Source organism: Lissotriton helveticus, chromosome 6 (genome assembly GCF_964261635.1).
Source record: "Lissotriton helveticus chromosome 6, aLisHel1.1, whole genome shotgun sequence".
In the NCBI taxonomy this organism is placed as follows: domain Eukaryota; kingdom Metazoa; phylum Chordata; class Amphibia; order Caudata; family Salamandridae; genus Lissotriton; species Lissotriton helveticus.
The window spans coordinates 814,216,547-814,288,635 of NC_136067.1; positions in this window are offsets into that span (position 1 = coordinate 814,216,547).

Sequence of the window (72,089 nt, forward strand, 5' to 3'; positions counted from 1 at the left end):
TTGCTCTCCAGAAGGATCATTAATCACCAGCGTTATCTGGGCATTTTGTATTGTCTTATTACTATCCTGCATCGGCCATGATAAAGATAAAAACTGTTTAAATAAAGCTCACACGAAGTATGTGTCCTGCTGGGCCTGTGCAGATTTTAAAAAGAAAAAAATGTAGTAACACATTCTCTTACCTGCTCCATTAGTCAAACTTTGTGTCACAGCCTGATGTGATAAGCCACTGTAGGGGTTAGGAAAGGTGACTAAGAATAAACAAACTTATTTTCGCCTGAGCTGCATAGAAAAAGAAATATCAACGCAGCAGGACAATAGGCAAAGGTTACCAAAGGTTACCAGTGTCAAAGAAAGGATTTGTCACCTTTTGCTGTGCCGAGATGAAGGGGTGAAAAAAGTAAACAAAGCCTTGTTAACATGTTAATGGTCTTTAAAGACCTGTGAAGTACTCAGCTGCCGGGCTGCGATAATCTCTAAATCTGTCTGTGTGTGCGCGCCCGGGAAAGCTGCCTCGGCCGGGCTGACACACACGACCTGCGCGCTGCGCGCCTGCCTTCAAGCCCTCACTGCGAGGGCCAAGGATCCTGTTTGGGTGGGCCAGGCTCATGTTTGGGTGGGCCTGGCCCACCCGGCCCACCCGCTAGAACCGGGCCTGCCTGCAAATGTAAAGAAAGAAAACAATACACAATAATGTACATGGTGAAAGTTTTATTTAAAATGCAACAAGAAAAAACTTTATTTAATGATAATTGCAGAACTTGAGAAATTAGAATACGCAGCAGAAAGGATGCATACGAAGGACAGAAGCCAAGGTTGCAAGAACTTGATAAGGCATCAAGAATAATGTGAAGGAACATTAAAGAAACTGATGTGCTGGAAGGTAATTACCTTTGTTAAGGATTCAAACAAATGCACTGCACTGTATTGCCTGCATGCTATATTTGATACCAAGTGAAGTAACAGTGTCCTGATTTTTTAAAGTTCTGGGTGCAAGACTTTGTTTTTTGTTTACGTAGATCCTTGTGTCGTCCACTCATCTACCAGCTGAACCTTTACTGTTATACGCATGTAGGCTATTGCAACATCCCTTCCTGGTGCACAATCCTCAAGTTGACTCGCAGGTATTCAGGGAATTTTGGGTATTGGTTTGAATCATGGTAGGGGACAGGAAACATTTTCATCTCTTTTATGTCATTTTAGGTCGACAACTTGGCTATGGACGAATGCACCGACCCTCAAAGCAGACGCAGCCCATGTAGGTAAGAGCTGTGGGGTGGGGTGGTGTGGTGTAGGGGCGTCACCAGTCGACGATGAACACTTAAATAAAAAAACTAAAAAAAACTTACCTTGTGCTCGCCGCATCGCCGAGTCGTTGACTGGCAACTCCACCCCACCCCGCCCCAGCTGCGGCCGGTAGAAGGTGTAACTGCAGGGCGGTGATGTGGGGAGGGGGAGGGGCAGGGTGGGGGGTAGTAATGTATGGATTACAGACTTAAAAAGGTAAGTAAACATATAAATAAATAAAACTAATTTCATTGTGCGCACTGCGTCGCATTTGGTGATGCAGTGCACACAACGAAATTCGTTTTTTATTTATTTATATGTTCACTTACCTGTTAAAGTCCGTAATCCATACATTACTACCCTCCACCCTGCCCCTCCCCATCCACACGTCACCGCCCTGCAGTTACACCTACTACCGGCCGTGGGTGCCCCGCCCCACAGCTCTTACCTGCACGGGCCATGTCTGCCTCAAGGGTCCATTTCCCCTCTTTTGATCAGGCCTCTTGTTGTGCCTTCCCAACAAGCTGGTAGGTAATGGCAGGAGGAAGGATTGGTTTCCATATCATCTCTGCAAGGCTTTTGAACCTCTTAAGGGTAAGGGACTGCGGCAAATACAGTTGTCACACACACACTGGGTTGGACAGTATGTTATCAAACAATCTGCAATGCCTTGAGATCTTCCACAATGATCTGGAAATAAACATCCACACCTTATAAATGCCCTTTATACACAGAAACTATAGCACTGTATTGCAAATAATATTGATGTCCACACAGTAACTCTATGCTGTATATGAGTATTGGCATTTTACTTACAACTATCTTTTTTAAAATGATGCGAGGGTTTATGAAGATGAATAGCAGTGTCATGAATGATGTCATTTGAGCTATCATCAGTAATGCCATCAATGATGTAATTTAACATGTCATTAGTGATGTAAAATGTGAGGTCATAACCTGTGGTAGGTGGAGGGGTACAAGTTCTAGATAGTTCACTAAACTATAACTGGTGGCTTACAATGTTTTTTTCCAGTTTTTCAACATTAGTTCTTGTCACATTTCACATACTACATACTATATCATTCTTTTAACCCTTGTTTTTTTCAATGACTTTCAGTGTTTATTCTTAACATAAACTAAGATCTTATTATTATAGATTACTGTAAGAATACTTTATGCCCAATGCTGGTTGACCACATATTCTGGTCTGTTTTATTGTGCTGCTGTACTGGTGGTAATGTTTATATTTTTCACGTTTTAGGTAATTGGATCAAAGATAGAATCTCTCTGCATGTATCTGCGCATTCCGAGCTACATTATTCTTTTCTTTAAATATGGCTTGTATTAATTTGTTTCTAATATATTTTTTGCAACAATAATCTATTTACAGAGCTACACAGTTCTATCCATATGCCTTATCCAATATACTCAGAGTGTCACACATCTGATCTAGAGAGCTTTCTAATTCGGAAATAGTGATTTTATTGTTTAGCAATACGCTTTTGTTCTTCGCTTTTACGAACCTTTTCCTTACCACATAGGATAGGTCAGTATCTAACCTCACAGATGTTTTTGCTGTAAGTCGAAGAGTCGAATGTGCGGTGCTACCTCTTAATAGTTCTTTTTAAAGTAATTTATTTTGGAATCACACTGCAGAGTCGGATGTCATGTCGTCTCATTGTTGTCCCACGATCACAAGAGAACAGCTTACTATGTATAACAGCTGGAAACTCTGTGAATCTTAAAATGTGCTAAGAAAGACCATTATTTGAAAGAATCGCCTTAGGTGTGGAAGTCTGTTTTAATATTCATGTCATGTTCTAACATGTATTTCTTTTACAAATGTGTCACAGAATCTCTGGAAATGTGTGCTCTCTTAAATTCATTCTGTCATCCAAATTTACACTTCTATCAAGGCAGTGAATGTTTAGGATTTACACATTTCTTAATAATCCGTAATTTGTGATCTAAATGCTTTAAGCTCGTTGCACACCTTTTATCATGTAAACTCCTCTGGGTCTTCAGGCGTGTCATTTATTCATGATGATTGGATAGCAATTCAACTAGCACATGGTTATCTGATTTTCCATTTTCATTTTTTTTGTTGGAGCTTTCCCGTCAGGGTGAGGATAAGTAAGAAAATAGCACATCTGGCCTCAAGTCGTTAACATGTGTTGAACAAAATATCTGAAGACAGAAATATCGAAAATAAACATCATGACACATAAACGTGACAAAAAAATATTGTTGACAAGAATATGATTTTGTGAGGTAAATCTTAACTAATACTGATGTTTTCAATATAATTCTCACTAGTATAGTGGGTAAAATATTGCTTTTTAAATATTTTAATAGTTTTTAGTTGATGTATTAATTTTATGTGTTACTATTGGTTATATAAATGTTAATTGTTTTTAAAATATATCTTTTATAATGAATTGTGTATTCATTTTAATAGTAATTCATAGTGTCGTAACAGGTTGTTTATTTTATTTAATCACACGATTGATATTTATTATGCATTAATGATGTATTTATTTATTTATTCTTCCGCTAAAAACGTAGGCTGAAGTTTACAGAGTACCGCCCAGCCCTTCATTTTTTATAGATGTTACCTCACCTTTTAACATGCTATTCCTTAGCTTCATTTTTATGGTGTGCTATAAATAGGAGGAGGCGGCATCCTTAGCATGGATTGCAGGAAAGTTTAAGAGCCAGGGGCAAAAACCTATACATCTAAATTGGAACATATTCAGATAATAATCTGTTACTATAGCCATATTTTAACATTTTTTTAATGAATTCTAAATACTCATGGAATTTATTAGTAAGGAATTGTATCCTTTTATACTGGTTATCTGGCTGTATGTTATTCTTTTTATGCTACTTATGCAATAGCAAAATAGAGATTATATTGATTGATTGATGAGTATTTCTGTTATATGTTATTTGTGGGCAGTTTGGGTGTTAGAAGTGTAGGGTGGCAATTAAATAAAATAATAATTTACAATTATTTATTGATTGTTATTCAGTTATTTATTGATTTTTTTTATGTACTTTGAGAAATATTTATTTGACATATATTTTAGTTGCAGGCTGGTAGGTTTGTAGGCTGTAATGTTTTTTTTTTTTTTTTTTTTTTTAAAACCTTTATTGTGACATAAGGCAAATACAATTGCAGGCCAGCAAGAGCACAGTCGGCCATTATCACAGAGACGGTCAATGCAAATCAATAAGTCAAAACACATACATCCCGCCTCCTCAATTCCACATCAACACCCAGGATACTGTCGCACCATAATGGTACCAGGATAAGAGAGGTTTTTTTTTTTGTTCAGAGATAGAACAGGATCCGATGTCATATAATCTAGTAACACCAGAGGTAGGGGACATCACAAATCAGGATATGCACATTCGGGACCACTGCAGGCGGGGCGCAGGCACTAACGCGCACTAAACAGGATAGACAACAAATAATACATTACGCCCCCCAATGCAGCACACGCCCGCCGTCTCTAAAAAGGAACTATTATAACATCCCCCATACTGGTTTGAGACATAAGAACATCCGGCAAGCCACCTACTACTCGGAATCCCAAAGATAAGAAAAAGAAAGAAAGGAAAGAAAAAGCCAAGCAGAGCAAGAGAGAAAAAGAGGCCCTAGAAACTGAAAAAGGGAGAGAAAAACAGAGAATACCCCCCACCCTGCACCCCTGCCTCCGGCTACGGCCTCCCCCTCAGCAGAGTGCCTGTCGCCCATTGTATGAAACCCGAGATTTAGAAGAGAGAGAAAAGAAACTACCACCCACCTAGACTAAAAGAGGAACCCAAGCGAGGGAAGGAAAAGAAAGAAATGAAAAAAACGGAGGGGAGCCCTCCAGCAGTCCCCCGGCCTCTCCCTCTGCAAATAACGTATGTGGACAGGACGTAAAACACCTCCGCTAAAAGCAGTACAATAGAACAGTGCACTAGGCACAGGATCAGCCCAGCATGGTAACAAATAAGACAATATGCCACACATCCCCCATAAACCCGCAAGCAGGAAATATCGAGACGGAGGAAACATCATTTATCCTTGTCCTGTCCTGCGCATACCACGATGGCCCACCAAATTGTCGCACTCCAAATCCGCAATCGTAAGGAATAGGAATATCAGAGCAAACCCAGACAGCAGCAATTCTGTAGTGCTGCGATGCGATCGGACCTCATCCGAGCCCGTTCCTGCCAGCGTGATGGACCCAACCTGACGCAATAACATGACTGCCACATCGCAATCGGCAAAGCAGAGCAGGGAAAGATCGTCACATTGTCAAAACGTGGTTGGAGCAGAACCAGAGATACCAACAGCATGGCGTAGAAAGAAAGTCCATCGCTCGGTTCCAAGCAGGAGCCCACGGATAGTTCTAGATCATGAATGTCACCAACTGGAGATGGCTCGAGAGCCCGTGTCCCGGATTCTGGGATATCAGTAGCCGGCGCCATATTGTCGCGTCTGGGTAAGAAGTGAAGCATCCCACTGTGCGCCCACGAACCACCCGGGCTCATTAGTTCCGCCACAAAGACAACCTCATCCAGCTTATTACCCAGTGAACGGGCATCCTGCTCCAAGGTATCGCGAAGGTCAGCTAGGGCAGCAAGGAGATCGCCAAGATGTAGTTCTGCTCCGTGCCCCCTTTTGTCAAGCTCCCTTCCTCCATATGATGCAAATCAGGTCGGGACTCGGTTTCACGGATGCAGCACTCTGCTCCCCTCGCTACGTTCCGAGGAAGCACAATCATAGATCGGGGCCGGGGCACACGCAGCAGGGCATCAGGCGTCATGGTATCACCAGCAGGGCACCCAAGCAGCGGAGATGTAGCCAAAACACAGCCGCCGAGGGAATCCGCGATATTAAACGCGGCCGGGCTCAAATTCGGGATTCTCCCGCAATTAGCGGGACGGGTCTCGCCGCGGTCCCCGGCGGCAAGCGAGCAAAGTTCCCAAAAAAGCACAAACGACTCAGGGGAACCATGAAGGGTCGATCTAACTCATGCCCCCAATCAGCTGAGCGAGCGATCCGAAAATCGGCCGGTCCGATTCGATCCGGAGCCGACCGGCCCCTCACTGCAGCTGGTGGCCGTTGTTGTTCAATTGATGGCCGGTCCTGCAGTCCAGACGAGTCCCCGGTCTTCAAGCTGCCTCGGGCCGCAAACGCCGCTGTCCGTTTCTCCCCGTGTGGAGGTGGTACAAACCTCGGGGACGCGCCATCGAGTACCGGAGCTGCTCCTGCGCCCGTGTGTGCCCTTTCCGAATCAGGATATCAGGCAGAAGGCGCCCTCGGGAGGAGATGGTACACGGAGCCGGGGGACTGGGCGGCCATCTTCGACGCCGGCTTGGCTCCTCCTCTGTAGGCTGTAATGTTAATTAATTGCTAATTCATTAATAATGTATTATTAATTGTTCATTAATCAATTAATTGATTTTTTTCAATTGATAGAAAATATGGAATACTGATTTTACTAGTTTTGTAGGGGTATAGGGAGGGAAGTTAATTAAATAATGAATTAAGTATTATTTATTAAATTATTATTAGATTGATTATTTAATTGCATTTTAAATATGTAAGTTGTGAAATACTTTTTTAATTTCATTTTATATTAGTTGCTGAATACTAAGCTTTTAGGGGTTTAGGGTAGGAAGTTAATTTAGTAATACATATTTAGCAATTAATTATTAATTGTAAATTAATTATTTAATTTATTTTAAATAGTTACGTTATGGAATAGCTATTTTCCAAGTTATATTTTATATGTGGTGTGTAGAAGTATAGGCTGGGAAGTTAATTAACTAATGCTTGAATAACAAATAGGACATAGTAGATTTTTCCCCACTAAAATCCAATGCTTTCCCTACCTTTGTCCTGTTTGGTATGAGAATATTACATTTCACTCCTCCGTAATCCGATGCTTTCCCTACCGTTCGACAGAATGGAGTGGGTATAGTAACTATACCCCTCCAAAGTCCTACACTTTCCCTACTGTTACATTGACTGGAGTGGGAGCATCACATTGTAACCCTCCGAAATCCAATGCTTTCCCAACTGTTGCATTATTTGGAGTGGGAAAAGTAAATGTAACCCCTGCCAAGTCCTTCACTTCCCCTGCTGCTGTTGTGTAGACTGGAGTGTAAATTGTAAATGTCACCCCTACAAAGTCCAATGCTTTCCCTACTGTTGCTTAAACTGGAGTGGGAATAGCAAATCTCATTCCTCCATAATCAAATGCTCTCCCTACTTTTGCACTGACTGGAGTAGGAATGGTAGATCTAAATCCTCCAACGTCAAATACTTTCAATGCCTTTGCATAAACTAGATTGTGAATAGTATATTTAGTATTCTTAGACTCCAATATATTTCCTAACCTTGGTTAAAAAGATTTTACAGCATTATCTTTTTTAATAATATTTATTATTTGTAAATTTATTTTTACCCCTTGCATGCGTTGTACGGCCCGAGGCCGTCCGATGCCGCAGTGGGCGTGGGCATCCGACGGCCGGGAGCCGTCCGATCTGCACATGCGTGGAATTTTGCTGCATCGCGGCGAAATTCCGGCCGCGCCCAAGGTGTTAATGTTTCTATTATTTTGTAAATATGTTTTGGGGACTTTTCAATTTGTAATATTTTATTTATTGCCCATTTTAATAGATATATTTTTTCTTATTCTATTGCTTATGTTGATAATGGTTTCATTTTGTATGTATGATATACATATGTAGGTTATCTCTCGCTCTCTCTGCAAACAAGTCTTCAAATCCACAAATGTATTGTAATGCAGCAACCATCAACATGTTTCAACTCCTGTGAGTCTTGCTCACCATCAGTCAATCATCTGGTCAACCATCTGGCTGTGATATATCGATGATCTTTTTCTAATGTGGATTGGTACATGCCAAGAATTTGAGTAGCAATTCAAGGCCATCAACCACAATGATAACATTCTGAGCTGCACACAAAATGTAGATGAGACACAGATTGATGTTCTAGACATCCAAATTGATGACAATAATCAGAAACTAAAAACAACCATGTATAGAAAACCTTCTCCTACAAACAGTGTTCTGTATGGAACCAGTTTCCACCCCAATACCTTACTATGTACCATCCCCTAAGGGGATTTCATACATACCAGAAGGGATTGCTCTAAAGAAGAGGACACTACAGTTCAATTTAAGGAAGTGAAGCAAAGATTCTTCCAGAGGAGATACCCAGGACCATACATTGAGCAGGGGGAAAAAGAGCAAACAATAAAACACAAGCACAGATATTAGTAGAGAAACCCACCCAAGCGAACGATAAAAATGACAACCTCAGAATGATCATTGCGTACAGCAAAGAACATTTTGAGATTAAAAATATATTACAGAAACATTGGTAAATTTTATTGAGTGACAAGGACATTGCCAGAACAGTGGGACAAAAACCTCAATTCACATACAGGAAGGTACGTTCCCTCAAGGATCGACTGATGAGAAGCCTCTTCATCAATCAGCAACCAGAAAATTGGCTGGAGAAAAAGAGCAAGATTTGTTTTCATTCAATAACTGCAAAGCATGTAGAATAGGGAAAATGGTGAAAACCATCAATGATCCTAAAGGTAAAGAAATCTCGATTAAACATAAAACCACATGCAGTACTCAATACTTGGTGTAAATTATTGAATGTATGTGCAGATTAAAATACATAGATATCACAGTTTGACCACTCAAGGCAAGAATATGAGAACAGATTAAAGCAGTTCAACATCGAGATATAAGCTTTGCGGTAGCAAACAGAATGCTATGTCGCTTGACAGCAACTGGCGAACTGTGAGGTACCACAAAGTGGCACACATCCTCAAATATGAGAGAGGTAGGGATAGAACACTTCAACTTTGTAGGTTGGAAAGCAGGTCCATGATAAGGCTTTGAACAAAGACACCTCTGGGTCTCAATGCAGACAAGGACATGTATTTACATCTGTGAGTGAAACAACATCAGAATGAAGAACAGCATTGCATTCTTCTATTTGAAATCTGTTACATATTAACAATATGTCAGTGACCACTTCAAAGTTCCAACCCTATGATAGGCAAGTCCAACACTGACAGCCCTTTGAACACAATATTATGTATGACGTTGTGTCCTCACAATCAGCTGTGTTATAACATCGTAGACATATAGAATATGTGGAGGAGAATGGTGGATGTGTGGTTCTAGTAAGAAACATACAACATCATTAATGTGAACTTCCTTTGAAATGCTGTTATTATACAACATGCATATTAAAAAGTTGTTACCAATTTTTTTTAAAAACAGGCACTCAGCCAGTAGTACGAGTGCTTTCTACAGAGCTCATGAATTTTTAACATACAAATCAACAATTCACAAACAGGAAGCCATTCAGCCTACTCAAGGGTAGTACGGTTGCACACACTCATGGAGCCTCATTACAATGCCGGTCTGAAAGGCTCTGAACGGCACTTGGATTTTCCTAACCCAAGTTGAAACCCATGTTTCCGACCGACACGGAAACATTTCCGACAGATTATGATGTCAGGTAACTGTTCGGCCTGTCGAACTCGGTTCCAACCGGCATTCAGAGATTCCCAGTTGGTTGGAGCTGACTCGTACAGCTATATGGACCGGGTTTCCGACTGAGCGATTACGATGACGGATTTAGACAACCTTTCCGAATCAGTTTGTCCGACATGGAACGGCTGTCAGAAACTGACTTTGCAGGTCCTCCTTCACCCAGAGGCTTGTGGTTGGGGCCCGTGGGGGTACTCATAGGACCCCTCTTTCAAACCATGCACAGTGTGGCAGGCACCATGGGGAGCCCGCTACAGGGTGCAAGGTTTTCCGCAACCACCCCTTTCTTTAATGGGAGCCCGTGTTGTCGGTCAGGACACAAGCCCCCATTAAAGTCAAGGGGAGGCTGACTGAACGGTGTTTGTAACCATCGTAATCGGTCAGTCGGACTCCACGAATCCGAGTCAGTCGGAAATTATTCTGACAATGAGTCGGTCGGAATGCTGTCCGACCGATATCGTAATGAGGCTCATATTTGTAAAATAGCATGAGAAACTAGGCACTGAGTAACATTCATAACCTCAGAGGTCAATAAAAGTAGGTATTAATGACAATATAGAACACACTATGTAACAACTCATCTCCTATTTAGCTTTTTATGAACTAACAAACTAACATGAAGAAATTGGGCACTTAGCCATTAGGAGCAATGTGTTTAGCACAAATGTAAGCCCACAAGCAAACAGCACACCAAGTAGGATATAAGTTACAAATATCAAGGCACTCAGACTGCAGAGTGTAAATATGGCAGCACCCATGCATACTAGTGGAACAGCATAAGAAGGAAGTTCAAATATACAATAATAGCTAAATTCCCTGAGGTGCATACATGAGAGGTATACACTTTGACAGCGCAGACAGATTATATATGTTGGCAAACAACCACCAGTTAGATAAACAATATCCTAAATGAAAATTAAAATGATTGCAAGTGTTTATTGAAAGCATTAATTATTTTTATGTATCATAATTTAGGTTTGTGAACGCAATTCAAGTCCAGGGATGCCTTCTAATGGGCAGGACAGGTGTTTGGTATATAAATGTGAAACTGGCGAAAGACTTACCCTGAGCAAGACTCGCAGGAGTTGCAACACTGTGATTTCTACGTTACAGTAACTTTGTGGATTCTAATGGGAAAAAAAGTATTGACCGTGAGCACGACTTGCAGGAGCTGAAACGCGTGGATGTTTTCTACATTACAATACATTTGTGGATTCTAATGGAGACTTGTGTGCAGTGAATTCTTTGGAACTTGCTAAAACAATTGACAGGGGAATTGGTATATCCCCACCGCTAGCACCGATACTAAGAGTGCGTCACCAAATAAATTGGCTGTTTGGATGTCTGTGAGCTCCATCTCTGACGAAGGCCAAAGTTTGGCCAAAATCCATTAGAATTATGGGAGCGGAAATAAATTTGTTGAAATCACCACGATGTGTGCGGCTCATGCTCTTCTGCAAGGAGAGGTTGTGTCATATAAGGCGGCATGGTTCAAACCGCGGAGCGACGCACCACTTGAAAAAGCGCGCCATCACTGCCCGAAAAAGAACCATGGAGGGATTCGGCGAAGGCAACAGTGCAGCGGCTGCCACCAGGAACTGAATCCCGATAAAGTTCCCAGCACACTTCAAAATTGTGTGCAAGGGGATCGTGGTAACTTGCACTGACTGTAACTACGGACTTCACCCACTGAGGGGTAATAATTGAAAAGCTGACTACATGGACCACAATGCTCTAAAACCGCAGTCCATCGCAGCACCCACTAGAGGGTTAAATCACTGAGATATAAAAAAAGCAGCATTTACCTGGTCTCTGCATGTTCGGCTGTTTGGATGTCTGCGAGCTCCATCTCTGACGAAGGCCAAAGTTTGGCCGAAATGCATTAGAATTATGGGAGCGGAAATACATTTGTTGAAATCACCACGATGTGTGCGGCTCATGCTCTTCTGCAAGGAGAGGTTGTGTAATATATATATATATATATATATATATATATACATCTGTTTCCCACTGTTCGCTGACACCACCACTCACTTTCAGACGGGTGTTGCTACCTGGCGGAGGCAAGTCCTTGTTAACATGAAATACGAGTCGTTCTATATCAAAGGAAGTAGCACACTCAGGAGTCCATCAGAATGTGTTTATTGTATCACCATTGCTGACAAACGCATTTCGGCCATGAAGACATTTGTCAATGTCAGCAGTCATTACAAATAATGTGTCTTTTATTGAAAACCACCCTCATCGTCACTGTAGTAGAAAATGGACTGATGCTGTGAAATGTACATTTGGAATGGTATTATATTCAAAGATCTCTGTAATAATTATCACCTTCCAAGTTACATAAATCAGATCCAACTCAATCCCAATAGCATTGATTTTCAAAATACCAGGTACATCAATGTCACTGAGCATATTGCATTATTGATGGGGAGTTCTGCCTAATTACGCCCTGTATGAGCAGTGCTGGTCAGGATTTTAGATAAATAAATTCATTAAAATACATACATAGATTATATACAGTTTCGCTGACTTCTGGCATCTACCTCACAAAAGATGCACATGTGCTTCTTCTTATGCTTTCTCAGTATTTTGAATTTGGATAAATCATATCAACCAAATCTCTAAACTCAATATGTTTTCGATTGAATATATGGGATAGTTATTCCCTGCATGGGCAGTGCTAGGTTACACCAACTTCATTAGTTTAATTCTGACATACAGATCTGGCAAAGGAATTGACATCATTAATATTCAAAGTATCAAAAATATAGAAAATTCTATCTGATTAAGCCCTGTATGGGCCGTGCTTAAAAACTCTTGCGCGAAGGTATTTATGATGATACTTACAAAAATTGTAAAAATCACATAGACTAGATCTATGTAATTGTGCTGTACAAATCCAGTGTATACATCATATAAAGGTTAAAGGGACAATATAGTTAGGAAATGGAATACAAAAATCTTAGCAATTCACTGACAAAACCAAACGTTACAGAGACGTTATAGTTAGGCTCAGGTTTCACTCGTACAAAATCAGAGAAATCCAGCAGTTATATTTAGCTAAGCTAACTATAACTATCGCCCCGGCAATGCACTGCTTACAACCTCACATATTACATCACTTGTGACATAGACATATAAGTGACTGTATGTGTGAGAGTGATTGTGAGAGTTGCTGTATGGGTGAATGTGTGCTTCTGTCAGTGACTGTATAGTTGAATGAGTATGTGTTAATATCTGTAGGAATATGTGAGTGGGTGTTTGTATAACTGTATAAGTGAGTAAGTGGTTGTGTGTTGATTTTCTCTATGGGTGAATGAGTAGGTATGCGAGTAGCTCTATGGGTGACTGATGGTGTGTGAGTGGCTGTATGGGGGTTTGAGTTCCTATGTCAGTGGCTGTATTAGTGAGTGAGTTGGTGTATGAGTGGCTGTACGGGTGACTGAGTGGATGTTTTTGTCGACCTATGAATCAGTGAGTGGGTGTGTAAGTACTGGCATGGGTGTGTAAATGGTTTTGAGAATGGTAGTGTGGAAGATTGAGTGGGGGTGTGAAAGGTTATATTGGGTTGTGAGTGGGTACATCAGAGATTCTGTAGATGATGTCATTAGTGATGTCATTTGAGATGCCATCAGTGATGTCACTGACCATGCATTGAGTGATGTAATATGTGAGGTCATAAGCAGTGCATTGCGGGGCCTCAAGCTATAGTTAACTCAGCTAACTATAATGGCTGAATTTCACTGGTTTTGTACGAGTGAAATGTCAGCCTAATTATAATGTCTCTGTAACCTTTGAGTTTTTTTGTGCATATATATATATATATATATACACATATAAATATATATATATCAACAGCACGGCTCCGGACTCAGTCGAGCCCAAGCAAATGTTCACTCACAGTGTTAGGTGAATAAAGGGGTTTATTGCTCCCAAATTAGATCCGTCTCAGCTATGGATAAGAGCACCCTACATGTTTCAGCGTTACAAATGCCTTGCTCACAGGTGATGGGCCAGCTTACTTTGCATGCTAATTAACAAAATACAATGAAAAGTAAAGAAGGACACATAGATCCTAAATATTCAGGCATACAATGGCGGCCATCTAAAACACTTTCCATATACTAGATTGAGAGTGTTGAAATTAGGTACAGTAAAATATATAATAATGTCAGAGGTTCAACAAATAAAGTACATATTTAAATACATATGGCTGACAGAATGGAGTGGGTAGGAAGTATGAGAGGAGACCAGCAAAACTCCAAGTGATGTGTGCACAAACGTCAGTTCTAATTAGAATCCACTAAATGAAAAACAGTGATGTTGGTTCAAAATAAAAACCAGAATTTTACGGTGAAACAGTATAACGTCATAGCTAGGTTCCAACAATCCCCTAAGTCTATGCCGATATTCACAAATAACTTCAAATTGTGTGCTAACATTCAGAAATCTATATTAATATTATTTAGGTCAGAAAGGAGTGTGTACATACCTCGACTGTCTAAACAGTGGCATGTAGTCTCTAATAGCCATAAATTCTGGAGAAGAGAGCTCAAGTCACCAAGGGTTGAGAATAATGCCTCAAGCTCAACATATACATATATATATATATATATATATATATATATATATATATATATATATATATATATATATATATATATATATCCAGCTCCTCCAAACGCCATAGTCGGGGCACTTCGTGGTCGGGTGCAAAAAACGCGGTGGCGTCCCGCGATATAAATCCAAGCTTCAACAATTTCCTTTTTCTCCTTCAGGAAATAAATAGCACTCACGAGTATTCTGTAGCTCAGCAGCAGTTTATTCAGGACAAACGCGTTTCGGATTTACATCCTTCGTCAGTGTCTTAATCTCTAAACAACATACTGGCGGCCATATTTTATTAAAACATTGCATGTCACGTGTCACAAGTGGGAATAAAGGACGGACTTGGCGACCCAGTGATGCACATGAGCGCCATCTTCACACAGTATATACTGTCCGACTTTACTAAGTTTCACAACTGCACCCGGATTTAAAATACCATTTTGGTGCCAAGTTTGCGTCATATTTACACATCATCAAAAGAAAAACATCAATTTTAATGCAGTTCAATGGATCATAATTTAGCCGTGGATCGGCAGGGCAGCCTTCTTACAAAAAAGGCTGCTGGTCCTATTTACCCACTAAAAATTATGCCGTGTATCGGCTTTGATAGTGACATGTTAAAAGAAGGGCGAAAAAGTTGCAGGTAAAGCTTCACAAATCACATTCATATATCACAGTACTTCACTTATTCAAATGAACAGCCAACTCTTCCCCACCGTTCAACCCTTTAGGTATCTTGGTTCCCAAATCGATAATATAGCGAGACTCCAACCTCCTTAGTCTGAGCAAACGATCCCCACCTCTAATATCCGGTGGTAAGTAGTCCAAACAATAATACTGCAACAGGTCCCTATTGCTGTTATGTTGAACTGAAAAGTGCCGTGCTACTGGGTAGCTGAAGTCTTTATTTTTAATGGCACGCATATGCTCGAGTACCCTCAGTTTTACCATATTATTCGTGCTCCCTACGTATCTCAGTCCGCAGGGACACACCAGGCAATACACCGCAAAGCTCGTTTGACAGGTCATGAATTTATTGATCTGTTTATTTTGTTTCATGCCCTCTATCTTATAGGATCTCACTCTTTTGCTTGCCACGCACGCCTTGCATTTCCCGCAGGGGAAAAAAATCTTCATTTCTTTAAGGGTATTTTGGGTTTTAGGTATGGATTTCTCTAAATGACTGGAAACCAAATTATCTTTGAGGGAACGGGCTTTCCTAAAAGTCACTAGGGGATGAATGGGAATATCTGTGGCTATCACGGCATCTGTTTTTAGTATGTGCCAGTTTCTTCTCAGTATATTCCTAATGGTGTTGGACTCATTAGAAAAGGTAGTGATCATTCTAAACTTTCCTGTGTCTTTAGAGGTCTTCTCTTTTTTCTTTAACAGATCTTCTCTATTCAGACTTAGAACCTTTCTCCGGGTACTCTCTAATAGCGTAGTCTGATAACCTCTAGCTTGGAAACGTTTTATACTGCCATCCAAAGCTTCATTGAGATCTTCCTCATTTGAGCAGTTTCTTTTTAGCCTCAAAAACTCCCCATAAGGGATGCTATTTTTGAGTTTTTGAGGGTGTCCACTATTCGCGTGCAGAATACTATTCCCAGCTGTGGGCTTTCTGTACAAAGAGGTATTAATTTTTCCATCCTTAACAGTTAGTTTCAAATCTAAGTAGTTTACTGTAGTTGTGCTAATTTCACCAGAAAATTGGAGATTAACCTCGTTATCATTCAATAATCCTATGTACTTCTCTGCCTCGGCCTCAGTCCCATCCCAGATTAAAAACAGATCATCAATGTATCTGTACCAAGCCACTGTCTTGTTGGTCCAATTCTGGTTCACCCTTGTCCAGGCCACCTGCTCCTCCCACCAGCCCACGAACAAGTTCGCGTAGCTGGGGGCGAAGCAGGTGCCCATCGCGGTCCCCGATGTTTGTCTAAACAATTCCCCATTAAAGGTAAATATATTATTGTGCAGACAAAATCCTATAAATTCCAACAACATAGAATTGTGAGTGGCAAATCTCAAAGATTTCTTATCCAGGAAGTATTTTATGGCTTTCAGGCCCATAGTATGATTAATGCAGGTATACAGACTTGTTATATCGAGTACCACCATACAATAAGTTGGTTGCCAAGTGATTTGTTCAATATGACAAATAAAGTCGGTGGTATCTCGTATATACGATTTTAGTTTTACTACAGCATCAAACAGAAAGTAGTCAAGGAATTTGGACAGATTTGCAGTAAGACTGCCCAATGAGGACACTATCGGTCTGCCCGGTGGTTCCCTCTCATTTTTGTGAATCTTGGGTAGGTGGTAGAAGGTAGGAAGGGTAGGTTCAGGGGTGTTTAAAAATAGATACTCATCACCATCCAACATCTGTTTGTCGTGCCAAAATTTAATCAAAACATGAAACTTTCGAATACTTTCTTTGTAAGTCAGTTGTGTACAGATCTCATAACAATTTGAGTTTTTCAATTGTCTGTAAGCTTCTTCTTCATAATATTTTTGTGTCAAAAGAACTATATTTCCTCCCTTGTCTGAGGGTTTAAATATAGTGTCCTTGTCTTCTTTCAAAGTCTTTAATGCTTTCTTTTGATCTACATTGAGATTTTCATTTTTATAATTTTTAGTCGACTTGGATGTCATCTTTAATTTCAGTAGATCCTTTGTAACTGCTTCTGTGAAAGTATCGATGGCATCATGTGGCATTAAAGGAAAAAATTGAGAAGGTGATTTCAGTCCACTCGTGGGTGCATCTTGATCTATTACCACAGTTCTTATCCTCTGACTCAAAGTTTCCTCAATGTCTGATAGTGTTGGATCCTCATCTTTACATAAGTTTTCCAGGATTTCCAAAGTCATTAAGTCATTTATTTGCAACAGATCCATGTCTTGTTTCTGTGAATTTAAACGTTTTGCTTCCTTTGTAGTGGGTCGCAGTTTGAAAAATTTATGAAGTTTTAGTCCACGAGTAAATTTAAATAGATCTATTTTGGTCTGTGTGAACTCGAAACTTGTTTGAGGGCAGAAAGTTAACCCTAGCTTCAGAACTGATTCTTCTGTTTGTGTCAGCACTTTATCAGTTAGGTTAACGATGGTTAAGTTATCATCAGTTACTACCATCGATTGCCTCTCCGGCTTCTTGTCACTCTGGTCGTGGGTTGGGGGGTTTTTCCTCGACCCCTTCCTCTTCCTGCCCCCTCGCCTTGTTCTTCTTGTTTTTCTGGGGGTCTGGTTTTTCCCCCTCGCAGCCATGTCTGTTGCATTAATTGAAATTCCTGCTGAAAAGGAGTTTCCTCAACGTTTGATGAGGTCCCTGGTATCTCATCTCCTGACTGGTCTGCATCAGTCAACTCCGATTCGGAGGTTTCCACTCGTGTTGTTCCTCTGGTCGGGGCATTTTTGTTCTTTGCCATTTCTTTACGGGGTTGGTCATATTTTTTAGAGAATGTGAGAATACGACCCAGAGCGTAATCCCTCTCATCGCGGTCGAATTTTTCCTCTTTGCGTTGGCGAATTTTCATTTCATATTTCGCTAGTCTGTTTTTCATCCCATCTCTTAGTTTTTCCATCGTTGTTACATCGGTATTTTTCTTCAGTTGCTACTCAAGAAGTTCAATCTCTTTTAGAGCTGCCTCCCGATCACTCCAGGCAAACTCGACCAAAATTTGTAACATTCCTTTACAGGACGCTGCCGTGTGGTTTGCCCATGCTTCTAGGAGTTTTGGGTCTGGGTTCTGGTACGCCGGGACCGTGTAAATTCTCAACCCCCTAGGAACTCTAGATGCCTCTATGTAGTTTTGTAAGGAGGTGGCCTCCCACCACTTACGCACCTCACGTTCACATAGTCTCTCCAGTTTATTGAATTGTGTCGCTAAATCCTTAGAAACATTATCTGCAACATTCGCCTTCACATTCGTGCGGTCTGTTGCACCTTTTTTCTTTTTGAACATATTGGCAGCCGCCTCATTTCTTTCATTTTCACTGTACATCATTAATGCGTTTTTTGCTTATTCGGCACGTTCTCTCCGAGCCCGGAGGACGTGACCGGTTTCCAAACAACTGCTGCGAGGCTAGAAACTCTCGACACACCCTATTACTGGATTCGTTCAGGGATTAAAACACACCATACGGCTTACCGTACTTTTTTGCGGCTCGCCTTGGTCGTCTCTGTGTTCGTTTCCACCGAACAGATTCAGTCCTTCCCTGGATCCAGATTAGGGCGGTGCCTCCGCTGTTAACATCCAGCTCCTCCAAACGCCATAGTCGGGGCACTTCGTGGTCGGGTGCAAAAAACGCGGTGGCGTCCCGCGATATAAATCCAAGCTTCAACCATTTCCTTTTTCTCCTTCAGGAAATAAATAGCACTCACGAGTATTCTGTAGCTCAGCAGCAGTTTATTCAGGACAAACGCGTTTCGGATTTACATCCTTCGTCAGTGTCTTAATCTCTAAACAACATACTGGCGGCCATATTTTATTAAAACATTGCATGTCACGTGTCACAAGTGGGAATAAAGGACGGACTTGGCGACCCAGTGATGCACATGAGCGCCATCTTCACACAGTATATACTGTCCGACTTTACTAAGTTTCACAACTGCACCCGGATTTAAAATACCATTTTGGTGCCAAGTTTGCGTCATATTTACACATCATCAAAAGAAAAACATCAATTTTAATGCAGTTCAATGGATCATAATTTAGCCGTGGATCGGCAGGGCAGCCTTCTTACAAAAAAGGCTGCTGGTCCTCTTTACCCACTAAAAATTATGCCGTCATCCCCTAGTGACTTTTAGGAAAGCCCGTTCCCTCAAAGATAATTTGGTTTCCAGTCATTTAGAGAAATCCATACCTAAAACCCAAAATACCCTTAAAGAAATGAAGGTTTTTTTCCCCTGCGGGAAATGCAAGGCGTGCGTGGCAAGCAAAAGAGTGAGATCCTATAAGATAGAGGGCATGAAACAAAATAAACAGATCAATAAATTCATGACCTGTCAAACGAGCTTTACGGTGTATTGCCTGGTGTGTCCCTGCGGACTGAGATACGTAGGGAGCACGATTAATATGGTAAAACTGAGGGTACTCGAGCATATGCGTGCCATTAAAAATAAAGACTTCAGCTACCCAGTAGCACGGCACTTTTCAGTTCAACATAACAGCAATAGGGACCTGTTGCAGTATTATTGTTTGGACTACTTACCACCGGATATTAGAGGTGGGGATCGTTTGCTCAGACTAAGGAGGTTGGAGTCTCGCTATATTATCGATTTGGGAACCAAGATACCTAAAGGGTTGAACGGTGGGGAAGAGTTGGCTGTTCATTTGAATAAGTGAAGTACTGTGATATATGAATGTGATTTGTGAAGCTTTACCTGCAACTTTTTCGCCCTTCTTTTAACATGTCACTATCAAAGCCGATACACGGCATAATTTTTAGTGGGTAAATAGGACCAGCAGCCTTTTTTGTAAGAAGGCTGCCCTGCCGATCCACGGCTAAATTATGATCCATTGAACTGCATTAAAATTTATGTTTTTCTTTTGATGATGTGTAAATATGACGCAAACTTGGCACCAAAATGGTATTTTAAATCCGGGTGCAGTTGTGAAACTTAGTAAAGTCGGACAGTATATACTGTGTGAAGATGGCGCTCATGTGCATCACTGGGTCGCCAAGTCCGTCCTTTATTCCCACTTGTGACACGTGACATGCAATGTTTTAATAAAATATGGCCGCCAGTATGTTGTTTAGAGATTAAGACACTGACGAAGGATGTAAATCCGAAACGCATTTGTCCTGAATAAACTGCTGCTGAGCTACAGAATACTCGTGAGTGCTATTTATTTCCTGAAGGAGAAAAAGGAAATGGTTGAAGCTTGGATTTATATCGCAGGACGCCACCGCATTTTTTGCACCCGACCACGAAGTGCCCCGACTATGGCGTTTGGAGGAGCTGGATGTTAACAGCGGAGGCACCGCCCTAATCTGGATCCAGGGAAGGACTGAATCTGTTCGGTGGAAACGAACACAGAGACGACCAAGGCGAGCCGCAAAAAAGTACGGTAAGCCATATGGTGTGTTTTAATCCCTGAACGAATCCAGTAATAGGGTGTGTCAAGAGTTTCTAGCCTCGCAGCAGTTGTTTGGAAACCGGTCACGTCCTCCGGGCTCGGAGAGAACGTGCCGAATAAGCAAAAAACGCATTAATGATGTACAGTGAAAATGAAAGAAATGAGGCGGCTGCCAATATGTTCAAAAAGAAAAAAGGTGCAACAGACCGCACGAATGTGAAGGCGAATGTTGCAGATAATGTTTCTAAGGATTTAGCGACACAATTCAATAAACTGGAGAGACTATGTGAACGTGAGGTGCGTAAGTGGTGGGAGGCCACCTCCTTACAAAACTACATAGAGGCATCTAGAGTTCCTAGGGGGTTGAGAATTTACACGGTCCCGGCGTACCAGAACCCAGACCCAAAACTCCTAGAAGCATGGGCAAACCACACGGCAGCGTCCTGTAAAGGAATGTTACAAATTTTGGTCGAGTTTGCCTGGAGTGATCGGGAGGCAGCTCTAAAAGAGATTGAACTTCTTGAGGAGCAACTGAAGAAAAATACCGATGTAACAACGATGGAAAAACTAAGAGATGGGATGAAAAACAGACTAGCGAAATATGAAATGAAAATTCGCCAACGCAAAGAGGAAAAATTTGACCGCGATGAGAGGGATTACGCTCTGGGTCGTATTCTCACATTCTCTAAAAAATATGACCAACCCCGTAAAGAAATGGCAAAGAACAAAAATGCCCCGACCAGAGGAACAACACGAGTGGAAACCTCCGAATCGGAGTTGACTGATGCAGACCAGTCAGGAGATGAGATACCAGGGACCTCATCAAACGTTGAGGAAACTCCTTTTCAGCAGGAATTTCAATTAATGCAACAGACATGGCTGCGAGGGGGAAAAACCAGACCCCCAGAAAAACAGGAAGAACAAGGCGAGGGGGCAGGAAGAGGAAGGGGTCGAGGAAAAGCCCCCCAACCCACGACCAGAGTGACAAGAAGCCGGAGAGGCAATCGATGGTAGTAACTGATGATAACTTAACCATCGTTAACCTAACTGATAAAGTGCTGACACAAACAGAAGAATCAGTTCTGAAGCTAGGGTTAACTTTCTGCCCTCAAACAAGTTTCGAGTACACACAGACCAAAATAGATCTATTTAAATTTACTCGTGGACTAAAACTTCATAAATTTTTCAAACTGCGACCCACTACAAAGGAAGCAAAACGTTTAAAATCACAGAAACAAGACATGGATCTGTTGCAAATAAATGACTTAATGACTTTGGAAATCCTGGAAAACTTACGTAAAGATGAGGATCCAACACTATCAGACATTGAGGAAACTTTGAGTCAGAGGATAAGAACTGTGGGAATAGATCAAGATGCACCCACGAGTGGACTGAAATCACCTTCTCAATTTTTTCCTTTAATGCCACATGATGCCATCGATACTTTCACAGAAGCAGTTACAAAGGATCTACTGAAATTAAAGATGACATCCAAGTCGACTAAAAATTATAAAAATGAAAATCTCAATGTAGATCAAAAGAAAGCATTAAAGACTTTGAAAGAAGATAAGGACACTATATTTAAACCCTCAGACAAGGGAGGAAATATAGTTCTTTTGACACGAAAATATTATGAAGAAGAAGCTTACAGACAATTGAAAAACTCAAATTGTTATGAGATCTGTACACAACTGACTTACAAAGAAAGTATTCGAAAGTTTCATGTTTTGATTAAATTTTGGCACGACAAACAGATGTTGGATGGTGATGAGTATCTATTTTTAAACACCCCTGAACCTACCCTTCCTACCTTCTACCACCTACCCAAGATTCACAAAAATGAGAGGGAACCACCGGGCAGACCGATAGTGTCCTCATTGGGCAGTCTTACTGCAAATCTGTCCAAATTCCTTGACTACTTTCTGTTTGATGCTGTAGTAAAACTAAAATCGTATATACGAGATACCACCGACTTTATTTGTCATATTGAACAAATCACTTGGCAACCAACTTATTGTATGGTGGTACTCGATATAACAAGTCTGTATACCTGCATTAATCATACTATGGGCCTGAAAGCCATAAAATACTTCCTGGATAAGAAATCTTTGAGATTTGCCACTCACAATTCTATGTTGTTGGAATTTATAGGATTTTGTCTGCACAATAATATATTTACCTTTAATGGGGAATTGTTTAGACAAACATCGGGGACCGCGATGGGCACCTGCTTCGCCCCCAGCTACGCGAACTTGTTCGTGGGCTGGTGGGAGGAGCAGGTGGCCTGGACAAGGGTGAACCAGAATTGGACCAACAAGACAGTGGCTTGGTACAGATACATTGATGATCTGTTTTTAATCTGGGATGGGACTGAGGCCGAGGCAGAGAAGTACATAGGATTATTGAATGATAACGAGGTTAATCTCCAATTTTCTGGTGAAATTAGCACAACTACAGTAAACTACTTAGATTTGAAACTAACTGTTAAGGATGGAAAAATTAATACCTCTTTGTACAGAAAGCCCACAGCTGGGAATAGTATTCTGCACGCGAATAGTGGACACCCTCAAAAACTCAAAAATAGCATCCCTTATGGGGAGTTTTTGAGGCTAAAAAGAAACTGCTCAAATGAGGAAGATCTCAATGAAGCTTTGGATGGCAGTATAAAACGTTTCCAAGCTAGAGGTTATCAGACTACGCTATTAGAGAGTACCCGGAGAAAGGTTCTAAGTTTGAATAGAGAAGATCTGTTAAAGAAAAAAGAGAAGACCTCTAAAGACACAGGAAAGTTTAGAATGATCACTACCTTTTCTAATGAGTCCAACACCATTAGGAATATACTGAGAAGAAACTGGCACATACTAAAAACAGATGCCGTGATAGCCACAGATATTCCCATTCATCCCCTAGTGACTTTTAGGAAAGCCCGTTCCCTCAAAGATAATTTGGTTTCCAGTCATTTAGAGAAATCCATACCTAAAACCCAAAATACCCTTAAAGAAATGAAGGGTTTTTTCCCCTGCGGGAAATGCAAGGCGTGCGTGGCAAGCAAAAGAGTGAGATCCTATAAGATAGAGGGCATGAAACAAAATAAACAGATCAATAAATTCATGACCTGTCAAACGAGCTTTGCGGTGTATTGCCTGGTGTGTCCCTGCGGACTGAGATACGTAGGGAGCACGATTAATATGGTAAAACTGAGGGTACTCAAGCATATGCGTGCCATTAAAAATAAAGACTTCAGCTACCCAGTAGCACGGCACTTTTCAGTTCAACATAACAGCAATAGGGACCTGTTGCAGTATTATTGTTTGGACTACTTACCACCGGATATTAGAGGTGGGGATCGTTTGCTCAGACTAAGGAGGTTGGAGTCTCGCTATATTATCGATTTGGGAACCAAGATACCTAAAGGGTTGAACGGTGGGGAAGAGTTGGCTGTTCATTTGAATAAGTGAAGTACTGTGATATATGAATGTGATTTGTGAAGCTTTACCTTCAACTTTTTCGCCCTTCTTTTAACATGTCACTATCAAAGCCGATACACGGCATAATTTTTAGTGGGTAAATAGGACCAGCAGCCTTTTTTGTAAGAAGGCTGCCCTGCCGATCCACGGCTAAATTATGATCCATTGAACTGCATTAAAATTGATGTTTTTCTTTTGATGATGTGTAAATATGACGCAAACTTGGCACCAAAATGGTATTTTAAATCCGGGTGCAGTTGTGAAACTTAGTAAAGTCGGACAGTATATACTGTGTGAAGATGGCGCTCATGTGCATCACTGGGTCGCCAAGTCCGTCCTTTATTCCCACTTGTGACACGTGACATGCAATGTTTTAATAAAATATGGCCGCCAGTATGTTGTTTAGAGATTAAGACACTGACGAAGGATGTAAATCCGAAACGCGTTTGTCCTGAATAAACTGCTGCTGAGCTACAGAATACTCGTGAGTGCTATTTATTTCCTGAAGGAGAAAAAGGAAATTGTTGAAGCTTGGATATATATATATATATATATATATATATATATATATATATATATATATATATATATATATATATATATATATATATATATCGGCATCGGCAAGGGGGAGGAGCGGACCCGTTGGAATTTGGTTCATTAAGAAGCAAGACTCACTCGGAGGCATTTTTGGTCTGGTGCAGGGCGCTGAAGAAGGAACATTTTCCGAAATGCATTCGCCGCCACCGGAGCGGAACCTGCAATAATAAAGTCCTTTCCACCCATCCCCCTTGGGTTCCTGGTTCTTCCTTTGTGGCAGAAATCTTTTCCATGTTACCTGCGTTGGCCAGCAGCGCAGTACAGGACACCCGTGCCACGCTTTGGGTCCAGGAAATAACTGGCACGCCTCACGGCTTAAGACGATTTCGCAAAAACGGAATAAGACTGGTACCCGCCCTGATGTAAAGAGGAAAGTAAGCAATAGAGGTATTTACCTCTTTCAGGGCCATTTGCTTCCTGCATTCGTGCCCGTGTTTCATTGACTCCTGACATTGGTGGAAGTGGCAATAAAGGGGACTCGAGGGAAGACTTTGTTTTGCAAGATCAGCGGATGGTGTCATCGAGCCTATGAAATTCCGGGTGCCGCAAAAGATAAGTCATCCCGTCCCTCCCCGTTATTTTCACCTACCGATAGTGCTACTACATGGCATTATGGTTGCTGTAGTTTGAAGATTGGAAAAAACTGCAGCAGGTGAACTTCATCGGCAAGGGGGAGGAGCAGACCCGTTGGAATTTGGTTCATTAAGAAGCAAGACTCACTCGGAGGCATTTTTGGTCTGGTGCAGGGCGCTGAAGAAGGAACATTTTCCGAAATGCATTCCCCGCCACCGGAGCGGAACCTACAATAATGAAGTCCTTTCCACCCGCCCCCCTTGGGTTCCTGGTTCTTCCTTTGTGGCAGAAATCTTTTCCATGTTACCTGCATTGGCCAGCAGCGCAGTACAGGACACCCGTGCCACGCTTTGGGTCCAGGAAATAACTGGCACGCCTCACGGCTTAAGACAATTTCGCAAAAACAGAATAAGCCTGGTACCCGCCCTGATGTAAAGAGGAAAGTAAGCAATAGAGGTATTTACCTCTTTCAGGGCCATTTGCTTCCTGCATTAGTGCCCGTGTTTCATTGACTCCTGACATTGGTGGAAGTGGCAATAAAGGGGACTCGAGGGAAGACTTTGTTTTGCAAGATCAGCGGATGGTGTCATCGAGCCTATGAAATTCCGGGTGCCGCAAAAGATAAGTCATCCCGTCCCTCCCCGTTATTTTCACCTACCGATAGTGCTACTACATGGCATTATGGTTGCTGTAGTTTGAAGATTGAAAAAAACTGCAGCAGGTGAACTTCATCGGCAAGGGGAGGAGCGGACCCGTTGGAATTTGGTTCATTAAGAAGCAAGACTCACTCGGAGGCATTTTTGGTCTGGTGCAGGGCGCTGAAGAAGGAACATTTTCCGAAATGCATTCGCCGCCACCGGAGCAGAACCTGCAATAATAAAGTCCTTTCCACCCGTCCCCCTTGGGTTCCTGGTTCTTCCTTTGTGGCAGAAATCTTTTCCATGTTACCTGCGTTGGCCAGCAGCGCAGTACAGGACACCCGTGCCACGCTTTGGGTCCAGGAAATAACTGGCACGCCTCACGGCTTAAGACAATTTCGCAAAAACGGAATAAGCCTGGTACCCGCCCTGATGTAAAGAGGAAAGTAAGCAATAGAGGTATTTACCTCTTTCAGGGCCATTTGCTTCCTGCATTCGTGCCCGTGTTTCATTGACTCCTGACATTGGTGGAAGTGGCAATAAAGGGGACTCGAGGGAAGACTTTGTTTTGCAAGATCAGCGGATGGTGTCATCGAGCCTATGAAATTCCGGGTGCCGCAAAAGATAAGTCATCCCGTCCCTCCCCGTTATTTTCACCTACCGATAGTGCTACTACATGGCATTATGGTTGCTGTAGTTTGAAGATTGGAAAAAACTGCAGCAGGTGAACTTCATCGGCAAGGGGGAGGAGCGGACCCGTTGGAATTTGGTCATTAAGAAGCAAGACTCACTCTGAGGCATTTTTGGTCTGGTGCAGGGCGCTGAAGAAGGAACATTTTCCGAAATGCATTCCCCGCCACCGGAGCGGAACCTGCAATAATAAAGTCCTTTCCACCCGTCCCCCTTGGGTTCCTGGTTCTTCCTTTGTGGCAGAAATCTTTTCCATGTTACCTGCGTTGGCCAGCAGCGCAGTACAGGACACCCGTGCCACGCTTTGGGTCCAGGAAATAACTGGCACGCCTCACGGCTTAAGACAATTTTGCAAAAACGGAATAAGCCTGGTTCCCGCCCTGATGTAAAGAGGAAAGTAAGCAATAGAGGTATGTACCTCTTTCAGGGCCATTTGCTTCCTGCATTCGTGCCCGTGTTTCATTGACTCCTGACATTGGTGGAAGTGGCAATAAAGGGGACTCGAGGGAAGACTTTGTTTTGCAAGATCAGCGGATGGTGTCATCGAGCCTATGAAATTCCGGGTGCCGCAAAAGATAAGTCATCCCGTCCCTCCCCGTTATTTTCACCTACCGATAGTGCTACTACATGGCATTATGGTTGCTGTAGTTTGAAGTTTGGAAAAAACTGCAGCAGGTGAACTTCATCGGCAAGGGGGAGGAGCGGACCCGTTGGAATTTGGTTCATTAAGAAGCAAGACTCACTCGGAGGCATTTTTGGTCTGGTGCAGGGCGCTGAAGAAGGAACATTTTCCGAAATGCAATCGCCGCCACCGGAGCGGAACCTGCAATAATAAAGTCCTTTCCACCCGTCCCCCTTGGGTTCCTGGTTCTTCCTTTGTGGCAGAAATCTTTTCCATGTTACCTGCGTTGGCCAGCAGCGCAGTACAGGACACCCGTGCCACGCTTTGGGTCCAGGAAATAACTGGCACGCCTCACGTCTTAAGACAATTTCGCAAAAACGGAATAAGCCTGGTACCCGCCCTGATGTAAAGAGGAAAGTAAGCAATAGAGGTATTTACCTCTTTCAGGGCCATTTGCTTCCTGCATTCGTGCCCGTGTTTCATTGACTCCTGACATTGGTGGAAGTGGCAATAAAGGGGACTCGAGGGAAGACTTTGTTTTGCAAGATCAGCGGATGGTGTCATCAAGCCTATGAAATTCCGGGTGCCGCAAAAGATAAGTCATCCCGTCCCTCCCCGTTATTTTCACCTACCGATAGTGCTACTACATGGCAATATGGTTGCTGTAGTTTGAAGATTGGAAAAAACTGCAGCAGGTGAACTTCATCGGCAAGGGGGAGGAGCGGACCCGTTGGAATTTGGTTCATTAAGAAGCAAGACTCACTCAGAGGCATTTTTGGTCTGGCGCAGGGCGCTGAAGAAGGAACATTTTCCGAAATGCATTCGCCGCCACCGGAGCGGAACCTGCAATAATAAAGTCCTTTCCACCCGTCCCCCTTGGGTTCCTGGTTCTTCCTTTGTGGCAGAAATCTTTTCCATGTTACCTGCGTTGGTCAGCAGCGCAGTACAGGACACCCGTGCCACGCTTTGGGTCCAGGAAATAACTGGCACGCCTCACGGCTTAAGACAATTTCGCAAAAACGGAATAAGCCTGGTACCCGCCCTGATGTAAAGAGGAAAGTAAGCAATAGAGGTATTTACCTCTTTCAGGGCCATTTGCTTCCTGCATTCGTGCCCGTGTTTCATTGACTCCTGACATTGGTGGAAGTGGCAATAAAGGGGACTCGAGGGAAGACTTTGTTTTGCAAGATCAGCGGATGGTGTCATCGAACCTATGAAATTCCGGGTGCCGCAAAAGATAAGTCATCCCGTCCCTCCCCGTTATTTTCACCTACCGATAGTGCTACTACATGGCATTATGGTTGCTGTAGTTTGAAGATTGGAAAAAACTGCAGCAGGTGAACTTCATCGGCAAGGGGGAGGAGCGGACCCGTTGGAATTTGGTTCATTAAGAAGCAAGACTCACTCGGAGGCATTTTTGGTCTGGTGCAGGGCGCTGAAGAAGGAACATTTTCCGAAATGCATTCGCCGCCACCGGAGCGGAACCTGCAATAATAAAGTCCTTTCCACCCGTCCCCCTTGGGTTCCTGGTTCTTCCTTTGTAGCAGAAATCTTTTCCATATATATATATATATATATATGACGCTCGAGGTCTCCACCAATTCTAGTAGGAACCACGCACTCAAAGTATAGTTTCTCCAACTAATTATTTATTACGCTTGTAACAGACGCGTTTCGGCGCTCCGCCTTCCTCAATGTTACAAACATTGTGGTTAGGCGCCATATTTTATCGTTCGCGTCCACGTGACTCATTGATGGAAACAATCAAGGGACTATGATCTACGCCATTACATTGGTTCAATCTTTATATTTGAGGATTACATTGCCTATGTGTAATCTGGTTTAAGAACGCAATTATTATTATTTGCAAAATTGCGTTTTGATCTGGGTTACGGGTAATCGGCAACTTGGAGTGTGGTTTTAAAATCTTTTTCGTGCGTAGCCCCGTATTTTATTGTGACCATCAGCGCCATATTTGTAGTTTTAAGACCCGAACTAGCAGAAACATACAGCCGTGTATCGGCTTGACCAGATTACAATTGGCAAGGTGCACCTCCATACGTATATATATATATATATATATATAGGTCTTATTTATGTGAACGAGGAAGCTGCATCTGCTGAAACATGTTATGCCATTCTTGACAGATTAAATAAAAATACATTAAAAAAACTGATCCCCAGCAGTATCAGTACCTGTGTTTATGTCATAGCAGGAACTGGGAACATACACACACACACACACACGCAGACACGCAGACACACACACACACACACACACACACATATATATATGAGAAGAAATAAATGTTTTGCAGTTTGCCTGCCCAACAACTGGTGATGCTCATTTCTTTATACAGTGTGTGACAACATTTGGGTTATTCAATTGCGGACACTAGTTGTTGGGCTGGCAGCCTGCAAAACATTGATTTCTTAAAAATTCTCCAGAAGAGCAAACAAATATAAATTATTTCAATAAGTACATAGAAGTCATATTACAGGTTGTGAATGGTAGCAGTACGATCTGCTATAATAAAGACTTGATGGCATTTAGCACTGCAGTACATTTAAATTCAGCCTGAACAGCACCCACTGCATCCTGGAAAGATCTTGGAAAACTCACATATCCAGACATTAGCAGTGGCAGCGAGATAGCACACACTAATTTTTTGACATCACAAACGTTTTGCTGTTGGTGTACCTGCGTCATGCTTGCATTTCCTCAGAGCCAGTTGCACAAGCAATGCAGACCCTCTCCTAGTGATCACCATGTTGGGATTGATGGTTGCCAACTAAGCGGCAGAAACATAAAACAAGTTTTATCAAAGTTAAGATATCATATGTTGGCCACCAACTTTTTGACTTTCGTGATTATTGTTATGTTTATACATCATTGTTGGAGAAGCTGCTGAACCCTCATCAATATAAAAACATTGAGTAAAGGAAAAAATATTTTTGGGTTTTAAAAGACACACATTGTCCTAGTAGTCCCTTGCACTAAAGGGAACTACTTTGTGTGTGGGCATGCTCATTGTGAAAGGGAAGCAAATGGTAACTCACAGTGAAATCAGGCAATGGCTAAAGTGGTCTGTGAGTGGAAGAAAAATGTTAATCACATCAGACTTAATGATGAAGTCTGGCTTAAAACCTGTGTAAGTAACTATGTTATGCGCATACTTTTAGTTAAAGCAAAACGTCCAACTGAAACACGACCTAAAAAATCCAACTGATTTGGTGATGGCTGCCAGCTTCATGCCCTTGGTAATGCTTTTTTGCATTGTTTTTTATAAATGGTTACTACAAATAGCACAACTACAAAACGGAAGGGTTGGATAGACAGACAGATAAACACACTGAGAGGTAGATAAGTAGATAGAGGGATAGGGTTGCAGACTAAATTGTTAAGAAGTATAGCTGTAGTCCTCAATTAAAATACATGCGGGAGTGCAGTTATAAATGCATTTCAATGTATGCATTCTACAGATAGAATAAATTTATAAAGAATATACTTCAAATCTTTATTCAATTTAAAACAAGTAACCCATAAAAGGCAATGAAATTGTACTAAAATCATTAAGATCACAATGTTACAAATTAAGATCAATATAACAATAAAAACACAATGTATCCATCTCAGGGTGCAGCTGAAAGCAATACAAAAGTGCAAACAACCTTTAGGGCTAATACCTCGGTCTAAAATAATTGAATTTCTTACTTTGATTGCACAGTTTAAAAAACACGCCACATGAAAACTAATTCTAGGATCAGTCAACATCTGCAAATGCAACAAGGCGGGCCTGGCACATCTGTAATTACACTCCCCCAGTATTGTTTTTAAAAAAGCATTTAGTTGTGTACAGATAAAAAGGACATATATGGGCAAAGTGTACTGTATCTTGAGCTGTGTGACCATCGCATTGGCTAGGTGTATCTAGTTCATTGTTCACCTAGACCTTGGGAACACATAACAAATGATGTATTAAGCTAAACCAAAATGAGTAAGCAGGAAACAGTGTTTGTTAGAGAGCCCACAGGTGAGATAAGGCTCCAATCAAATGGAGGAATGACCAAAACATAAGATCTCACTGAACGCATAGTCAAAGCTCTTGGGGGCATATTATCAAGAACGGGCGTACATTATCGCCGCTTTTATCGGCAGGAAACTGCCAATAAAGCGGCGATAATGTGCTTGATAATATGCTCTATGAATTCCAATCAAAGCCCATGTTAGATGTCTCCTAACCACTCCTTGACATATTTGAGCCATGAGATTCTGTTGGCATATTGAGGTTGAGAATATTAATGACAATGACTCTATTGAGCTCAAGGTCATTTTTAATCCAGACAGCTAACCACATACATAAAGGGCAGAATGAAATTAGGTCAGAATCATAGCCAACAGCGAACTCTTCATAGAAATTAAAAGAGCATGCACTGCAAGGTAGTGGAAGAAAACGCTTAAAAAACATATGCTCTGAAGTTTGCAGAACTTAATAATGTGAACACCCCCAGATCTCAGCACCATATGTTGCAATAGTAAGACATTTGGCTTAAGAAATGTTCAATATTGCAGGCAACCACTTAAGCCCAATTTTAGAAGCAAGTTCAAAAATAGGAGCAAGACTTCTAGAAAAAGCATGTTTTCTAGCGTTGATGAAAGGGGACCAAAAATGAGAGGAATCAAAAAGAATCCTGAGGTAGGGGAATGGCTTGACCTTGCTGAGCATATGACCTTTGTTAGATTAGGCCCGTTGATGCTTATGAAATGTCATGTTTTAGTTAGCATTTGCGACAACATTTTCTTTTCAGGCGCCATTTTAGGCTGTTTGAAACTAATCACGTCCATTTCTGAGAAATGCCCTTTGCTAAGTTTTGTTTCTGTGATGCTAAGTTTTGTTTCAGTAAAGAGTAACTGTTCATACCAGCGAATAGCTTTCCCACTAGATAAAGGCCCTCTACCACTTTTCTGGTAACGGAGTTCGATCGCGGCCCAGGGTGAAACGGCCTTAGACTGAGCTGGGTTGTGCAAGATACAAGAACAGAAACCTTTTTTTTTGTATTTCACTGTCCAGCTACATCTGCCTGGAAAATTCCATTGTGGGCGTGTCTTTGCCCAACTATGAAATGCATATAAAGTATCTCTATGCTTTCTGTTCTTTAGTTCCCTCTGTAGCACTCCCAGAGACTGTGTATAGGAATAAACAGTTATTAGTTTATATTCTCAACTGTCTGACTGACTCTTCATTTGGTACAGAAGGCTGAGAGGTGGTCATCAGTGACCCAGGTGGCCCCAAGTGTGTCACTGCCTTCAGATGGCGCCCAAACAGGGACTGCTTTGGGTTATGACCCATCCATTTTCCATAGACGGAAGGGAGGATGAGGACATCATCAGGTCAGACTGACGATTCAGGGATCCCTGCACGAAGAGCTCAGATTCTTGCAGCTGATGCCTCTGTCCCACCAGAGGGTGCCTCGCCCAGTGGTCATCCCTACTGTGGTCCTGAATGGCGAACCCTTGATCTGACTGTTTGGTCCGAAGAGTCGAGAATCGGTTCATTTGTACTTCAGATATCAGGTGAGTCTGTGTCGGTTCTATGTGATATGGTATGATTATGTTTTTAGTTTGTTTCAGTCTAAGGGCTGCTTTGATGAAAAGTGTTTGCAAATACTTTGCCAGTTAAAATAACAACTTTATTTTCTTTTCCTTTGCAATGCCTGGCTTTAGTAAGATTTGAAGTTTATGTTGTTGTTGTTGTTCTACAGATGCGCAGTTGGAAGAATCCCAGCCTGCACCTTCTGAGGGCAGTCCTAATTTTGATATGTATGTAAAGCATGGCCTTGGTCCTATTATGTTTAGTACATTATGGCACAAATATACGAGGGACAATGCCGAGTTGCAGTGGCCTCTGACGGGCTTTTTTGATGAACAGAAGATAGGATTTCTTCAGGAACAGTTGTTTAAGAGACATAGTAGACAGTCTAGGTTTGACTCCCTTTGAACTTGGCAGGAGGAGGACAAGCAGAGGCAGTTAAAATGGAGAGAGATGCTAGAAAAGGAAAGGTGCAACTCTACACTCTAGAAAGCTGTAGCTTATGATAAAGAAAAACAGGAGACAGAAATAGAACGTAAAGACAGGAGATTTTAGATGCATATTGGTAAGTCGTATGTGGCTAAGAGGATGAGGATACTTTTGTTTGTTAGATACCCAACCCCCACCACCCTATGCCCCAAAAAGGATATATCCTGTGGTTCCTCCTAGTCAGCAACCGCCTGCCAAGGTGCACCTGTCTCTACGGCTGTTATGCCCATCGCTCCAGTTACTGTGCCCCCTACTCTTTCTCTTTCCTCACCATCTTTGATGACAGTGACATCTGTTACATCTACTGCTCCAGTTTCCGTGCCCCCTGTTTCTTCTCCTTCGGTACAATCTCTGACCACAGTACTACCTACTACTCCTGTTTTGGTTATTCAACCTCCATTGTCATTGGTTACTGACCCACCTGTATGTGGTTTAGAAGACAAGGATTTGATGAGATTTAGGTAACGGTCAAGTCCATTGGTGTGCTATGAAGTAGGGGAGGAAGAGAAGAGGGGAATGGCAGGTCAGACAATGCAGTGGGCTAACAATGTAATCTATTGTCTTGAGGATATTTGGCAGGTTGTGCGTGATTTAGAACCTTTTATACTCCAACATGCCCGTAAGTACATGTCTGCCGCATTGATTGATCTTTGGCACACACACATCGAAACAGAGCCTCCCCAAATATTATTTGATATCAGTCATCATGTCTATGTTACGGACCTAGCACCGAACCAAGTGTTTGATAATATTTCTACTTTACTTTCTTATAGATGCAGACTACATGAAAAGAGTCTACTCAATATCTCAGTACCCTGTCCGTGAAGTCTACCCAATTTACCATCCAAAAATAGCTGAGTTGACGGACCTGCATGGAATGGTCATTAGTCCGGCCATAGCTGCCTGCTTCCAGGAACAATGGGTTTATTCTCTGTGGAAAAGGAGTGAGGTTTAAGCCCTTAAGGCTACTCTGCCCGATCCTAGGGACGATCCTACTGCCTATTATAAAGAATTGACAGAGGCTACCTCTTCTACTGTAATGACTCTTGCTGACATTGAAATTTTCTTTGGTCTTCTTGTACCCGTCAATATTTGGCAGAAGGTACATACTCAAGACCATGTCGCCGAGTTGGGTGTGGAACATGGAATGTGATATGGGGTTGGGATTGAGATAGAAAGCCAAGAGATAAACCGTGAGCTGGGATACTTGCCTAGCCCAGTCGTATTATAGCCTATGTGCATACACTTATTTCACCTAAGAAGGTAAGCTGGGATAGATTGACTGCCTGCGAAAGAAGAAGAATAGGAGTGTGTCTGATTTCTTTACTAGGTTTGAAGATTAGTTTTTGGTTTACAGTGGGTAGGATATGTCCACAGAAGGGGAAGCCAGTTTGTTTGTTGATAGGTTTGTCACTAACCTTCTTCCCAAAATAATTACCAGACTGCAGGCATCTGAAAGCACCTGGTCCACATCCTCTCCCTCTGTTATTTTAAATATGGCCAAACATTATGAGCACCGAGATAACAAGACACAAATGACAAAAAGCATAAGGATTTGAAGATGAAGGTGTTGTTGCAACAGGCATATCGGGGTAACACCAAAGAACAGGGAGGTCCTTTACAACAACTCCCACGTATTAGGCAGCCTTCAATGACACCGTTGGGGCCAAATCAGTGTGCTTATTGCAAGGAGGAAGGACATTGGCGTAGCCAGTGCCCTGTACTTTTGCAGAAGGTTTTGTCCGCTAAAGGCCAGGGTTCTGGCAATAGGGGCAATGGGACTGATAGACACAAAGATAATACGGCTCCTGTGGGCCGTTCTGATACTAATTATTTTGACGACCCAAGAGACGGACAGTACTACAATGATGATTATGATTTTGATGATTTGGCAGGTATGTCTTACAGCTAGGAGAGCCAGGGACAGGGTGAGGAACTAGTTCAGATACCTGTTGATCAGCGTTATCCTTATGTGAAAGTGGATTTGCCAGGCTCAACCAAGGAATTCTTGGTGGACACAGGTGCAACAAGAAGTTCTGTTTCTCGACATATGGTCCCTGTGGCAGTTCTGTCTGGCCATAATAATGTTTCGGTTGGTTTTTCAGGATTACCGGTTGTAAGCCCCATTTCACGACCCTTGCACTTACTGGTCCTTTTACTCTGGAGTCTCCATTTCTATTAACTTCAAATTGTGGTGAGAATTTGATGGGTTTGGATTTATTGAAAAAAAAATGCACGCTACTATCTATTGTTCTCCTGATGGTGTTTATATTACTATGGGTCCGGATGTGAGTACTAGACAGTGTCTGTCCAAAGATGCACCCCTTCCATATGAGTATGATCAAGTACCACCCACGGCATGGGCCACTGGTGATACCAATGTGGGTCTATTGCATATACCCCAGTTTCTATACAGGTCAAGGATAGTGCCATTTGCCTCGCATTGCTCAGTATAAAATACCGCAGGCAATGGAACGGGCTCTTTTTCAGAACGTTCAGGATTTAATATGCAAGAGAGTGTGTGAAGAGACGACTGGCAACATATGTAATAATCCTAATCTTTCGATCCTTAAAAGGGCACACTCAGATTCTTCTGATACAGCTGATGATGTTTATCATTTTGTGATTGATTTGCGAGAGGTCAATAAAATTGTAGTTCCACAATTTCCAATGGTTCCTGATAGCACCACACTTTTAACAATGATCCCATTTACTGCTAAGTTCTTCTCTGTTATTGATTTGAAGAATGCTTTTTTTAGTATTCCTATACATTCAGATAGTAGGTATTTGTTTGGATTTACACTGGCCGGCAGACATTTTCGATTCTGAGGAGCCCCTCAAAGCTATACTGAAAGTCATAGTATCTATAGTCAAGCATTAAAAAGTAAGTTGGATTCACTCTCACTTTCCCCAGGTAATGTATTGGTGCAGTATGTTGATCATTTGTTCCTACCACCCCCTTTTGTACCGCTTTGGCCGCCATAAGTGTGGCAGGGTATGCTCAGACGTGAGTCCCTTGCTCACTTTGCCACTGGATTCAAGCAAGCCGGGCTGAAAACGTCTGTAATGCCAGAAACCGGTCCTCGGAAGCTTATTTCCGGTCCAGGGAAGGCATGGCTTGGCAGTTCGGGCCGGACTGTTCCCATGAGGCACAGGGTCAGACTGATTTGCATATAGCCATGTCTGAACTGGGGTGGCAGAGTGGGCTAAAGAACGGTGATGGATTCAACCCAGATCTTTTGACTGGGTGTGAGTGTTTGATTGGTTCAGATGCTCCGTCCATCACCACCCCCTTTTGTACCGCTTGGGCCGCCATAAGTGTGACAGGGTATGCTCAGACGTGAGTCCCTTGCTCACTTTGCCACTGGATTCAAGCAAACCGGGCTGAAGACGGCTGTAATGCCAGAAACCGGTCCTCGGAAGCTTGTTTCCGGTCCAGGGAAGGCATGGCTTGGCAGTTCGGGCTGGACTGTTCCCATGAGGCACAGGGTCAGACTGATTTGCATATAGCCATGTCTGAACTGGGGTGGCAGAGTGGGCTAAAGAACAGTGAAGGATTCAACCCAGATCTTTTGACTGGGTGTGAGTGTTTGATTGATTCAGATGCTCCGTCCATCACCACCCCCTTTTGTACCGCTTTGGCCACCATAAGTGTGGCAGGGTATGCTCAGATGTGAGTCCCTTGCTCACTTTGCCACTGGATTCAAGCAAGCCGGGCTGAAGACGGCTGTAATGCCAGAAACCGGTCCTCGGAAGCTTGTTTCCGGTCCAGGGAAGGCATGGCTTGGCAGTTTGGGCTGGACTGTTCCCATGAGGCACAGGGTCAGACTGATTTGCATATAGCCATGTCTGAACTGGGGTGGCAGGGTGGGCTAAAGAACGGTGATGGATTCAACCAAGATCTTTTGACTGGGTATGAGTGTTTTATTGGTTCAGATGCTCCGTCCATCACCACCCCCTTTTGTACCGCTTTGGCCGCCATAAGTGTGGCAGGGTATGCTCAGACGTGAGTCCCTTGCTCACTTTGCCACTGGATTCAAGCAAGCCGGGCTGAAGACGGCTGTAATGCCAGAAACCAGTCCTCGGAAGCTTATTTCCGGTCCAGGGAAGGCATGGCTTGGCAGTTCGGGCCGGACTGTTCCCATGAGGCACAGGGTCAGACTGATTTGCATATAGCCATGTCTGAACTGGGGTGGCAGAGTGGGCTAAAGAACGGTGATGGATTCAACCCAGATCTTTTGACTGGGTGTGAGTGTTTGATTGGTTCAGATGCTCCGTCCATCACCACCCCCTTTTGTACCGCTTGGGCCGCCATAAGTGTGACAGGGTATGCTCAGACGTGAGTCCCTTGCTCACTTTGCCACTGGATTCAAGCAAACCGGGCTGAAGACGGCTGTAATGCCAGAAACCGGTCCTCGGAAGCTTGTTTCCGGTCCAGGGAAGGCATGGCTTGGCAGTTCGGGCTGGACTGTTCCCATGAGGCACAGGGTCAGACTGATTTGCATATAGCCATGTCTGAACTGGGGTGGCAGAGTGGGCTAAAGAACAGTGAAGGATTCAACCCAGATCTTTTGACTGGGTGTGAGTGTTTGATTGATTCAGATGCTCCGTCCATCACCACCCCCTTTTGTACCGCTTTGGCCACCATAAGTGTGGCAGGGTATGCTCAGATGTGAGTCCCTTGCTCACTTTGCCACTGGATTCAAGCAAGCCGGGCTGAAGACGGCTGTAATGCCAGAAACCGGTCCTCGGAAGCTTGTTTCCGGTCCAGGGAAGGCATGGCTTGGCAGTTTGGGCTGGACTGTTCCCATGAGGCACAGGGTCAGACTGATTTGCATATAGCCATGTCTGAACTGGGGTGGCAGGGTGGGCTAAAGAACGGTGATGGATTCAACCAAGATCTTTTGACTGGGTATGAGTGTTTTATTGGTTCAGATGCTCCGTCCATCACCACCCCCTTTTGTACCGCTTTGGCCGCCATAAGTGTGGCAGGGTATGCTCAGACGTGAGTCCCTTGCTCACTTTGCCACTGGATTCAAGCAAGCCGGGCTGAAGACGGCTGTAATGCCAGAAACCAGTCCTCGGAAGCTTGTTTCCGATCCAGGGAAGGCATGGCTTGGCAGTTCGGGCTGGACTGTTCCCACGAGGCACAGGGTCAGACTGATTTGCATATAGCCATGTCTGAACTGGGGTGGCAGAGTGGGCTAAAGAACGGTGATGGATTCAACCCAGATCTTTTGACTGGGTGTGAGTGTTTGATTGGTTCAGATGCTCCATCCATCACCACCCCCTTTTGTACCGCCAATCACCCACAGTCGGCTGGCCTTGTTGAGAAGTACAATGGTACGCTCAAACTGAAATTGGCAAAAATTCAGGAGACAACAGGGTTGCAATGGCCAGATGCTCTTCCTTTAGCCCTTTTGTGAACTAGAACTTAAGCATATTCTGGAACTGGTGTGTTCCCATTTGAGGTGGTATTCGGGCATCCGGCAAATGTCTGAGGTGTCCCCCACCCAAATTGTTTTTCTGAGATTTCATATCCTGTGTTGCTTGATTATCTTGGGCAGTTAACAGAAAGTCTGTGTTCTATTCACCAACATGTACAAGACTACTTACCTCCAAAATCTGAAGGACCTGGCCACAACATCCCACCCTGTGATATACTATCCGAAATCTCCAGACGAAGCAAAGTTTGGAGCCGAGGTGGAAAGGTCCCGAGCAGGTTCTACTGGTCACTAAAACCGCTGTAAAAGTTGCAGGTTGGAAGAATTGGGTGCACGCCACCCACTGTAAAAGGATACCTTTGCCTTAGAACCAGTGGGTCAAGGAGGGAATAGGAGGCCTTGAATGTGAGCAATTGCCCAGATTTGTGCCCTTTAGTGAAGCCCAACTTATATGGACCCGAACAGAGAAGGAGAATGATGCTGTTTTGAATGAGGCTGTTTCACCAGGACTACGAGCCATCCAGGAGCCTCTGTTCTCTGAGCATACGGTGCCTGGGGTTGTCAGGTACAATTTGCGTCCGCGGGCGAGGACCACTGAGCCTAAGGAGAAAAAAGATTAGGGATGACTGTACAAGGTAGGAAAGTACTGAGTAGCAGTACCGACAAGGGATCGGAATCAGTGAAATTTGCTTTGCTTTTGTTGTCTGAACATTAGTTAGGGGAAAGTATACTCTAGCAGTTTACCACCTTTATCAGCGTAGGATAGATCAGGAGAAGAGCTTAGGACAGAGCAAGCTCCACCACAGGTGCTTAAGAGTGCCAAATGATTGATGGACGATAGGAGCTTGTACAAGTGGGGCTCCGACGGACACTGGGAACACTAACATTCTTTTCTCATCTTCCTTGTTTTTGTCTCATTATGCATCCTTTTGGTAGGCTAGTTGATGAGGAGGAGCAGCCAATAGTTCCAAGTCATAGTTCATAGTTAGTCTTTATTCAATAGCTTGCAATCATGAAAGACACAATACATACATAAAAAGTGTCATAAAATAATAAAAAAAGACCTTAAGAACATACGTTTAATACTGAATTAAACCCACAGTATCAAATCCTAACTAATCAATGGTAAATAAATAAGTAAAAATTCTGATATAGCATATTCCTACATTTAGTCACTAAGGAAGGGGTCAATTTACATTAGGACACTTGGGGACTGAATTTAATTCCTCCTAAAACTCCAGTTTTTTCCTCCTTAGTGCCCAAGTCCAGCTCAAAAATTTGGCTAGGGCAATAACAATATCAGCACGCTTGTTTGTTATCAACATACGCATAGCCGTCATGCAAGATCTAGTGCCAAGATTAGAGCACAGTGGCTTTAGCCACCTGCAGCGTGGGCCTTTATATAGTATGTGGGTTATTGTCTCTTCTTGGGTATGGCAAAAAGGGCAATTAACGTTCATAGGCTTTTTCCATTTGGCAACGAAAGATCTTAATGGAAGGGAACCCACTTGGAATTGGTGATATAGCTTCCTATCACTCTGTTTTGTGATCAAATTCCAGTATGGTTCTGCTTTCATTGCAAGCTTATGTTCTAGGAAAATACCAGTAAGTGAAGTACTATCCACCGCTGACAGGGTCTTTCTAGTGATCATCTCCCAATAAAGCATTTTAAAATCATTTTTATTTGGAAAGGTGTTACCCATATGGTCGTCCCACAAATGGCCAAGGCCCATTTCCTTCAAATTGTGCTTGATCTTCTGTAACCATTTAATTTTTGAAGAAAGATCAACACTCCTAATGTGCAATGCAGCACTTGCATACGGTGCTAATTCGGGGGTGGTCCAAAGTCTCCTCCAATAAGCTAGGGTTCTAAAACCTGGGACCTCATCAAAAGCAGTGCATCTAAAAGCAGGGGTTTCATGGGTGTTGATTGTGGGAGGGCGGTCAGGAAACTCAGAAACTTATTTTGTGCACGTACTAGGGGTGGAAGATCTTCTAACCCCCAGAGTTCAGCGCCATATATAATGGAGGCTCTAATTTTCCCTTTATGGATGTCAACTGCTGGCCCTATAGGTTTTGTGTGGGACAATCAATGGGGCATATTATCAAGGGATTTATCTCCGCTTTTTTGGCTTTAAAAGTCAAGAAAGCGGAGATAAAATTATCTCCCTGTTACCTAGCTGTCGCTAACACCAGTTAGCGACGCTCTTATGAGAAGCACTTATTTCACTCTCACCGTGGGCTGTCGTAACCTGTGGAACAATGGGGTACATGTACAATGACTGAGGTGATTCAGCTGGTGCCTCCTGACAGACAGTAATGGGCATAGAAGTCGTGAAAATTAACAGAACATCCAGGTTTACTCTCTCTTTTCACTCTATCCTTATGGTAATATGATTCTTTGAGTGGTACAGAATTTAACCAAAGGTCTGGATGCCCCCCCACTCCCACGTATTTACACAAGTTGGAGGTCAGCTTCCCTGGTCAACGGGGCATTATGGGATGGAGGGATGGCGCAAACTCCCCTAGCGGCTCCTCTGCAGGAGATCCCCTCTAAGCAACCTCTTAGACAGTAGCACATTCAATTAGGATGACTACACGTACAAAGTTTTGTTTAACGTTTTTATTGCTAGATGGGGAATGGGTGGGAAATGCATACCCAACAAGTTGGGGACGTCGGTGTGGGAGGGGGAGGGAGGAGGGAAGCAGTCAAAGCAGTCAAGTATTCCTTAATAGAAATTCAGGTCAGAGCGTGTGTTTTTTAAACTGTTTAAGCAAAATAATCATGTTACACGCATTTCCACCAACACCACGGGACAATGAGTACCACACGAACACTGGTTAAAATTAACTGCATATCCTGGAACATAACAGGGCTAAACACCCAACGAAAAAGGAGGCATAACTTAGCATACCTGGATAGACACCAAATCCAGATAGCACTTCTGCAGGAGACCCATTTTGACCACACTGTGCAACCCAGCTTCACAGCCCGCTGGGCATCATACCACTACTTCTTGTCATACTCCACGTACTCACGGGGAGTAGTGATTCTTGTTAGAAAAACACATTAATTATTTGTCCCCCGGGGGCTCACTAAATGACCAAAAAGGATGATACTGTATATTGTGGGGCCGCCTGGGCCCACACGTAATCACTATCGCTAACTGTTATGGCTCTAATGTAGACGACCTCACTTTTTTCAATACACTATGGGGCAAAATACTTTCCATAGGAACAGCGTATGTCATTTGGGGAGGAGATTTCAATATAGCGGTGGACAGATCACACCCGACTGCTCAGCACTATACCCCTGCGCAGGGTCAACTAGATGGAATTATTACAGACAACTACCTTCTTGACGTGTGGAGATATCTTCATCCCCTAGAGAAAGAAGTGACACACTACTCAGCAGGACACTCAACGTGGTCTAGAATTGACTCCTGGCTGCTAACAAGAGGAATGGGACACTGGGTAGAACAGACTGAACACCTAGCACGGACATTTTCCGACCATTCCCCAGTAAAAATAACACTCTCTATTCCAGGATATAAATCACTGTATAACAAGTGGCAACTGAACCCAACGATATTATTAGACCCAGTCTATAAAGAAGAAACTGAACAAGTGATACAAGATTTTTCAAGCACAATATCGACACTGTCCCCTAAATCGCCACAGTGTGGGAAGCGTTCATAGCCACCCTATGAGGACTCTGTATCACAAAGGGTGGGGGTATATTAAGAGATATTCACACTTAACATACTACACTACAGAGGGACATAAAAGACTTAGAACAAAAAGTGAGTGAGCCAAACGTGGAGGGACATACGAAAGCCACCTTAAGAGACAAACACACAAAGTATAAAGATACAGCCGACCGGGAATGTACGTTTACACGTAAATATTACAGAGCTAGAGCCTAAAGAGAAGGCGATCACCCAGGAAAGATTATTGCTATGCACATCAGACAACCTAGATTCTCCAATTTTGTCACAGAATTATATGATCCCAAGGGAAACATCCATAGGGATGCCACTGACTTAATAAATATATTCACAACATATTACTCTACCTAATACACTACACAGCGACACAGCCCCTTGACCTGTCATAATACTTTGAAGACACTGCACTGGCCTGGCTAGTGAACTCTCAAAAAGAATTGCTCGCAGCTGACTTGGAAGAGGACGAAATCACGGCACCATCCTGCACATGAGCTCAGGGAGAGCCCCTGGATAAGATGGGCTACTGGTAGAATTTTACAAGACTTATGTTACACAATTATCCTCTATGCTCAAAAAGGTATTTGAGGAAGCGTATCAAGATGGAATACTCCCACTGACAATGAGAGAAGCTATGATTACTTCTCCGCTCAAGCTGGGTAAACCGGTGTTATATTGTGAATCCTATATACCGCTTTTGTTGATAAACTGACACCAACATCCGCTTTAAGGTCCTATCAAATAGACTAAATCTATTGATGAACAGACTAGTTTTGTCCAATCAGGCCAGGTTTATCCAAGGCAGAGCAACATCGCATAACCTTAGAACTTTGCTTGCGGTCCTGCAGCATGTAGACCCAGATAATGCTGCGGTGGCAGTATTCCTTGAGGCAACAAAGTATTTGACACTGTGGCATGGGACTTCCTAACGGAATACTGCAACGCATGGGAATGCCCCCCGGCTTTCTCAGGTGGATGCAGATTTTGGAGGCATTCCTGTAGGACTTCAATGGCATGGTGGTGTGGCCCGGCCTTGCTAGGTCTAGTAAAGAGCTAAATCTCTTCACAATGCCATGGGCAGCCAGTGTTTTGGTGCCATCATGGACCTAGCTTGGTGTGTGCAGCGCAGGCACAGTAGCTGGGTGGACTTTGATCTGGTGACCAACATTGGTTTTCTTGAACTTTTTCCCATTCTGGTGGTCCATTTGGTCAGACCCCATTTCTGCAACCAGTCAGTCATATTTTTATGTAACCTTATGACAGTGGTAGAGTGTATTTATTAGTCAGCAGGCAGCAAAATGTAAAATGATATTCAGATTGATAAAAGAAACTGGGTTGCAGTGTTTGAAATGTAATGTGCTATTTAGGACCAAGCATATCCCAGGTTTGTTGAACAATTGCGCTGATGCTTTATCTCATTTCAAGATGCAGGTTTTCAGGTTTCACTACGGTATTCCCAACACCTTTATCAGACCCTCAGTGGTGGCTTAGTGCCCAATCCTATCAGACCTTGTGGAAGCCAGTTTAGCACCCAGGACGAGGTGCGCCTATGAGTTGGGCATTCAAAGAATATTACAGCTTCATGGAGGGACTGGTTTTCATTCTCTTCCGTCCTAGCTTTCCTGGGATCTCTAAGAAATCAGGGGTCGTTAGTTGCATGTGCTAGATGTCACACTGCATCAATTTCCTTTTCAAAAATGCTTGGGCACTCAGCTGTGACCAGAACGTTCCTAGTGCGGAGAGCTTTGCAGGGGTGGCAGTGACTAGAGGAGGCCAGGCTGGACTTGAGGAGTCCCATCAATTTCAGCAAGTTGGTAGCAATCTTGGGGGCTCTGGTAGGCATCTGCTGGTCACCGGAAGAAGTCCACCTATTCAGGGTGGCCTTTACTCTGGCTTTCTATGGGGCTTTGAGGGTTGATGAACTGATGGTTAAGTATAGGAGGGACCTGGAGGGGGGACTGCAGCTGGTGAATATTCAATGGTTGGAAGTTTCTCTCGCGATTAGGTTTCCTCGCTCCAAGACCGACCAAGTGGGCAGGGGTGACCAAATCTTCTTGCATAGGGCACCGAGTATTCCTGCTGCCCATTGAGCAAACTAGAGGCATTTCTGGTGCTTATGCCCATGGGGTTGATAACCTCCTACTGGTGCATGCTGATGGATCGCCATTGACGAGGTTTCAGTTGTCCAAGGTACTTAATGGGGCACTGTGGGTAGCGGGGTTTGACCCTGACAAGTACAGTTCTCACTCTTTTAGGATAGGGGGGCCACTGCTGCAATGGCAATGGGGCTCATGGGCTTGGCGGTGCAGAGGATTGACAGATGGTCCTCTGACTGCTACAAGTGGTACATTAGATTGCACATGTTGTAGGATTGCGACTTACTGACATTTTTCTCTCGCCCAATTTTCTTCAGTGGACTCAGGTGGAAGGCGCAAGGATGCGAGGCGACAGCTGGCTTTCAGTGCAACCCCTGTGCACGCTGAGGTGGCAGAGATTACAGAAGTGTTGGTATTGGATCATTCTTATGTGCAGCAAGCTAAGGATGTTTATTTTGCAGGTTTTGCAGATATGGCTCGCTGTGCAGGTTACTGATGGCGTTTCATGGGCAGGGAGGGCTGCATTTCACCCATTGGAGACCCTCATTGGAATCAATGCTTCTCAGAGGGTATACGCCCCGTGATAGTAATAGTGCATCAAGGTGCCAACGAATTGGTGGATATTGGCAGAAGGGAATTATTTAAGATATTGATTACTGAGATAGGCAGGCTTGGAAATAAACTCCCTCAATCAGTCATCGTATGGTCTCACATCATCCAGGGTTTTCAGTGGAGGTGTAGTGAGTCAGTCAGAGCACTCAACCACTCCATTAAGTGGATTAATAATAAAGTTGATAAGCTTTTCAGGTCACCAAGGCTGCAGTCCATCCCTCATGGCTGCATCAAGAGGGAGCATTTCTTCTTCCTGGATGGGGTCCATTACAGGGCCGGACTTGCTACCGGCGGTTTTGGTGAGCTGCCAAGCTGGGGTCTGATTTCGTTGGTGTGGACCTGCATGTGCCTAAAACCATTAATTTTCCTTTGTTTATTTAAAAGCACATGTAGGACCCCATCAACGAAATCAGCCCCCACTGCAGTGAAATCAGCCCCCAGCTTGTCAAGACACCAAAAGCCCAGAAGCCAGTCCGGCCTTGGTCCATTATCAAAACTTGCTGATGAGATCTTTCTAGCAAAACCAGCCGGCCTGGTAATTCATTGACCATGTTAACATGACCAACTTTGGGGGAGGCCAGCTTGTATATGAACTATGCTGGCCTGTGGCGGGAGAGGTCATGATTGGTGGGTCAGTTTGGGTCCATATAAGGCACCTTTTTTGCCTTGGCTAAACATTACAGCAGTGTCACAGGAAACTCCAGGAGGAGCTTGCAGCAAGTCAATTGGGTTGGAATTGATCGCTGCCAACAGGCTAACCCCAGCACAGGCACAATGGGGGCCAAACTAGCACAGGCCCTTGGGAGGATAATGAGGGGTGTAGGGGTGCCAGAGGTGGGTATCCTGGTGGGCAGACGGGCCCCCTGCACAAGCTTACGCCGGTAGGAGATGCAGTCAGGGCGGGTCCTTCCCGAAGGAGGGACCCACCCAGGTTCCTTCAGCAGGTAAGGCAGATGTTTGGAGTAAAAGGCGCTGCTGGGACCTTTCATGATCTCACTCAAAGTCCCAATGTCTGGATACGCAGGAACAAGCATAGATATGGTTAGCAATCTAATGTATTTGTGTTTCTAGGCTAGGCATCAAACAAAAATGTAATCAATGTTGTATGATATATAGGTTACTGCTTATAATCTTTGAAGTGACACGTATTTTAACTTTGAATTGTTTGTGTTTGCATAATAAATGTGACTGGGGGTTCACGACCCCTAACACAAAGAAGAATAGAGGTGACTTTTGTGTTTAACTATGACGGGGTGTCAGGAAGGGTGAGTTGTGGGGTGGGACAGGTGCCCCTACAAAGGGAGGGCCTTGGCGACGCCAGGCCTATTCGGTTGCCTCAACCCTGAAGAAACATGGGGCCAGATGAACTAAGAATTATTACAGTGGCTCTGATTCTGCATTTGCATACACAAAAATGGCTTTTCAGATGTATCAAACCCATTTTAGGGGTCAGAACAATATTTCCCACCCCTAAAATTGCGAATGGATACTAATTCGGTATCTGGATGGGGCGTGGTGTAGGCATCTCTTTCAAATACCGAAGTAGTTGGTATGGCATGTGCCAATGTTTCTGCTGCCAAATTCTGGGGCAAAACTTTGAAAAGTTATCAAGACATCAAGGGAGGTAATAATCTATCATGCACAATAAAAAAAAGGCTGCAATGTACTAAAGTTTTGGCAGGCACGCTCATGACACAATTTGATGCAAAAGATATGGTCTAATCATTTACTATTTAAAAATGTTTGAATATGTGTTCCTGGCATTCTTCTTGTTTACTTTCCATTTGAAGTGGTTGATACATGTTGAGGCCGTGAGCACCCACTTCAAGGGGACTAGAAATGACATGCAGGTCTGGCTCATGCACAGTAACAAAGGTCTTAATTTACTCATACTTGCGCGGGCACGCTAATGACACAATGTGGCGCAAAAGGTAGTGTCTAGTTATTCACTATTTTAAAGTCGCTAACGTGAGTGCCGTCAACACTTTAGTAATCAGGTAAACGCTGTTCTGTTTCTGTCACATCTACATTTACCTTGGTCCAGTTTCTACATTTAGGGATTTCACTGACTACATTTATAGTTTTCTTTCCATACCTAGGGAAGCTAGGAAAATTATGTTCATATTTGCTTTCTTTAATGCATTAGAAGGGTAATTACACTATACTTCCCTAAAATGTTAATCACTTCGCATGATAGCGAAAGCATTTAAAAAGTGGACATTTTTATTTTGCGGGTATGTGTCATGACGGTATGATCCCAACATGTTGTGGTAAGCACGTCGCTTGTTATTAACACTGCACTCAGGCATACAATGCACTCATATTAAATGTGTGCTACTAAAAAGGGAAACAAAGGACTAACAAACCTGCATACAATGGTGTGAGCCCCGCATGGCCATAATACTCAAACACATGCAGATGTTTCTTAAGGAAAATAAATTCATGTTGAAAAAAAAAAGAACATTTGCAGCATATCATATGGTAATATACCAAGGATTTAAAGATTCGTTTTTCTCCCGCAGCCGCTGATTAGGTATCTCCTCAGAGATTTCAGACATCAAATCCATAGTTGTCCTCAATTCCTCTAAAGCAAGCAGATGGAAGATCCAACGCACTTGATATATATAGTGGTGTTATTCAGAGGTGTCTCAAACGGCTTTCTGACGACTTAATTAAAAAGACGGTCACATTTCCGTACGGTTTCTCGTGTGAAGTGGATCGATGCCACTTCAGTGGCTGTCCCTATACATCATTTGCGTTTTCTGTAAAACTCGAGAGACGTTTTACATTGGTTGACAAAAGTAGATTCCAATGATGCAAAATACTACTGTAAACATCATTTTAAAACGGCATGAACAGTTCATTATCCATGCTAATGTATTCCCGCTGCTGTACAGTCCAGCTTTAGCCCTTTATCTAGGGCCACGCCCATCTTCATTTTTAGCGACATGTAGCATAAGTGCAGTTCACATTTTCTGCACGCCACCTTTACCTTTTTGGATTTACAACATTTACGTTGACAATTTTTCTTTCCTCTTATTGCCTCTTTATTACTTTTTGGAAGCTGTTTAGCTATCATTAATTAATGGTCAGCCAAATTAATGCTGTGCACACATAACTATTAGAAATGGCCTCCCTGTTTCTCTGCCAGGGTCCCTGACTATTGGGTATTAAGTGGGATTATTTCAGGCAACTCATAATGAGATCCCAATGGTATTGTGTTTGGCAGCTCACATAGAAGAATAAGAAAAACTCTCCATACACATATTTGAATATACTATCCCGGATCTTGATGTGAACATCTCATTCTACTGATCAAAGTAAGCCAATCGTTGTGGACAGAGGAAGTCCTTGTAGGTGTAAGGTAAATTGCTTACTTTTTTCTACAGAATTCTAAGCATTAAATTGATGTGTTATTAGGCTTTCCTAAGGAGAAGATTACTGACTCTTCCCCAGGTGCGATTCCAAGCCTTAGCATTAGGGTGCCACCCTCGTAATTTTGTAAGTCATCAATGTTAATTGGTAAAAGCAATTATCATCCGCATGCCTAACAAAACAACTCTGTAGCACGGTGACTGCCTTTCTATCACCCTTCCTCACTTGAGGGTCAGGCAGCCAGGCACAGGCACTTGTGACCATGTGCCAGGTAACATGTATTTTATTTTAGCTAAGAAGAGCTAACCTAGCGCCAACCCAGATCTTTTGTAATTGTGAGTCCTCATGGTCTACTTACTGATGAAGCACACCAGCGTCATATTTTAGAACAGCCCGGGGCGTGTAGCGCATCAGCCTTGTACTTTCTGGGGCTGCTTGTCAGTCATTGCTGAGGCTGCCTCACCATCCTGCCCTTTCCCAGGTCACCACATGGTGGGGTGGGGACAGCAAGCATCACTGACCCCACCCACCCTGTGACGACCTGGGAAGGGGTGTGGTTACAGGTAGCTGCTTGTGACACCCCTGTGGGTGCATTCAAGGAATCCTTTTTAGGTCAAGCTTTGATCGACTTGTTATATCTCTTCTGTAGGGTTTGACAATTCCATTGATTTTCATTGGTTATCTGTGGCATTCAGAAATGCTTGCTTCTTATTGGTGCATTTCTATAAAAGTCACTCCTTTGGATGCTTAGCTCTTTTTCTGGCGATTTCACTTAAAGAACGTTTTGATTGTCCATCACACTGTACAGAGTAGCGTGGTGATGGCCCCTCCTCCTGTTTGGCCATTACATTCACAGTTCCTCCTGGTTGTCCCAACAACTTAACAATGCCCCTCCAATATCCTTCAATCGATTTAGCGCTATAAAAAACTGCACAAATAAATTGTGGGAAGCTTTAGCAGTTAAGTGGTTAATGTCAGATGCTGTATATAAAAACCCTATAAATAAGTGGTGAGAGCCGCCCCCTCTGAACTCTGACTTCCGGGGTGAGGAGGCAATGCTCCACGCACGCCACCCAGCTGTAATAGTGTAGGCCGCCCCCGAAGGGGACCTCGAAGGCCGGCACCATAACGGCCGCCAGAGCCCACAAGGAACGGATCCGTTTTGCACTATTTAGCGCCTCTGGGAATTGCCAGGCACGGGTAAAAGCGCCCGAGGCCCTCTCCTCCCCCTCCCCAAGAACAAAGGGAAGAAAGAAAGGGGAGGGGGATATAAGGCGATGCTCCGCCTGGGCAGATCACCTTTTACATCAGGGAGCTGGAGGAGTGGCACCAACAGTTTTTGAGTGCTGGCGAGCAGCGCAGGGAGAATTTCGAAAGGCCGTGCAAGGGTCATAGTCACCTCAGGGCCACCAGATAACACCCCGCCCCAGCACATACCCCAAATGCGCAAAATAATACACAGAGATATTATTAGTTTGGGAAAAAATTGCTGCAGGTTTTATTACATACAACATATGTAATGATGGTGGGTAACATTACGGGCGATCCTGGGCAGGCTGCATTCTCGCCACCTGCCCGCCTGTTGAGCCAAACAGCACAGTGGCGAACCACCCAACTGCTGTACAAATAAAATATAACTACAGACACACCCCATGCGGGGCGTGACTAGGCAAACCCCCGGTTGCACAGGCCCACAACCGCCCGAAGGACTACTGGGGCGCCGACACGAATTCCTGCACCTCCCCTGAGGTTACAGGTTAGGCTCTGGCACCCCTATGTGCCCGCTGAAGTACATCGTTCGTTTGCACCTCTCTTCTTACGGATCGCCCAGTAATTCCGCTTAACTCCTCCTGCAACGATAAAGAACACATTAAAAACCTCCACAAATCCCCACCTCCAGGCACTCTGGGATAGAGGAAAGGGAGGGAAAAGAGTGTCCTGCTGCACACGACGGCGTCCGGGCGGCAAAGAGGCCCTCACAGGAGGTGCAGGGACCTAAGTACCCTGGGAGGCCCCTCCCTGCTGCCCCGGACGAGGATGTCCAGCAGCCACCTCCTCCCCATGGGAAGGAGGAGACTGAACATCCGGTTCTGTTTATGGGGGCGGGACAGCCCTCACCGACTAATGGCCCGCCCTCTCAATGGCCACTGCGTAGCCTCGGGCAAGCGCATAGTCACCTCAGGGCCACCAGATAACACCCCGCCCCAGCACATACCCCAAATGCGCAAAATAATACACAGAGATATTATTAGTTTGGGAAAAAATTGCTGCAGGTTTTATTACATACAACATATGTAATGATGGTGGGTAACATTACGGGCGATCCTGGGCAGGCTGCATTCTCGCCACCTGCCCGCCTGTTGAGCCAAACAGCACAGTGGCGAACCACCCAACTGCTGTACAAATAAAATATAACTACAGACACACCCCATGCGGGGCGTGACTAGGCAAACCCCCGGTTGCACAGGCCCACAACCGCCCGAAGGACTACTGGGGCGCCGACACGAATTCCTGCACCTCCCCTGAGGTTACAGGTTAGGCTCTGGCACCCCTATGTGCCCGCTGAAGTACATCGTTCGTTTGCACCTCTCTTCTTACGGATCGCCCAGTAATTCCGCCACAGCCTGTGCGGTGGTACCCGCTGCCGCACAGGCCCCCCACCCTTGCTACCAAAATTACCTGCAACCTTTGCTCATGAGTGCTTCCTTCAAATCCAGCAGAAAAAGGTCTAAGCCCACAGGCGTGAGGTGTACACCATCCTCCTCAAAATAACCCTTAACTTTGTCCTGAAGCATTTCATGTCTGATAAAGCCCAGACCTCTGCGCTGGGCGAACTTTTTCATGGCAGCGTTGATCCTCCTCCTAGACCTCTCTATAGCCTCGCAAGACAAGGCCCCCCGCCAAGATCTCCTGGGGACAATTTCAGACCACCAGACCTCGCTACCCCGCAAGAGGCCACTGATAATCCCCAAGTCGGTCTTCATTTTTTGAAGCAGGGTTGACCTCCCCAAGTACGTAATGTCATTGCCTCCCAGGTGGATAATCAAGTGGAGGGGGGGGGGGCCACCCCGAGCGAGGGCCTCTCTAAGTCGGAAAAGGAGGCTATGCCAACGCATGCCCGGGAAACCCCACCACACACAGTCAATACTTGAGAAGGAGCTGGTCCACTGTCTGACCTCTGCCCAGCGGGCCAATCTGTCGACCATGGAATGCCCAATGACCCACACTCGAGAACCTGTCAAGGAAAGACGCAATATGTTCAAGGGTCTTTATTGAGAAAATCACAAGAAAACAGAGTATGCCAAAACACAGCAAACAAAACCAAATATACATTCGTATGCAGAAATCAAGGCCAACTGTCACAAGAACATCAAAGAATGCCAAAACACAGCAAACAAAACAAACGTATGCATTCTTTTCAAGGATCAAGGCCTAATGTACCGTTTAAAACAGGATAAAACCCTATAAATAAGTGGTGAGAGCCGCCCCCTCTGAACTCTGACTTCCGGGGTGAGGAGGCAATGCTCCACGCACGCCACCCAGCTGTAATAGTGTAGGCCGCCCCCGAAGGGGACCTCGAAGGCCGGCACCATAACGGCCGCCAGAGCCCACAAGGAACGGATCCGTTTTGCACTATTTAGCGCCTCTGGGAATTGCCAGGCACGGGTAAAAGCGCCCGAGGCCCTCTCCTCCCCCTCCCCAAGAACAAAGGGAAGAAAGAAAGGGGAGGGGGATATAAGGCGATGCTCCGCCTGGGCAGATCACCTTTTACATCAGGGAGCTGGAGGAGTGGCACCAACAGTTTTTGAGTGCTGGCGAGCAGCGCAGGGAGAATTTCGAAAGGCCGTGCAAGGGTCAGAGACCGCTCCACTCCGCTTGTGCTGGTAATCTTACCAGCCTGTGTTTGCCCAGCTCACTGTGCCCGTTCTCTGATAACCCAGCTGTCTGAGTCCAGGACGCAAAAAGCGCAGTTCCACGATCCCAGTAGAATGGAGGAACTCCTGCGGCCTCAAACTCCAGACGAGTGATGTGTCCCACATCTCGCCATGATTCTCCCGATGGATGCCCACCAGCAGAGGACTGTCACAGTTCCGGGCCGCGACTGGCTTGTGAAGCGGGACAAACAAAGGGGATCGCCGGAGAGGTGCATACCAAAGCAACCCCTCGGTCAGCAGGGATCACCAGGGTGGCGATCAGTGGAACCACCCAAGACGGAGGCAATGCCTCCTACAACAAGCTATCGACCCTGGGGGGGGCCAGCTCGCGTGCACCCCGAGGAATCCTGGCAGTGGCCGACAGATATTGATTGTTACTTAACTGCCTTTTCCTGTATCTTTGCTGCTTGGGACACTTTAACTGCAGAGAAGTCGAGGAGGTGACTCGGTACCCAGTGATAATGCACAGAAGTCCATCACACCTGTATAAATGGAATCTCTTTTGGCAGCATTAAACCATACTCCTAAAGGGGCTTTTAGCCAAATTCTGCTTTTGAAAATCAACCCACCGTGTTAACCTTCTAATGCTCTGCCACCCAAGTCTTATTGTGGGGCATACGTATTTCCACACTCCAATATGCAAATCTGTGGACCCTATTATATATGTACAATAAACAATATGTGTTATTGGCTAAACGGAACCCATAACCTAGTGCCTAATCGTGATATGCTTTGGTTGTTGATGTAACGTGTATAGCTGAACCTGGCGTGGATTAAGCACGGCCACATCCATTTTGTTCATTAAAGGCAATTGGAATTCTCAATCTTTAGCTCCATTTAATTATTTAAAGACCTCATTTATATTTTATTTCAGTAGACTCTAAACAACGTAAGACCGTGTGTTGTGCTACCCCTTTTTTTGCCCCGGAGCGATCGACGGAAGGCTAAACAATGCCCTTCCTCTACAATATGCAGTTTGCCGAAAGGCCCATATTTGTTTATATATTTGGGCGTGATTATTTGGGGCGCTGTCCAAGTGCTGTGCACATAATATTGGGCCCAATTCACCGTAGTTTTGCACGCCTACATGAAACTACCACAACATAACATATATTTCCAAGTAGAATTATCTAGATCAATATTGTAATTGTGTTTATATGGTGCATCCTGCCCCTGCCAAGGCATCGAAGTGCTTTTGGCTAGTAGTGCCACCGCCTCTATCAGATCACATTCCTGAAACCCATCTGCACAACCTAGTTTCATATTAGTGTAGGGCTGACGATGTTCCAGTATGATTGCACTGTGATGTGCTTCAGAAGAGGCCCCTCAACTATGGGAATCATCGCTACTTTCTCGAATGGATCTGCAGATTTCCGGCATTTAGCGATCTCTTAATCAACGCCTTTCGTGAAGTGAAATTCCCTCAAAGGGCTACATGCACGTACATACAAAGCTATTTAAATTGCGGAATGGTCGGAGCTGTATTTAGCCTGGGAGGATGAATTCTCGGCACTCCGCCTTATTTTACACCTCTAGCTGCAGACTCCCCTGGTAGTAATATTGCTGAGGATGCATTTCTGACCTAGTTGTGTGCCTATTAGGTCACACCAAACTACTCTGCTTTTCCGTTGAATATCTAACAGCTGAATCTGTGAAGTTCAATATAAAGGTGTTTCCAGTCTAAGCGAATCATTATGAGACCCGGTAACTCATTGGCTTTCAACTCTCTTTAACTGGATTTAAAAGCCAGGTTTACTTCCGGCAGATACTGGCTATGCTGCTTGAGCTATAACTCCCTAGTACCCAGGTGCACCGTTATGGACCGCTGGAGATTGGGCCTAGTTTGTGAGCGGTGTAATCCTGAAGCTTGTTTCTGGAAGTGAATGGGCCTTGGATTGACCAATAAAAGACACTTGAGACCAAGTGCACAATGTGGGTTATACATGAGAAAAGGATTTATTGAATAACACATCCAGAACTTTTGTGAATGGGTCCTACATGGCACAGTGTTCATTAATTGCACGGTTGCTGCTTCTTGTCTCGCTTCACATGTAACCCTACTCTAGTCTGTGAAACCAGTGATACCCGCCTGGGGACATAACCCTCCAGCCGTGGTAACTGCTTTATCGATCCTACCTGCACCCAGCTGCACTCAGAGCAGAGTCCAAATGATACGGCATCTAAAGCGTGCACCTGATCCATTCTGCAGTAACCAGGGACCCGCGCGTACCTCACAGAAACGGCGCCATTGCCCAAAGCCTCTAAAATATATATACCATACGGGTGGCGGCGTCCCTATTGCACTTGCACATACGGTGCTCTGTCCTGCACCATCCTTGGCCTAGAGACCCGCGGCCGCTTACCCATGATGCAAAGCTACCACCTACCAGTTGCGCGCAAACTTGATACTGGCATCGAGGCTCGAGGGCACCTTCATTCCTGTCGGGTCTGCCAAAGCTGGCCTTTTAAAATATAGGTAGGTCAGGTGTCCGGCGCCCTTCGGTAGCACCTAACCGGGTCTCAAACCCCCCCACCCCAGGTTTCAAAAATAGGTGCAGGGGAGGTGGTAGCAGGGAAGACCAATGTCTAATAGGAGGGTACCCCAGATAAATGGGGGCAAATGGAGGTGGTGCATAGAACAGTGACAGTGAAAGGCTGGCGCCCCCTGTTCTGTGCTTTGCTGATTGGAAAGATTAACTTAGAAGAGCGCTTAAACTTGAAAGACAATCCCCACTGCAATTTCTAGTGTCTTGACACCCTCCGGCTGTGTAGAGCGCATGGAAGCATAGGCAAACTGTTGAAGCCAAAACGAGAATAACAGTCCCGGGGCATACTGTGCAGTAAGGGAGCACAGGGCGCCATCATACCATATTATGGTGGCATGGGGAGATGGGGGATAAAGCAAGTATGGACAGCGACCTCCTGGTATTACATAAGAATGACACCTGCGCACGTGGAAGCAGTAATGAGTCATAGGAAATCCCCCCCAGCCATATGAAGACTGTTGGACATATGGGGGCCTCTGGTAATGTAAGTAGCGCCCAGGGTTGTCCGGCTCAGTGCGCAGAGTGCGTACATCATACAAAAAAATGGGGGGTAATAATACACGCTACTGAACAGGTTGAACCAGTAATAAGACAGAAGTCATCACCCTGCCTCATTAGGACAGTAATCTAACAGGCTGTCCAAAAAAGTGCAGTTCCAGGGATGCGGGTAACAATAAATATATGTTATTCATCACCAAGGTTTCCTGGGGTGCTTGTACTTACCGGGGGGAGCCTGCCAGGGGCATTGGGGAAGTAGATGATGTTATCTGGTAAGGTATGTGGTGTCATACCTCCATAATTGGTATCTGACTGTCTCCCAATTTTGATTTCATGTATGACCCATGGCGAGAGGAGACGTACCGTGAGACTCCAAACAGGACACAAGCATGCCAGGATATAATGATGAGGACGGAGCAGAGCGCACCATGGCGTTTGGGGGGAGATTGCCATCAGACCTTACCAGACATCAGCCTCTCGGAGACTCAGCTAGAGGTGGGTATCCTAGCGCTCAAGTGGAACAACAGCATGGGCAAGACCACAGAAAGAGCAACGGAGGCGCAAAGAGACGACACAGGGTAGGGGGAGCCGCAGGAAGATAGAAGCCTCCATGGCGGCGTGGTGGAAACAAAAGGTGTATTGGGTTGGTTATGGAAACACACTGACAGGGCGGTGTGTAGAAAGAGGGCCACTCACTCTGGGATGCCTTACGGCTGTGTGAGTACGCCTGCCAAAAAAATCGGGGTAGAAACGAAGACGGCACTCGCAGTCCAGCCCCCGCCATATGGCAGGGCGCAGGAGAGACTAGCAAGGTAGCGAGTTGTGGCCTGGCTTCGGGGAAGGGCTACCCCCCACATGCAAAGGGCCGTGGAAAACAACACAGAACAATCTACAAGCTGTCAGGGTGATTTACGACCCTAGGATATGCAAATGAGCGAAAGACAAACCAGTGATTTATGGCCTGCCGATGTTTTATGGCTGATGTTTTCTGATGCCATCGCAGAATGATCTATGACAACAAAATGATGACAGATTTGTGACAGAATTATGTATGACATCCCGATGATTTATGACCATGATTTATGGCTGCTGATTTATGATGATCAGGCAAAGCGATTTATGACAACAAAATGATGACAGATTTGTGACAGAATGATTTATGATACCAGATGATTTATGATCCATGATTTATGATCTCCAAATGACACTGAGTGATAACCAATTGTGATAATGTATGATAAGGATTTATGACCCCGACCCGAGAAGATGTCCAGGGGAGTTGTACAAATATGGCGTATGTAAATGAGTAATAAAACTGCGGCCAACAACCACCACAAAAACAATGACTGTTGGCTGTGTGTAGTAATACAGATACACAGGTATGTTACGGTTCCTGGAATGGGCGCAGTGCGGCTGTTATTGAATTGTTGAAAATACAGTTGTGACTCCAGAGAGATGGCAGGTGAGTTTTGCAATGCAAGTCTGCTGTGTGCTCGAGCTCCCCGCCGTTGCACGTCTTTCTTTTTCTGTGCTTTATAGTTTAATATAATACAGTGTTGTGAAAAGGCGGCGTGCCTATTATGTTGCTTGCTTTTCCCCAGAATTCTGTTCCATTGCCTTTCGTGTTTCTACACCTAATGCAGCAACCAAGAGCAACTTTAGCTTCTGCTTCTGGAAAAGGTCAGACTCTGCTGGTCTTCATTTTAAATTGCTGATTGTTTGGCCAGGATTCCAAAAGAAATGGTACACTGCATATCTTAATCTTAAGCCGCTGACAGTGTGTGAAAGCATATGAAAAGCTTTGAAATGCAAAAGGCTTTGAAATGCACCCAAGAGCTTATCTTCGGCACATCTCTTGGGGGTTTCAAAACATTTGTATTGGGAGAAGATTCCCTGTGTGTGCATAGGTGACTGCACTCTGTAGAGTTTGCAGGAGTTTCCCAAAAGTATTTTAAATTTACGGCACAGTAAGTATGTAATAAGCCAGCTCCCACTAAGCAGCTGCACCCTCTTGAGTAAGAGCTCCAGTTTCCAAATTGCCATTCCATGTAACTAAATGATGACATATTTCTGATTTATTTTTTAAAGGACGATTTGAATTTTCAGTAAAATATTATGCTTGAACTCAATGGGACACTACATTTTCTTATGTGAAGGCAGCTGTGAAACTGTTAATTCAGGAAGTGACTGCTTAGTGTTAGCTCTACTACACTCTGTTTGCCATACACTCACTCTTCAAATAAGTTACAGACTGTTACTCAGTGCAGTATTGTATAGAAAATAAAATACTCTGCTAGAACAACAGCAGAGAAATTAGAACTTTTAAAGGGAGCCCAGCACTGTGATACTTTGATTTATGCACTGTGCGCTCTCAGGTAGCACTCATTCTTTCTGCCCTTTAACACCCCAGCAGCCAGAATAAACAAACACTACTAAAGAAAAAAAATACAGGCATAGTTATGAGGGTCTCTGGGACTCCTTCTGCATGTATGTACTAAAGGTAAGCATCAGTAACATGCGCCAATTCTTTTTTCACTTCACAGCATCTTGCCTGTACAGAGAAACGCACTCCTTGAACATGTTGGCTCTTGTGTTAGGAGATGACAGCAGCCTAGGCTTTTCTTCATGAATACATTTTGGCGAGCTGAAGGACACTGTTGGATTGCAACAGCAGTTCAATATTTACATTGTATGTGTGTGTCTTTAAGAATAAAAATGACTTTTCACCAAAAATGTTAAAACACCCCTGAAATGTGCGATAATGTGCTGCATGGCTAAACACTTATAAGGTCCCAATGGCGAGACTGATTGCATTGCAAATGCTTGTTATACAGAGAGTCATTGCCCGAAAGCGAGGACTGGGGAGGGGGGTTGGCATTATTAAACTGGGAGATGTTGGTAAGCCCCCACTTTTATTTACCCCTTGTGCCCCTTAACATAAACTCATTCTTGTCCATGTTTGGGTTCCTGGACATTTGGGAAAGTTCTAGTAGGCACAATGACTCCCTTCTGAGAAATACTAATGAACCAGATGTGGATGTTTCTCTCCATATCCGGTCCTGTGCTCCCCCAGCCCTTGTGGTGCACCCGCCTCACCTCCAACACCAAACAGTTTACAGAGAAAATGTGAAGTTTCCCTAGAACTGAGCTGTGGGCTTAGAATCACTAGGTACCCACTCCTGCATTTAATGTCTTTCCATTCTGCTCATACTATTAGGTGAACAAAGTCTGTTCACTGCAGAGGCACTATTTGTGATGTTTTTCGCACCCTCAGTAGCACTTTTACAGCAAAAAGGAATGAGGTATTGACTCTAGGGTAGCCAATCACTACATGAAGCAGCCAAGAGCCCAGGGCCGGATTAGGAACCACAACCGGCCCTGGCAAAGTGCTCAGCCGGGTCCCCCCTCCCCACTGGGGGGGGGGGGGGGGATTAGAGGTGCCGCCGAGCTCTTTGCTAGGGCCGGTTTTTGGTCGATTTTGGTACAGGGCCGATATTGCAAAAACGGCCCTGTAACAAAAACGGTCCCCAAGGGCACAAAAACGGCCCCCACCCGTGCGGCGCACCGGGGGATTGCCGGGTGCCCGCTATGGCCCGACCGGCCCTGCAAGAGCCCAATATTACGCATGTACAACATTACAAGTAACACATCAGTGCTTGGTGAGATCTGGTTGCTCTTTTCAGATGTATAAACTGGTTTATGGACCAGTGCAGGCTGTTTTTATGAAAGCAGCTCTCTTCTGGCACGTTACTTAAAATAAATGTCTTTCCGTTTACGGTGCTTTATAGTTGTTCCCTGTGTACATCAGCGAGGCGGTGTGGCTAAGTGACAGTTTCAGAGCTGGATCCTGCCTGGAGGGTACCTTAGCAGCAAGTAGTGTCTTTCTTGAACAATGCCTTTGAATAGATGGCAGTTTTGTTTCTTGTTTGTGTGCACCAAGTTTTTTTTAAATTGTAGAAGGGCTGACCATGGATTTGGTTTGCTTGTAACAGGTGCACACAGCCTACTATGTTTATTTGACACCTCATAATATGTGAGTTCAAAAAAGCTCAACAGTTTACTCTACATCTTCATTGGGGGTGGGCAGAACATTTCTCAGTTCAGGTTTAAATACATAGCAGCCAAGGTTTCAGATTGCTAATGTGTGACATTTTCATAATTTCAGTTTAATTACGACTGGCAGTCAATGATTATGAGTGACACTGCCTTGCGAGCAAAAACCAAGCAACGAGGATGAGGGAAACACAAATACTAGAAATTACACTCATTTGAGCAACAAAAAACTCCAAGATCTTGAAACTGCTGCAAAGCACCAGAAATGGAAGGGGACCACCCTGGTGCCCCTGTAACCTGAGGGTACTGTAAAACAAATATGTAGCCAATAACAATTAAACAGATCATGCCTTGCCGTGTACTCCTTTTTGATAAGTTTAATTAAAAACCAGCCTGTACCAACTGGGCCTCCCTGGCAATCAATCGAATGAATGAAAGGCGCCACCCGCTCCTAGGGGCGTGGCGCCCTTGGTGGCATCTGGGGCGGGAGCCAGCAGAGACGTCCTCAAGGCAGAAAACAGGACAGGGAAGAGCCAGCAAGATAGAAGGGAGGCATGATCACGTGAGCCTACCACGTGAGCCTAACATCATCAGGAAGGCAGGGTCAACCCTCCCTCCCCCGAGGGTACAAAAGCCTCGGGGAGGCTGAACTAATCCTCTTTGTCCTCTCTCGACAGCTCCGGCGGCAGCAGACCAGCAAAGAATTACCCACCCACCCATCCCTGCAACAAGGAAGAGATGGCGGGGTCCCAGGCAAGAAAAGGGTGTGGACTTCCTTTTTGGTATGGACTGGCTGCCCATGGAAAGGGCAAGCAGTCATTGTAGGGCTCTGGGCTGGCCGGAGAGGGGGGACTGACCTGCTGGTGGTCCTGACCACTCATGCCCTACCCAAGATGCCGTGTATGTTTATAAACATTGGAGGGGGTATACCCCGGGATGGTTGTCACAAGTAGTGGCAGATTATTTACCTGCGGCTCTGTTGACCGGAGGGCGGTCAACTTAAGGACAGCCAACTATATTGGTTGTGACTTGCTGGCACAGCCCGAAGGACAAGCAAAAGGCCCCTTGGAGAGCGGGGCGTAAATATAATGGCAATGTATAACTTTGAGATTATTTTAAAGTTGTGGTGTTGATAACCAAGTATTTTAAAGGTTTACCTTGATCAAGATGAATGAAGGATTAATGACACTGCTTGAAGTTTTAATAAAAGACTACGCGGTGAACAACAACAACCTGCTTCATGTCTTTTAGAGGGGGAGGGCGACTCGCACCCGGTAGGCACACTATGCAGCATCATGACACAGAGCGTCTGTCCAGGCTCTCCATGTGCGACCTGACTGACTGTAAGCAAACTGAAACAGGATCTGAGAGCCTCCAGTGCAGATCTCAGCTGCCTCAGCCTGCCAATATGTTATGATAATCATTCACAAACATCTCAAGGGGAAAGCATTATTTATCCATTGAGTCAACAGAAGGATGTTCGCATACATAGCTGACAGCATGCTGATATTCTCTATGGAGATTTTTTATAAAATACTTGTTTTTTTCATTGTGACAGAACTATGAAAACAGAAACATTTAGATGAAATGTAATGTGAACATGTTATGCAACTAAAAAAACGAAGTCCAGCAATTGAAATACTTCAGACATGCTGCATGCCTCTGGGTGTATCTTTTGAGCGGGTGTTTCCCTTACAGCAGAGAGTCATAACAGCTGAGATACTCGAGGACTCGGAGCGTGGCTGCAGCACCCGGAAAGCATCCAGAGAGCAGTAGGCTGAGGCTGCAGTGCACACAATGAAGATGAATTACATTATGGACTGACGGGGAGCACAGCGACTACCCAGCTTGCTGCAGTACTGGGCAAACTGTGTCTCAGGAGAGAGACTGAGAGGTTGAGGCAGGTCCTGCTCACAGAATTAACAGTGACACTTACTGGCCGGTGTGAGCGCAATGAATGGGCCGGCCTCCTGCGATGCCGGACATCCACCTGGCTGGGCAGTGCACTGGCCGTGGACAATCAATAACTCTTGACTTACCACAGCATATTTGCAGTGCACTGCCTGGCTGCAGTGCCGGCTCAGCTGAGGCACCAAAGAGGCGGTGGTTGAGTGACGTGAGCCGGTGGGTCCAAAAATAGTAGTAACATTACTCTGTACGGTGCGAGCAGCGGCGGGAGCTGCCTGTGCTGTTTGAAACGTGTGCACTGCAGTGTCCTGCCTGCTTGTGCGCGGCCATCCTATAGGTGTGTCTCTGTGTGACACATGAGTCTGTCCTTCTTGTGTCATTGGGCAAAATCAGACTAACTCTCATGAAATCACAGCTGGTGTGTTGGGTGAATGGATTACATTTTAGCCTAAGTCAGATAGAGCTTATCTGAGCCAGCCCCTGAGCCTGTTGCAAGCAATGCAGACCACGCACCTCCACCAGCTTGATCAGTCACACAGTGGAGTGCTCCGGACGGCTGAGGAGGCAATATTATTATTATTATTATTAATATTATTATTGTAAGATTTGTAATTGCACATGGCTGCCCCAGCAACGGGGCGTCCCAGAGCAACCTCTGTGAGCCACACATAGTGTTTTAAACTGGATTCTTTTTTCCACTGGCAGCCAGTGTAGTTTAGGTAGAGATTTAGACACTGAGCAAGATTTCGGGAGCGCCAGAAGAATGCGGGCTGCTGCATTCTGTATTCTCTACAGGCGCCGGATACTGGACTTATTGTCGCCTAAATAAAGAGAGTTGCCATAGTCTAATCTAGATAAAATTTTGGCCTGAACAATGGTCTGACAGATTTTTGAATTAAAGAAACCAAGTAAATCTTTTAATCCTCGTAGGAGCCCAAAACAGGTCCCTGCTACTGATTTAGATTGAATATCAAAGGAGAGACCACTATCATACCAAACGCCGAGATTCTTAACTTCCTCTTTAGGCAGGAGTGTTGAAAATTAGTACGTTTTGGTGAACATTATCTGCGCCATCTTGCCTCTTCCCCTGATGCCACACTTTTGTCGTGCGCGCCCGCCATTTTCTAAGATGCCCCGATCAGAACGAACCCTTTTGCATGCCGCTGGCCCCTGCCATAGCCCTTCGCCTGCACGCTATCCACCCCCTGCTTGCACCTGCCTTGAGTCATAAACCCCTCTTCGGCGCTGCTCTGCCCCAGGCCCTCATCCTGTTCCCAGCGCGACACCTCCCTGCTTTCCTTTCATGATCTCCGGCCCTTAGATGCAAAACCCTTTTTCCCCGTGTGCCCGTTTTGTCCTCCCCGTTCCCAAGCCGACACCCAGCTCTGCCGATACCATCCTTGCCCCTCCCCGTACAATAGAAAGCTTCCCCCATCAAAGAATCCCCGGGTTGATCAAAGCCCCCACCCCATGAGATCCGATCAAACCCCCCACATTCCGTGAATCGGCGGATTATCCAGCTGCGCGATGCTCATCACCTGTTGTGACTAGGGTGGGGACTTCAACTGTAAATGTGTGTGGGAACGGGCCCAAAGGGGAGTTCCGAGAATGTCTTTTCCGTACATCAAAGCTTTAACATGTATGTGTAATCTACAATAAAGTCATAAATGTGTGTATAAGAGGCCAGGCCTCAGGAATACAGTTAGAGCACCTCAGAACGATACCTTCTGTCCGTTTCGTTGTGTTCTCCTCCGGAGAGAATAAAAACCCTTGTTTCCTGCTTTCCAGTCTCCAGCGCCTGCCTCTTCATTGATTTAAATAACTAGAGGGTCACAGAGGCAATACTGCCGGGCAAATATCGATTGTCCCTGACCCGATTGAACTTTTTACAATTGGCGTCCCAAGCGTGGGGCCCATCAGCGACTCGTGGATCCAGTGGGAGAGGTCCCGACGACAGAGTGAACGACTGCAACGATCGGGAGAGCTCTTGCCCAATAGACCCTCGTCTGGCAGCCGATCATCCGAACTTCACTAGTTCCGAACAGACCTCTCTCGAGTGATCTACGGTCCTGACTGGGAACCATCAGGAGTGCCGTGAGAAATACGAGAAAAAGAGGACGATCGGGCGCTGGATTCGGAAGACAAGAAACTGTCCATGCGGTCCGGGTAAGGTCGTGTTACCACGACAAGTTGCGAAAAATTTGCTTGATTGTTTGTTTGTTCAAAAATACTAGTATTGCTCTGTTTATTTTTATTTGGAGATTCACTGTCTGCAAACGGAGAAACAACAGGCTCTCTCTCTCTTTGCAAACAGTGGAGGATAGGTAGGGTAGCAGCCGTGCTTATTTTTTTTTCTCCCCCACTCAATAATTGCTTGAAACTGAACTGTTGTTCGCAAACTATTGTTTCCTGGAGATTCCCTGTCTGCAAGCAGGGAAGAGACCACCCTTTTTGCAGATAGTGAAAAGGGTAGGTAACGCAGATCTTTGCGGACCTACTCATTCTCCCCATTGTTATTTATTGGTCGTTTGGTTTTATATTTTTTTTTGATCCATGAGGTATTCACTGCCTGCAAACAACGTTGAATAGAAATATTCTGTACGGTCTTTGCACCTAGTGATAAGATAGGCAGTGCTGACTTTTTAGTCCCTCGTTACGAGCCGTCATGTCTGTCTTCTCCCCACTGATAAATAGCCTGTTTAGTCCGGACCGCGTATTAGAGGTGGACCATATAGCTCCATTAGAAGGCACCCCTAATAAGGACATGTTCATAAACTATGGGTTAGTCACCATAGCCTATAATAAATTATGGCACAGGTATACCGAAGAGAGTCAAGACAAACAGTGGCCACTGGCAGGATCCTTTGACCTTGATAAAATAGAAACGTTAGAAATAGCCCTTCGAAATAATAAGACAACGCCGATTATGCTCGACAGTCTCGGTATGTGGCGCAGAGAGGCTACGAAACGACAGAGAAAAGACGAGGATAAACCAAGTAGGGAAATATACCGACAGGACAACCCCAGGACACCGCTACCCACAACTTATCCCCCGACACTATGCAAAGGACGACCAGACTTAGGGTCAGACCAATGCGCTTTTTGTAGGTATGTCGGACACTGGAAAGCCCAATGCCCGACTCTACTGAGCGTGAGTAAAGGCAAAGGGCCGACAAGAACGACAGACCGACAGTACGAGAAAAGGCGCGAGACAAAGAAGAACCCGACTTACATAGACAGACCAGACAGAACCACCACGTTTGATTATGCCCGATGGCACAGATTTCGCCAGGAAAATCTCAGCGGCATGCTCACGTTCTCCTAGGTCGGGCAATGTCAAGACGGGAACCCAGCCTCGTTTAAAAATTCACAGACGGAAAGAGATAATTATGACCAATAACTGTTTTTATATTTGTCTTGGGTCTTTGTATGTCGTACTTGTACTGTCCCCCGTCTGAGTTTGTGTGTATGTAATGTGCAAATCTGCGTCATCCCTCTACACGTGTTTCCGTGTTACTCGACCTCTGTTAGCAGAAACTTAGCATAAAAGCAACCTGGAAAGAAAGAAATGGTGAAACAAAATCCGTAGACCATTAATGAACTTGAACTTTTAATTTAACACAACAAACAAGGAATAATAACGATAAACTGTAGAAAATGAAAGTCAAACAGAACATTCGCCCCCCCCCCATTCTGGAACCTTCCAAAGTAGGGCAGGGTTACGGCTACGCCCAACCAACGGCAACCCATATAAGGCGAGCCCGGCCGCCAACTCTTGGTCAGGAAATCTTAACGTATGGGGGAGCCGGAGGAGAGGCAGGAGCCCGCAGCCTGGGCATTTGCAGGTAGTCCCGCCACATGTCTCCTTGGCCGGCCGCAACGGGCCTGGAAAGACTAAGGTAGTCCCGCCACATGTCCAGAGGAGAACGAGGCACCTCTTCCTTTTCTCTTCCGTCACAGCCGCAGCAGTCCTGGACGGCGGGATGTCCTGCACGTACCTCCACAACAATTTGTCCAAGTTGGGCTGGGAGGGAGAGGCGACGCGGACGAGCCTCTCCCACCTCCACCGGTAGGAGGTTTCCCAGCCCCCAGCCCGACGCCGAACACCCCCAGTCAGGCGATGGTGCCAATACTTCCACAGCACCGAACGTACAATGGTGGCACCCCAGTACTTGCGCAGCACCGAACGTACAATGGTGGCACCCCAGTACTTGCGCAGCACCGAACGTACAATGGTGGCACTTGGGGAACACCGGATGTGGAGAGGCCTTCATGCGGGGCGATGAAAAGGAGCGGCATGGAGTACACCGGGAGAAGGAGACGAGGCGAACGAGTCTCCCTTGCCCCCAGGTGGGGGCATCACAGCCGCACCCCAGCCGAACGTCCCGCTTTCACAAAACAGGGACCTCTTCCTTTCACTCCGAAGGGTCTCTTCCACTCTTGCAAACTCGACGAGAGTGGCCCCGGTAGGGCCTCAAAATGGCGTCTGGGTCCGCTGGAAGGTGGGCCCCGGCCACTAGAGTAACTTTGACCAGCAATATAACTCGAACATTTGCCCTCTGGAGCACGAGCCCCCATCTCCGACAGCATCTCCGCAGCCTTGAAGATCCTACAAGGGTCCCCGGCGGAACCTTCGGCCTTTGCAGGTTTCCGGTAAGGGACGGCTGCCTTGATCGCCAACGAAACAAACATGACATTGCCACACCTTCTGTTAGCGTGAATTCTAGAACTGCCGAAAGGGACTCTGGTCCAAACTGCCAGTAATGGAAACATTTCCCCCTGATGCTGCTTCCGGACTGAGCCGGCCCCGCCCAAAATGGCGCTGGTATCAATCGGAACTTACGAACACCTCGTGGTGTTCCTTCGCACTAATATAAACTTGATGTTCTGAGATTTTATATGATCCTTTGTACACTTGGCTAGAAAAGACAAGGAGAACTTACTCGACGAACAGTATGAAAAGATCCCCGTTACAAATGTTGATTACGAATGTACAATGTATTATATTTTTATAACTGATGTAAACCCCATTTACGACGCACACGTACGGTATGCATATAGGAAATCTGATTACAACTGTTATGATTATGCTTCTAAATTATGAAAATATATGCCCCCGAACCCCCAGCCAATTAATAGACGTTTTAGTCTCTTACAAATGAATGAGTAAAACTTTCCGATGTTTTTATTGCTGCAAACGACACCCCCCACTGTACGCACTTTAGCCATTGCCACGACCGGCCAAATACGACCGCACCCTCATAATCCATATGCTGAAATGATTTTGCAAAATAAAGTCTTTGAAACTATGGACGGGTATTGCATGCTTTATTTTAAAACAATATGGGATGGGTGGGAAAGTTCTTTTCTGTGCACCCTACTCTGCTCTCTCTTTAAGGTTAAAAGAAGATGGTTGCCCAGCCCTGGAGGACGGATCGGATCGACAACACGACACTCCGCCTTCAAGGTACGCGTCTGACTCATGAACTCTCGCGTAGAGGAAGACCTTGACTTCCAAGGATGGGTAAAACGAATGGTGTAAATGAGGGAATGTAAAAGGAGGGTGAAATGAAATAATGTAAATATTATAAAGTACAACGTTCCAAAGTAGCAGGGACCCAAGAACCGAAGAACCTTAGAACGCCACAGCGTTGAAAGAGGTTTAAGGACCCCGATAGTGAGATACATCCTTTGACTAGATACCTCGCACTAGGCACCTCTGGTTTCCTTTTTATGTTTCCCCGCACACGCCCTACATGAACACACTACCCCCCCGACTCCAGAAACCATATCCCCGGGGACCCTGCCCCAAGGAGGAAAGACGAGTAAGAGGTAAGTAAAGGACTTATGAATCCATGTATTTGAATGCGCGCGAATGCTGTCTCCCCCACCCCCCCCTTTTTTTTCCTCCTTCTGCAGGTTACATCAGAGATTACAGCCGAGGTGTGGCGAAGATCTGAAGCCTTGCCACGTCTAATACACGAAGCGGACTAGCGCCGCAAGGTGGTGTCTAAGCACGCCTGCAGACTACTCACGTACCGAACAAACCCGAAAAATTAGCACAACCTGATAAAAAGTGATCACCCTTAAACCAGACCGGACGAATGAACCCATGTCACGTATGATGCGAAACTATGAGGGAATGTGTGTATGTGTGACTGAGGCGTTGGCCCAACTGGTCGAAGGACCGAGAATGCGAGAAAGTGCGACAACATGGTACCTCCTTTCTTCTTTCCTTTTTCTCAAGGCACGTCCCCTCTACCCTGTCTAATGCTCAAACTGCATGATTACAAGATTCTAACGCAGACTCGTGAATGCCCTTTACTGTGTAATGCACTAAATAGCCTTTCTTGAATACACTGCCACCCTCTCTGTTGCACGTGTACTATTTAGCCTGCCGTTGCACTCTCTCTCTCTCTCTCTCCCTCTATTTTTGCACTCCCACTCTTCCGAGTGGTTAGCCCCGAAATTGGCAGACTGCCACCCCTAGCACCCCACCTAATTGGCTTCAAATACCGCCAGTATTTGCACAAAAACTTGTCTTTAATACAATCACCCTGAGACCGCGTCATTACCTCTCCTTTTCCGCTAGAAGTCAATGAACCCAGGTTGGGCCGTAAGGGAAAGGACAGGTAAAACGACAGAGGTTCCCTAATCTGACCCGAAAATAAGGGAACTACATGTCAACGGCTCCTATAGTATAAGACAAGGACCTCAGAATACGCGACCCTCCCCTCCCCGAATTGTCGCAATACCCAAACCGGAAAAGTGACCACCCCCGTTACCTCCCCTGTATATGTCCCTGGTTGTTTCCCATAAAACCCCTGTCCTTCCTAATTAAGTAATCGGGCTGTAAAAGGTTACGTAGGACCCAGAATGATGTTTTACAAGGTTAACAGACTAGTTCAAGGTAAAGAAATCATCGAAATGAACCCCGCAGTAGTTGCAAAACAGGATGCACCGATAGAAAGGAAATGTTTAGCCATGTTCGTCTCTCAGCAAAATACCTGTGTAGTACCATGTTGACGACTCACTGCACCCTTTTGTAAATGTAAAACTCTAGAGAACGGCATATCTTCGCCAGATTTGTCTCACAAGGGTGGGTTACCATCAGATGAACTGCCATGCCTGTAATAAATAATTATGAAGGAAAGTCATAGTAAATCCAACAGAACCCGTCACCGGTCATTCATATGCCAGTTGTGAACACTAAAATAACGGGCATTTTTCATTCTTTGCCTTGAGCTGGGAGAGAAATAGACTTTTTGATTATCTTCATCTGCAAATTTTCTAAAGACTGTCTTTTCAAACTTGTTTAAGGGTACCGCTGTTGGAGGAGAAAAGGACCGGATGTGGGAGCACGAGGCCCGACTGCAGACTAAGGAACACCTGCGACATTAGCCAAGGCGAGACCACGACTGAAAAGAGCTGCAGGACGAGGCACTGTTTTCGACAACATGAGAAGAAAGGGTCGACCTGATGCCCCTGCTCGATGTCCAATGCCTGTCGACAAGTCCCCGCTCTCTGAATTCGGTCACACGCCCGCCTATTTGAAGTCTCTCGTTCCCCTAGTTTGTTCCTAATTTGGCCTTGCTCCATCCCCCTTTCCCTCTGACCTACCCTATGGACTGTTTTGTACGCTCTTCTTCCATCCGAACTTTCTGACAATCACCTCAAAGGACACAGGGCGAAAAGGACCTTTCCGACCAGAAACGCGAGGAAAGGGTCGTGCCCTGCAACGCAGAACTTAGAACAGAGCTGGACTTGTAGCTCCACCGCCGGTGCTCAACAGCGCCAACGAAAGACCACAAAGAACAATGAGAACTCGTAAAACTTCGAACATTTGACATCCTCAATCACCGTTTTTTTATGCCTCATTTCTCTCCCAGCCGCCATTGTATTGATCCTGCTCCAATCCGAATCTGAAATATGTATTAACCTGCCAGTTCACGTTATGATATGTACTTGCTGCTCGCCGTTTTTGTATTACATTCCTATGACTTTCCTGCTGAACAAGTTTATCAAAGTTTATCAAATAGGCCCGCCTCCTGAAAACTAGAAAAGTTAAAATGTATCGTTTACAACTCTTTTTATCTAGGGTTCCTACCATTTTCCTTCTCATGCCCACCACAATAGAACCGAGTAGAAAATGAACCAGCAAGATGTCTTGAATATGTTAAAGGGAGGACTGTTGAAAATTAGTACGTTTTGGTGAACATTATCTGCGCCATCTTGCCTCTTCCCCTGATGCCACACTTTTGTCGTGCGCGCCCGCCATTTTCTAAGATGCCCCGATCAGAACGAACCCTTTTGCATGCCGCTGGCCCCTGACATAGCCCTTCGCCTGCACGCTATCCACCCCCTGCTTGCACCTGCCTTGAGTCATAAACCCCTCTTCGGCGCTGCTCTGCCCCAGGCCCTCATCCTGTTCCCAGCGCGACACCTCCCTGCTTTCCTTTCATGATCTCCGGCCCTTAGATACAAAACCCTTTTTCCCCGTGTGCCCGTTTTGTCCTCCCCGTTCCCAAGCCGACACCCAGCTCTGCCGATACCATCCTTGCCCCTCCCCGTACAATAGAAAGCTTCCCCCATCAAAGAATCCCCGGGTTGATCAAAGCCCCCACCCCATGAGATCCGATCAAACCCCCCACATTCCGTGAATCGGCGGATTATCCAGCTGCGCGATGCTCATCACCTGTTGTGACTAGGGTGGGGACTTCAACTGTAAATGTGTGTGGGAACGGGCCCAAAGGGGAGTTCCGAGAATGTCTTTTCCGTACATCAAAGCTTTAACATGTATGTGTAATCTACAATAAAGTCATAAATGTGTGTATAAGAGGCCAGGCCTCAGGAATACAGTTAGAGCACCTCAGAACGATACCTTCTGTCCGTTTCGTTGTGTTCTCCTCCGGAGAGAATAAAAACCCTTGTTTCCTGCTTTCCAGTCTCCAGCGCCTGCCTCTTCATTGATTTAAATAACTAGAGGGTCACAGAGGCAATACTGCCGGGCAAATATCGATTGTCCCTGACCCGATTGAACTTTTTACAGGAGTGCTGGTTTAAGTCGATCTGGCCAAAATTGCTCTAACGTAACCACATATCACAGTCTCTACTGAACAGCAGAATTTCTGACTTACTGGCATTCAGCTGCAGGGAGTTTGAAGCCATCCAGTCCGCGGTCACCAACAAATCCTCCTTCAATTTCACGAGGTTCTGGTTACATTTCTTAGAGAAAGCAATAACGAATAGGGTGTCATCAGCGTATGACTCCAATGACAACCCTCTACTTTTAGCCACAGTCTCTAGGGGTTGAACATAAATGTTAAAAAGTAAGGGGCTCAATATTGAGCCTTGTGGCACCCCCTGTTGCAGGACATACTCCAGAGAGTGGAAATGTGGCATCAAGACCTGGAAAGATCTACCCTCCAAAAAGAACGAAGCCAGGCCAGGGCCAACCCCCTAATTCCTATCTCCTGAAGGAAATTTAAAAGTATTTTGTGGTAGATAGGGTCAAAGGTGGCACTTAAATCCAAAAGAACTAAGGCCGCAGCATTTCCGACATCAAGGCTACCACAGATTTCTTCTGTCACTGCCAATAAAGCCGATTTGATGCTGTGACGAGATCTGAAACTGTTTTGCGCGGAATCTAAGATTTATTTTCTCTCTATGAACTCTGGGAGAAGGGTATTTAGATGAGATTCTACCGTCTTTGCCAGAAAAGGCAGCTGAGATATAGGACGGTAATTACCCAGCTCAGATGGGTCCAGAGATGGTGTCTTCAGGAGAGGTGTAACTTTAGCGTGCTTCCACGCAGATGGTATGGATGCTGTGGTTAGAGATAGATTGACCAAATCCCTACTCACTGGCAAAATGAGGGTATGAAACTGACGAAAATGAGCAGGTGTCAAAGGGTCGGCTGGAGAGCCTTATTTAATTTTCGAACGGAGGCACTCAAAATCAGTGGGAGACAATAGGGAAAAGATGAGAGTACACTAACCACAGTGGATCCAATGTTCCAATGCCTTTCCACAAGGTCAGTGGTGCCAGTGGCCGGAGGGAGGCTCTTATATATCTTCTCCACCTTATTCAAAAAGTAACTGGCCAGGTCGTCACACTGAAGATTTGAGGTGATAGGTGAGTCCACCTTCAACCCAGAGCTCTTCATGACCTTGAGCAGGGTGAAGATTGTTTTGGAGACGTTATTACTCGCCGAGATTTTTCCGGCTATAAACTCTGCTCTGGCTCTACCGTCCAGTGTACGATAGAGCTTAATAGACGCTCAGCGTGACTTAGAATTTCTGTGTGGTGATGCAGACCACCACACTGAAATATGCTAGTCAAACACATGATGTGTGGTACTTGAGTGGATGGTTGAGTCTCTGAGTGGGTGCGTGAGGGGGTGCGTGAGTGTCTCAGTGGGTCTGTGAGTGGTTGTGTGAGTCACTGAGTGGGTCTGTGAGTGGGTGAGTGAGTGTCTGAATGGGTCAGTTAGTGGGTTTGTGACTCTGAGTGGATCTGTGAGTGGGTCTGTGAATGGGAACATGAGTGTGCAAGTGGATGGATGAGTGTCTGAGTGGTTCTGTGAGTGTATGTGAGTCTCTCAGTTGATCTGTGAGTGGGGAATGAGTGCTTGAATGGATATGAG